Genomic DNA, 72,089 nt, shown 5'->3' on the forward strand with positions numbered 1-72,089 from the left:
AATATGCCTCTTATCATGGGTTTTAAGATATTCAGTAAATATTTTGCAGCAATTGTAAATACTCAAATTAATATTGATGGTATTATTATAATGAGTAATAATAATACTAATAGGAATAATAATATTAAAAAAAAAAATAATAATAATAATAGTAAAAATAATAAAAAAAGTCATCCTCAGTATATATATATATATATATATATATATATATACATATATATATATATATATATATATAAACGCTTGAGGCTCCATGCACACTGGACTTAAAAAACGTCGATTCTACAGGCGTTTGACTTTTTTTCTCCTGCCTCTAGATGCATTTCTATTGTGTTGTGTCTTTGCAAATTATTGACTACTACAGGCGTTTTCTGTCAGGGACGTTCAGAGGCAGGGAAAAAAACCCTTCTCTGTCGGTTTTCTGGAGAAGTTTAGGAGCTGTAAAAATGTCAGTCTCTCCTAAACTCCTCTTATCTCTTCTGAATGTCAAGTTTCAACATTTATTTAGTGGTGTGTTGTCACTGTACATCATTTCCTGGCTTTTGCAGAGGGGCGTGTAGTTCAAAAAACGCCTATAAACGAAATTAAACTCTCATAGACTCGCCTAAACTTTGTACAATATGCTTTCAATTTGTGTCTTTTATGCCACGTTTTTAAGCTAAAAACGTTGACGTTTTTTCTGCTCCTAGTGTGCATGGAGCCAATGTACCATACATTCAGATATTAATTCACCTTCATTTTCCTCCCTGGTGGTGTAATATATATATATATATATATATATATATATATATATATATATATATATATATATATAGATAGATAGATAGATAGATATATAGATATATAGATATATATCTATATATCTATATATCTATAGATATATATAGAGATATATATATATATATATATAGATATATAGATATATATAGATCGATATATAGATATATATATATATCTATCTATATCTATATATATATATAGATAAAGATAGATATATATATATCATAGTTGTGCAAGTTGTACTCAGGCAGGGCACTGACACAAGGCAGGTTATAAATTCTGATTTTGAGGCCATTCAAAGCACAACAGAACAAAGAGGAGCTGAATGTAGCTGGATTTCCCAGTGTGGTGTATTACATCACAATACACAACCATTACATTTCTCTGGTTAATCATTCACAATACTACAAACTTTTCATAATAGTGTGTCTACATAAACACACACCACATACAATACACCCAACTCAAACATACAGCTTTGTAGTCACATACAGCACCACTTTTATATTTCCAAATACATCAGAACACTTTGATTCCTTTTTTTTCTTTTTTTTTTTATTAACTTTAGTTTTAAATTAGTTATGTACTTTCTTGTATGTGCGAATATCCATAGAGCATATATGTTTTTTTTTCCAGTATTGTGTTTGAATAGGTACATGCTTGCTTTTTATGTGTATACATTATAATAATAATAATCATAGCTATAGGATACATATGGATAATATACATTAAAAATCGATTACTCCCTAAATAAAATGGGAGTGGAAAGTGTAAACTGAACAGTGATCAGAAAAAGCAGAAAAGAGGAGATGTTCATTAATGTAGGTTGATGGCCAAGGGCTAAGAAAAGGAGGAGATGAACAATGGTCGCAGAAAAGCCCTATAATGAGAAAATAGCATTAGTCCTATGGAAATGAAAGAAGATAGTCAATGTAGACGGGGAACTGAGATGGCAGGGTGGGTAGACAGAGGAGGTAAAAGAAAGTTTAAGGTTAGTAAATGAAATACCCCAGAGAGAGGCAGAGGAGTCTTTTGTCTGTGATGCCCTTGTGATTCCAGAAAATGCAAAAGTCATTTCTCAAGTAGCCATGTGGTTACTGCATTTAGAGATCCTGTGTTTCCAGTTACAAACATCATTTCCGTTAAATTTGTCACCTCCTCAGCTTTTGGCAAAGGTACAACAAACGGATATTGAACAGCCGAGTGCTAAAGTGTGGAAAAGGGCTAAGGGCTGTTCCTGATTTATCTTAGATGTACAAGGACCAGGCGGTGTGGGCCCCGACATGAGATAAGATGTGTGAACAGAAAGAAATTTGTATCTAAAATAATAACAATGATGGTAATTTTAGTATATATATAATAATAATGATAATAGTTTTAAAAAAAAAATATATATATATATATATATATATATATATATATATATATATATATATATATATATCTCTACATATATATATATATATATATATATATATATATATATATATATAGATAGATAGATATATATATATATATCTATCTATATATATATAGATATATATATATATATCTATATATCTATATATATATAGATATATATATATATAAAAATAAATATCATAATTATTATTATTATTTTAGATGCGAATTTGTCTGTTCACACATGTTGTCTCAGTATTCAATATTGCGGAAAATTCCTCATCCTTTATTTTGTGTATATATATATATATATATATATATATATATATATATATTAAATACAATAAATAAAATATGATGATATATATCATATTAACTTTATTTTTGTTCTGCATATATATAATTATTATATTCATTATATATATATATATATATATATATATATATATATATATATATATATATATATATATATATATATATATATATATATATATATATATATAAACACACATACACACACACACACATATTGAGCTATAGAATTATTTTAACAAAATATCCCTTCAGAGCAGAACTATGAAACCGAATCCTAGTATTTTCTCAGAAAATTGTCTTCCATTAAATTTTCCCTAGTCTCGGAAAGATTCTCCTAGCCTCCAGCAAAGCGGAATATATTTACCAAGCGGTTCATCTGCTCAGGAATGAAATCTGAGACAAACCACAAGGTCCTCAGTGACCTTAATGTAATTGATTTTATCATAAATCCTCAACTTGATGAAGAAACAAAGTTTTCATTGAAGTAAATTGATATTAATGGAGTTTTTTTTTTTTTTTTTGTGGAAATTTCAACTACCTTTGTTGTTGCTTGCCATCTCAGTGTTTCTTTCACTAATTGATAGGAAATAGCAGACAATGCTGTCAGTGTTTAGATGGCAAATCCTAGAAGTTCTGCTAGAAACCATTTCCTACTCTTATTTTAATGTCCGCTCTAGAAATAATTGGAAAATCGCTTAAGTGGTCCTTTTTTTTTATAGGAAATGACAATTTATATCGGCTACATCTTAAACCTACTGAAGCTTAAATAATGGTCTCCAAATAAAGGGAATAAACGACTTTTGAGTCAATACTTTCTCTTGTGGGAGACCTAACATGTAGTCAGGGTATGACCTCGGCTTTGGAGATCCTACAAATAAGTAATCTTACAATAAGGTCATTGATACCCAGTTAAATATTAACCACTGAGGCTTCTTTTTCATGTTTAAATTGCTGCCGGGTACTGCAGACACGTTGGGTTTTTTTTAGGTCATGTAATTAAAAAAAATATTCAAGTACATTTTTAAACAACTTAAAAAACATCTTTTGTGTGACCAGTGTGTAATTACAATCCTCAGTTAGCTCCATGCAGCCGGGAGGGTGGAGAACATTGTAGATCGTTGAATGGACTCTGCCCAACTTTAGGACTCTAGAAGTTGGAGATGGCCCCTGTATTCATTTTGTGCAGGGGGCCTAATATTCTATGAGGTCACCTTTCCACAGGCCAGCACGTGGGGATGGTTCCTCATGGAAGTAGTTAGATAAAGCCAAGTAGTGTTTTTTGTCTTGGTTGATATGGAGCGTGGGTGTGAGTCAGCCCTCCTCCTCTTAGACCCACCACCAGCAAAGTGCAGAGTCAGGTTATTATTTTAAGGGGGGGGGGGGGGGTAGTAGAGCCCTGTAGCTCCCACCAGATGCACCGCTTTGAAGCGCTGGTCCTGCTAGGAACTGGAATTTTATCAGCTCCTCTGTCCTGCATACATTCCTGGACTGAGTTTTCACTCACCTCCAGACTTTCTGGCCCTCAAGATGAAAGCAACCCGCAGACCTTCAGCCAACAGCAGGGAACATCCATAAAACTTCTGGCACTGTGATCCTCTGGAAGACCTGCCAAGGAGACACATGAACAAGGCGATCCTGCTCCTCTGACCATCTCTGGGTCCTTGTCCTACATCTGATCTATGTGTTTCTCTGCCAGCAATCGCAGGTCAGCCAGCAATGAGTCCTCTGCAGGAGAGGTGACCTCTGACAGAAGCCTTGCAAAGGTTTCATTCTCTTGTAGCTATCTCAAGAATAATATCTTAATCTACGTTCTCAGGTGAGTTTATATAGGCACACTATTAGCCATGTAGGCACATACTGTATACGAACTGCTTGTATTGTTAACTCAGCAATGGAACATGTCCTATTCTACAATCCCCCATTAGTACTATTTTTTCCTAAGTTCTCAAGTGGGTTTACAAAAGAGCAGTGTTAGCCATAGGTACATATAGGAGCTTGTATTGTTAGCTCTTTCACTAGAAACATTTCAGATATTAATAATGGGTGCATGCTCTACTATGAACAGCAAAATGGCAAGCACTGGAACAGGTCCTATGTACATCTACAATCCCCCATTAGTACTAATATTTCCTAAATTCTCAAGGGGGTTTACAAAGTAGCAATGTTAGCCATATAGGAGCTTGTATTGTTAACATTTGCACTAGAGACATTTCTGATATGAATAATGGGTGCATGTTCTACTATGGCTCTAGTGCTACTAGCAAATTGATAAGTATTGGTACAAGTCCTATGTAATTCTACAAAAACTAATTTTTCCTAAGTTCTCAAGTGGGTTTACAAAGGAGCAATGTTATATATGGGCACATAAGAGCTTGCATTGTTAACTCTTTCATTAGAGACATTTCTGATATGAATAATGGGTGTTCTACTATGTGCAACTATAGCAAATTGGTAAGCATTAAAACAGGTCCTATGTAATTTTACAATCCACTTTAGTATTACATTTTCCTAAGTTCTCAAGTGGATGTATCACAAAGGAGAAATGTTAGCCATATAGGCCCATATTGTTAACTCTTTCAACAGAAACATGTCTTATATGAAAAATGGGCGCATGCTCTAGTATGTACTACCACTCTGTGCAATGCAGATCTACTATCTCCTCTAATTGCTAATGTTCCAAATTTCTCAAGTGAGTTTAGAAAGGCACAATATTAGCCACATTTCTAATATGAATATTGGGTGCATGTTCTACTCTGTGCTACTAGCAAATTGCTAAACATTGAAACTGATCCTTTGTAAATCTACAATCCCCCATTTTCATAAGTTCTCAAGTGGGCTTACAAAGGCACTATATTAGCCACATAGGAACATATAAGAGCATGTTATGTCAACTCTTTCACCATGAACATTTCTGATATGAAAAATAGATGCATGCTCTAGTTTGCGCTACTACTCTTTTTGCTGTACATCTACAATCTCCCATCAGTACTTCTACGTTCTCAAGTGGGTTTAAAAAGGAACAATATTATCCATATAGGCACATATTGAGTGTATTGTTAACCCTTCTACCAGAAACATTTCTCATATGACTAATGAGTGCATGTTGTAGTATGCGCTACTACTTCTATCCTGTCCAATTCTACAATCTCCCATGAATACTTTTTTTTTCTAAGCTTAAAATTGAGTCTACAAAGGCCAATTATTAGCTATATATGCACATATAAGAATGTGTATCATCACCACTGCTACTAGAAACCTTTCTGATATGAAAAATGGGTGCATGTTATAGTATGTGCTACTACTCTATCCGATGCAAATCTACAATCTCCCATCACTACTGATTTTTTTTCTAAGTTCTCAAGTGGGTTAACAAAGGAACAGTATTAGCCAGATAGGCACACATAAGAGCTTGTATTGTTAACTCTTTCACCAGAAACCTTTCTGATATGAGTAATGGGTGCATGCTCCAGTATGCGCTACTACGCTATTAATTGGGAAGCGCTTGAACAGATCCGTTACAATTCTACAATCTCCACTCAGTACTCATTTTTTCCTAAGTAATAACTTTTATCTTGAATCCAGCGAGGAAATGAATAATTAACTGGCTGTGATGTGTGTTTTGTGGCCTGGTGCCAGGGCCACGTGTAATAAAGGATATATAGCCACCGTTCCATGCTTTTCGAGGTCATAATGATTTGTGAGGGTTTTATACACAGTTAAAAAATATGTGCTAATAATATTTAAAGACCAGTAACTCACAGGCTGAAGGAGGATTATATATGAGATTTGATATATATCACTGGGACGCAAGACTACTCAAAGGGAAACACGTGGCTGCAACAAAGAATATACAAGATTATGTACATAACGTTACACCTCTGTATAAATCCTGTATTTATTGTGGCACTGACAAGCAGAAATGGGAGCCCCATTTCATATTTATACATGTCAGGGGCCTAGGTGCATAAAATTCCGAATATGGACGATCATTTATATAATGGTGGGCTATTTATCAAAAAAAAAATAAAAAATAAAAAAAATGGGATGGGCATACCTATTCCCCTTTAACAAAATACTCTATAACAAAAAGTATCCATAAAGCTATGGGATTACTAAATGCAAACAGGCTGTTCACTTTGCAATGGGATTGTTTGCTTAGCTTAGTGAATGAGGTGAAGCTCTGTTGACCTCCATCATCCAATCATGTGCAAGAAAAAAAAAATCTCTTTTGTATTTTCCTTGCATGTGATTGGGTATTTTTGCAAAGAGAATTACCAAGCTAAGGGAAAATTCCCTTGAAAAGTGAACAGCCTATTTGTCTTTAGTAAATCAACCACAAGACCATTCTTTATATCCATTGCCTTAAAATAGCAACACTACTACTACTACTAATTATAATAATCAATAAATAAAATTAAAGAATGGACAAGACACTGTACTTTTTAGAGAAGGTAGTTATGGATTTTGGCACATTCTAAATGGTAAACCCATAGATATTTATAAATCCTACACATTGTTGTTGACTTGCTAAAGGAGGCTTAGTAAATAAGGAGAAGCTGTGTACATTTTGCACATTCAATAATCTGCAGGAGAAATTAAATAAATGGATTTCGCTTGCACATGTTTAAAATAAGCACACTTCACTTGATTCACTATAGGTGAAGTTGCACTAAATAAATTCAACTATTTCTTTAGTAAATCAGCATAAAATCTGCATATAAAAGAATGTAGACAAGCAACAGAGAAATCTATCAAGGACATCAATGAAGGACGAATACATGGGACATATGAGAAAACACTTGATTAAGGAGTTTGATTATTAAAAAAAAAAAAAAAACGAAATTTATTATTATGTTTTGATTTACAAAAGACAGTGTCCACTATTCAGAGTAATGTATATTTTATTAAATTCCCTTCAACCAGATCGAAGTGAACAGAGACTAGTTTACACATGACTCATTTAGCACACACTTCCTATGGGAGTGATTTACTAAGGGCTAATTTGTTTACCAGCCTTGGCTCCCAGGGTTCCTTGCAAAGACTAGATTATATGAAGGTACAACATTTACCAAGAAAGTAAAACGAATCCAAAATGGATATTACTTCAAGGAATTAAAGCTTGTTATATATTGAGAATCCTAAACCATAGAACATAAAACAGGTTAACCAATACTAGGTGTTTGGCATTTGTACAAAGTTCTGTTTTATCATCTGGTAACACGTTTTGTCGCTTTGATCCCACAGACCCTCTTTGCTGTCTTATCAAGATATACTGGACAAGATTATTAAATTGGTAAGTTTAAACTCTTCAAAATGTGACATTGGGGGGATTTATGAATGGAGAGATTTTATCCATACTTCAGGTGTAATATGCATTTATTTGTATTTTACTTTATTTATCATTCACTTAAAACTCACCATGTGTTAAAAGAAAGGATGATCTTATTTGAGTTTGTTAAAGTCATGTGCAATTATAACCAGGCGGTGGCGAAGTTCGACACACAAAAAAATATATACAAAATATAAAAAACCTCAAATAATAAAATAAATAAAAAAGCAGTATAGTCTAAAAAAAAAAACAAAGTAAAAGCTGGTTCTCTTTAGCTGAACAGTAATAGGAGGTGTCAAAGTCAGGACACACCCCCTATAGTGAGCTCTATTATTCTGCTCCTGTAATATGTAACCAGTTCCACTTACTAATCATTTAAGTGTAATTGAGTCAGGGATCCTTTGCATTACCCTGACGAGGTGTCTGTTAGTCCTCCTTGTTAGACAAGACAGAGAATGACAAGCAATGCCATGCACATCCCATGATAAGAGGTATGTATGCACATCTGTACTCTGCAGAAATTTAGGCTTCATGCAAACTGGGCTTAAAATAATGCCAGTTCCCTTGGCAAAAAAAATTAAAAAAAATCCTAATTTTTGTAAACACGCATTTGTTTTTTCTGCCAGAAAAGCAACCAGAAGTTTTTGTTTTTTCCTGTCTCCATGCACACTAGGAGCAGAAAATATGTCAACATTTTTAGCTAAGCTCCTAGAAGCTATGTGTCCATGCACACTACTTTAGGCTATTAGCGTTTTTTGAGCTTCAGCGTCTAGGAGCAGAAAAAAATGTTTTTAGAGTTTCTAAAATACATTTTTAATGGAACTGCTAATAAAACACTATTGCTCTTAAACAAAACACTACAAAAATGCTACTAAAAAAAATATTACCAGCGTTTTTTTTCCAGCATTTTTTCCAGCTTTGTTTAGCTTAAAGTGTTACTAAACCCACAACAGTAAAATCAGTCTGTATATGCAGCAATGCATGCTTGTTATACCCACTGTGGAACCTAAGGGGTTATCCTCCGCATTGTGTAAAAATGTTTAACCACTTCAGGCCCTGAAAGATTTACCCCCTTTCTGACCAGGCCATTTTTTGCGATATGGCACTGCGTCACTTTAACTGACAATTGCGCAGTCCTGCGGCGTTGTACTCAAACAAAATTGACATCCTTTTTTTCCCACACATAGAGTTTTCTTTTGGTGGTATTTGATCACCTCTGCGAATTTTATTTTTTGCGCTATAAACAAAAAAAGAGCGACAATTTTAAAAAAAAATATATTTTTTACTTTTTGCTATAATAAATATTCAAAAAAAAATTCTTCATCAGTTTAGGCCAATATGTATTCTTCTACATATTTTTGGTAAAAAAAATCACAATAAGTGTATATTAATTAGTTTGCGCAAAAGTTATAGCATCTACAAATTAGGGGATATATTTAAGGCATTTTTATTATATTTTTTTTTTACTAGTAATGGCAGTGATCAGCGATTTTTAGCGGGACTGCAACATTGCGGTGGACAGATTGGACACTTTTTGACATTTTTTTGGGATCATTGACATGCATACAGTGATCAGAGCTAAAAATAGCCATTGATTACTCTATAAATGTCACTGGCAGGGAAGGGGTTAACACTAGGGGGCGATCAAGGGGTTAAGTGTGTCCCAGGGAGGTGTTTCTAACTGTGGGGGGATGGGACTGACAAGGAGTAGAGAGAGATTGCTGTTCCTGATCACTAGGAACAGCGGATCTCTCTACTTCCCTGACAGAACAGGGATCTGTCTGTTTATATTGACAGATCCCCGTTTTGGCTCTCTGAGAAGCGATCGTGGGTCGCTGGCTGACATCGCGGCCGCCGGCCACGTGCATCGGCTCTGGCGGCGCGCACGCCCTCCCTATAGCCCTTAAAGCGGTCGCTTTACAGCTACAGCGATTCATGCAGGGGAGTCAACCTACCGCTGTATAATGACGGCGGCTGGTAGGCAAGTAGTTAATTCTTCTCTGATCCTCCCCTTCTTCCACTGTCCCCAATCCATCTCCTGATAGAACAGAGCCTTGGAGCCAAGCTGCACATGCACAGTTTTGTGTGTATTGCTAGAGAGTTTTTTTTTTCTTAGGAGTGCATGTGATCAGCACAGGGCCAATCAGCACTATCCAGACAGAGGATCAGGGGTCCCGCATCCTCATAGGGCAATCAGGGGAAAATGAAAACTTTTTCTACAAGCTTTAACCAGACACCTATAGAAGTTACAAGTCTACTCTAGCTACTGATGAGAAAAGGTATTTAGCAGTTTATATTTACTAAAATAAGTGCATTTCAATGATCGGGGATACTGTGGGAGGCCAGATATAGTGAATGCAGGGTCCTGGGTTTAGTAACACTTTCAAAACAAATGCTAGCGTGAATGGAGCCTAAATGCTCAGTATAAAATATGCCTGTAATCGTCCTAATGTACATGGACACATAGGATAACATTGAGCTGCTTCTACAGGCAAAATGCATAACTCCTTTAGAAGCAGCGATTTTAAACCAGTGTGCATGGAGTGTTTTGGAGAGGAGCTTTTGGGCAGGAAAAACGCTTGAAGCGCCTAAACGTGGTATGTAGTTGCGTCTAACAGTTTTCAATGTATATTTTTTATAGTGTTTTGGGAAAAAAATAACACTTTGAGGTTTATTAAAAAAGTAGATACGCTTCACATATTAAGGAGAATGATCACGTTCCAAGTGTTTGTTCACATAAGTTTAGTAAATAAGGTGACTCTGTGTTCACTTTGAATATTCATGTGCAAGAGAGGTGAAAAAACAAACAAAAAAAACAACATTTTTTTCTTGTACATGATTGGATGATTGAAGTGAACCTAGGTTCTTCTTATTTACTGAAGTGAAACAGCAATGTGAAAATACACTTTGCAATGTGTAAAAACTTTAATAAATCACCCCCCTCTCTAATCTGGTTCCTGGCACCTAATATCCAGCAACAAGCAAAAGTATATCACATAGGTGGAAGTCTATAAGTTCCACCACATGTCAAAGCCACATGTCAGTGCGACTTCAGGTGCGACTTTGAAGACGCTCTGTGTGGCTTCATACACAGATGCTATGCAAGTCGCACCCAAAAGCATAGTGCAGTAACTACCTTTCAAATCGATGCAATGCCGCAAAGTCGGTGTCGCATTGATTTGAACATAGCCATTGCCGACAATAGGGTGCGACTTGTCATGCAATTTGACCTGTCAAATCGCATGACAAGTCGCTCTAATCTGTGGACCTTTCCATAGGTCATACATACAGAATAAAGGATACATTATATTATTCCCACTTAACCTCCCTGGCGGTATGATTATTTCGGATTTTAGGTGCTGAAAGCGGTACCATTATTTTGCATGGAAATTTGGCGTTTTATATTGTAGGTCTGTAAATCTTAACAATAACACACTTAAATCTGTCCAAACCAGAGTCTAGTAGATATCCCGGGTATGATAAAGTTTGAAACACAAAAACATAAATTATAATATAATAAATAAAAATAAATAATAAAAAAAAATAAAAAAAATAGTAATAAAATAAATTTCCCCACAATTCACTATCGCTCAATTCTGCAAGTGTTCTAATTTACTATCGCTGTTTTCTAGCTGGTCTAAAGCCACTTTTGACGTAAAGGGACACTTCTTGGTTGCTATGGACAATCTCCAGTTTCCAGGCAGAAAGAACAGTGTATATCATGTAAAACTGCATGCAGGGCATGGGCCAAAGCACTGGGGACAAAAGGGATGTGAAATCATTTCATACAGTACTGTAATCTGTAAGATTACAGTACTGTATGTGTTATGATTTTTACTTTTTTTTTAATTTACCGCCAGGCTCCGCCCCCGTGCGTCGCGCCGCTCGCAGGGAACGGAGCTTGGCAAGGAGAGGCTTCGGAGGAGGACGGAGCCCTCGGACACTGCGGGGGACATCGCAGGATCCTGGGGACAAGGTAAGTAACGCCGCCCCAGGATCCTGCAATGCGATCCCGAGTGTGGCTCGGGGTTACCGCTAATGGTACTGAATTTTAACCCCGAGCCACACTCGGGAAAACCGCCAGGGAGGCTACGGTATGATGTGCTAGTATGCGTCACATACTAGCACAATATGACACTTACCTGAAAACAAAGCCCCCCCCAACCGTGACAGCGCTTCCATCTTCACCCTGTCTTCCTTCCGGGTTTGCAGGCTTCACCTGTATGAATGGGCGAGTTGTGATGATGTCATGTAGGAGTTACGACCACGGCACAGGGTTCTGAATGGGCGGCACAGTTCATTCAGAGCCCAGTGCGCATGCGTGGTTGCTGCCAGAGTAAATATCTCCTAAATGGTGCACGTTTAGGAGATATTTACTGTACTTATAGGTAAGCCTTAATATAGGCTTACCTATAGGTAAAAATCAAGGAAGTGACTTTACTACCACTTTAATTAAATAGCTGAACAACACATATTTGCTGGTCTTGTTAGCATTTCTGCATGTTATTTGCTTGCTAATCCCTCCCCAAGCAGTGTACAAGAGTGTATGCAGAAGAACATAGTCATAGACCTGTTTACATTACTCTGACCACCAAACTGTTAAAGGCCATGGGGTTGATTTACTAAAGGCAAATAGAATGTTCACTTTCCAAGGGAAGTTACACTTTTTAAGGGAATTTTTCCCAAGATCCTAATTAATGAGGTGAAGCTCTTCTGTGACCATCCGATCACATGCAAGCAAAAAAAAGCTTTTTTCCCCCTTGCAAATGATTGGGAACCTTTGCAAAGCAGAATTTTACTGCATTCACTAAGCCCTTGGGAAAATCCTCCGGCAAGGTGCAACTTCCCTTGCAAAGTAAACGTCCCATTTGCCTTTAGTAAATTAACCCCAATATTTTACTGGTTTCTATGGGTTACACTCATAGGTGTGCGCAGCCTATTGCATTATGGTGTGCATCCCAAAGTTCAAACACACACTCTTTTCTCTGCAGCCTCAGCTGCTTTGGACAGTGAATTAATGGGAAGTGGGAAGTGGTCGGTGTTGAGCGACTTCCTGTTCATTCACAAACTAAAGCATAGTAAACAAAGTTTACTATGCTTCAGTCATGAATGAACACAGTCAGTGAGTGTGTTCTCTGTGTTCATTTAGAAAAAGAACTGGCCGGTAAATTAAATATTGACTAGCCCTTTCCCCCACTCTCCATCCTGAAACATGCCCCACAGCAGCCGAGGGGAGAGGAGAGAAGGGGCAATACAGCAGGGGCACTACTGGTGATTAGAGTGTGCCCAGGCACACCTGGCACACCCCTTGTGCACACCTATGGTTACATTAACACATGCACACCCTGTCATCTGTCTACAACCATTTGGGTGTATCAAGCCACTACACTGCTGTAATACTGTAGGGTTGATCTGCAGCTTGTTAATCATTAGATGTGATGGCTGAATTAGTTTTCCTTTTTGTTAGTCTTTTTTCCCTCTGTTTTCACCTGGTGATCTGGCCAATAACACACCTCCTGTATTATAGTGCCCTCACTCTGGGTGGAAAAGCACAGGGGGCACCTTTGGACAGCAGCATTGTCAGTGTAGGGGAAGGAGGCACCCCTGTCAATGGGAAATGGTTTGTCTCAACCCTGTAAACTGATACATCTGCTGGAGAGCTTGTTGTTTTGAAAAACAACAGACTTACTAGCCAGATCGCCAGGTGAAACTAGAAGAAAGAAAGCCTTAAAAAGAAAACTAATGCAACCATCACATCTAAGAATTGGTAAGCTGCAATATAATAAGTGCTTGCTTTTGGGTTTACTTTTCAGTTTGTTAGGGGAACATTCTCTGCTCCTACAATGAATCAACACCTATGTAAATTGGAATCCTTCTTACTACAAATAGTTATGTATGCTTCTGTGCCCATTGGTGATTATTTGAAACATTAAAAAATTTGATTTAATAAAGCAGGCAATTCCCTTATGTCAACCTTAAAAACATTGTATAATGAGCTTTTTAGACATCACAGAAATAATAAAAAACAGCTTTCATTTTAGTTCACTTTTAATTTCCAATGAGGTCACATGGGAATTATTTAGAATATATAGAAAATATATACATAATCATCATAAACCTGATTGGACATTGGAAGTGAGCTGAAGCTAAGGTAAGTGTTACTCTACCATTAAATCAGCCCCAAGGTCTGTCAACACTGGACAGATTATACAATTATTATTATTATTATTTTTATATTTATATAGCGCCAACAGTTTACGTAGCGCTTCACAATGTATAGGGGAGATGACACAATTACAGTACAGTTCAATACAAAATGTACAGGAGGACCCTGCGCGTAGAGCTTACATTCTAAAGGGAGGGGGTGGAAGTGCAAAAGGTAATAGCTGCAGATACAAAATACAATAATTTTATTTGATACATTCTTAAATTATGCTGAACTAGTTGGTAAATCTGGGATCTTGCAGGTACTGTACATTTCTAGGCAACTTAATTTTGGAATATTTCAAGCACAAAACTGTAGCGCTTCAATCTGATCTCTGCGTTTTTCATGCCGTATAATGTGTTTAAATATGTTTTAATATTAACCTCATAAACTACACCAATCATATTGTTGTTGTTATAATATGTGGTTTGTATAGCGCCAAGAGTTTTGTGCATCGCTTTACAAAATAAAAAAAGGGAGACAGTATAGTTACAATACAGTTCAATACAAGGAGGGTTAGGGGGACCCTACTCACAAGAGCTTACCATTTATGAGATGATGTTTGGGGACACTCTTTAGCCTAAATTGTGAGCTCTAAAAATGTGAAAAAAATGTTTGAAATTTTTCTGAAAATTTTTACGAGAATTAAAAAAAAATTTAAAACAGTTGAGGAGTCCTCAGTTGTGCAAGGATTTAAAAAAAAAATATTTTAAATATTTTTTTTAATTTTTGAAAATTTGAAAACAGATGAGAAGGAGTCCTCGGTTGTACAAAGATTTTTTAAAATTATTTAGAAATGTTTTTTAATAATTTTGAAAATTTGAAAGCAGATGAGAAGGAGTCCTCAGTTGTACAAGGGTTGATAAGTGGATCCCAAATGTGTGCTATAGACACCGCTTCCCTGACTTTCATAAATTAGGCCCAGGGTCCTTATATAAAAGGCCTCATTCACATAGTCGTAACACAGCCGTGAAAAAGAGATCCCTTTTTGAATTCATTAAAATGGTCCTGTTCCTTTTTGTCAGTGATATACGTGTATATGCAGATTTTGGGATTTTGTGTTACAGATCTGAAGGCAGTGGATGTTTATGCACCTGTATGAATGTCTCCATTAAAAACAATGCGGCTGCATTCAGATTCTTAAATAAGAAACCGTTTTATTTATTTATTTATTTTTTACTGCTGTGTCAATAAGGCCTAATGGTTACAATGAGCTGTGCAGTAAAGAGGAATTAAAGACACACTGGGGGTTATTTCCAAAAACTGGATAACGCAAACCCTGGTGCAGCTCTGCATAGAAACCAATCAGCTTCCAGGTTTTATTGACAAAGCTTAATTGAACAAGCTGAAGTTAGAAGCTGATTGGCTACCGTGCAGAGCTGCATCAGATTCTGACTGCACCAGCTTTAGTCCAGTTTTATTTAATGTTTACAAGTTTACAAACGAATCTTTGATATGTTTTATAAATATAATTTGTCTAAATAAATATTTAATACAGCATGTTTACACAACAGGTTTTTTTTTCCAGGGTATATTAAAGAGGCGTTCCAGCCATTTTTGTGTTTATTATAAGTCAGCAGCTACAAAAACTGTAGCTGCTGACTTTTAATAAACGGCCACTCACCTGTCCCAGGATCCATCGGTGCGCTCACCCAACAGTCATTTTCACACTGTTTTCTCCCTCGGCGGCGTGGGCATCTACACTATGGGCACCTGGCTGTGACAGCTTGCCGCTTCGCAGTCGGGTGCCCACTGTGCATGCGCGAGTGGCGCTGTGCTCTGTGATGGGTCCTGAAGTCTTCTGGGACCTGTCGTGTGTCCCAGAAGACTTTGGGAGGGAGAACTTCCGCTTCCAATCACCTAAGATGGCCAAAACGGAAGTGGGAGCGGGTATTTGTCACAATCGGGTACCTGCCCCCCCCCCCTCCCCAAAAGCTCCATTTCACAAACAGGAGCCAGGGAGGAGGCCCTAAAAAAAGGACCCCCTTTTTGGCTGAACTCAGCTTTAAGCATTGGGTTTTCTTCCCCCCTCAGTCTCCTCTCTGTTCCGGCTCCTCGGCCAAACGTCTTCTCCTCATAGGCCAATAGGATGGCTTCTCCTTTTGGCAAATCGGCAAACGGGTCTCACGCCCCACTTCCAGATTGGCCGGGAGCAGAATCAGTGTGATAATAGCGAATATTCATTCGCTATTGTCACACAACTGGGTGGGCACGGAGCGCAGTGCTCTGTGCCACGAGTCCACCCTTTTTTGAAGCCTCTGGCTCTAATCACTTGCTTAAACCCACCCCCCATTGGAATCTATGCATCCGGCCCCCTGCATGTAGATTAGGGGGCTGGACGGGGTGGGGGGGGGGGGGGGCAGCGCCTGTGCCCCTCTAATAGATGGGTCGCCACTGCCTACAGGTAAGCCTTATTATTAGGTATAAATAAAGGAAAAGGACTTTACTACCACTTTAACAGTAGATATCTGTACCATTACCTACAATTGCACAGCACAGTGATCCATATTTATAGGTAGTGGGCCTATAAAACATACTGATGATATGTGATTGAGCCCATAGTTATAAACAGGACTTCTACTTTAAAGGCTTTTTTCTTTTTGCAGTAAAGTGGGTAAGTGTGAACTTACCCAAAGGGCCGTATAAACTGGGAGTGGGGTGAGACACTCTGACTCTGGTACAGCTGTGTGTGTTTTGTCAGAGTACCAAAGAGCAGGAAAATAAATGAGATGCTATTCACAGCATCACAATAAAATGGCTCAGCAGTAGTGGAAGAGAACTGCCTTGATTGTGGTCGCTGTGCGAAATAATAAAAGACACTTAAAGGCATGACCAAAATTTTCACCCGAACCTCCTTCTTCTCCTTGGGCTCAACTTGTGGCCCTCCAGCTGTTGCGGAACTGCAATTCCCATCATGCCTCTGCCTTTGGGAATCATGCTTATAACTGTCAGCCTTGCAATGCCTCATGGGACTTGTAGTTCTTCAATAGCTGGAGGGCCACAGGTTGAGCACACATGGCTTAGAGCATGCTGTAACATCATGTTTTCTTTTGACTTGTTCCTGCAGTGAGAAACAGCTTTTATTACCCCCTGTCATCCCCAAGCTTGTAATATTCTTGAAGGGGCAGCTTCTGGGAGCACAGTTGCTACTGACATAGGCATGGCTCCAGAACTACATCTCCCAAGAGCCATTTACATATGCACAGTGTGTGGGAAGGCTATTGGGAGTCAAGGCCGTAGCGTTGTTTTGTTGGAGATTAAATCATTGACTGTGTGACAGAAAGGGGTGGCATAGGCAGAATTATGTAATAAAAAACATTATGCATTCCTCTACAAGTAAGGGGAATGTGTTCCCTGTGTAATTCAAACTGATCATGAGCAGGGCCCTCTTAACCCTCTTGTATTTGAATATATTGTAACTGTACTGTCTATCTTTAGATTGTAAAGTATTGCGCAAACTGTTGGTGCTATATACATCCTGTATACTACTACTACTAATAATAAAATGTATAAACAGGGGTACTGTTCAGTGAAAATTAATGTCAGAATGATCAGTGTATACAGAGATGTCGGCAGCAATAATATGGTATGGCTCCCCTATTATCTCAATTGTTTAATGAGGCTGCTCATCAAATTTAGGAAGGCACAGGGCTACCCTGGATGTAGGGCAGAGCTGGGTTTGTAAAGGGAAAGTCAAGGATTGCACATAACTTCCGCCGTTGCTATCAATGGATCATTTTGGCATTTTGTTCTCACTTACTAAAATGTCTGATAATATATTTATTTTTTCATCATATCCTAAGTGTGAATTGCCCAGGTTTAAGCCTAGTACACACGGCCTGAAAATAAAAACCGTCCGACATTTGGCCCGCGTGTATGTCAGGCGGTCTGACAGAAGCCAGCCATTTGGCTGCCTTCTGTTGTGCGAGCATGCTGGAAAACCAGCAGCCGACTGGCTCCCGATCAGTGCTCTCAGCCAATGGCAGAGAGCGCTGACCAGAGTGTTCTGGCGGGGGGAATGTCACCCTGTTAGAACACAATAGAACATTGGGGTAGATCGCTGTACTAATGTTGGATCGTTAGTACAGCGGCTCCAACTGAAGCTGTCAGTTTAGGCTTTAGGCACTGTACTAAAAAATCTACTACAGGACAATGGAGGCTACAACTTAGGCTTGATTTATTAAAGCAGAAGCTGTTCATACAGGTAAGTGAATGTTCACTTATAAATTGAATGTTAGCAAGTGAGGAGAAGCGGTGTTCACTTTGAATACCCAATCATTTGCTTGCATATAATTGGTTGAGTGGAGTCACAAAGTCATCTGGTACCCAGGGCGAAGATGGCAAACTGCGCACCCCCCCGGGGTATAAAGAAAGAGTCAGTATAATTAAAAAAAAAAAACACTTAAAACAATACAACACTACAATACAACAATTCAATACTGTAGCGGCAGCCCGTCGCAGTATAAGTTCTGCGGCGGGTCGGCAATTGCTTAAAGTGTAAGTTTACCTTTACAGAAAATCTGTGGGTGAACTTACACTGAACCCCCTTCCTATCCCCCCGGTCCCACTAACCTAGAGTCTGGCGATCCTCCGCACTTACAGCCCATATCGCCGCTGTACCGGCCTGGGGATTTGAAATCATTGTGGCTTTCTCTCCTCTTCGCCTGCAGTGACAGGACGGTCTACTGGGTTCTGATTAGTCGGCACCACCCATGTGACGGCGCCGACTAATTAGAATGCTCCTAAACGTACCTCCTTGCAAGGTACGTTTTGGAGATTAAGCTGCAGGGATATCTAAGCCCCGGACCGGTGAGACGGCGACCCGATGTGTCAGTGCGGGTGATCGCCGGACTCCAGGTTAGCGGGACTAAGGGGGGTCAGAAGGGCGTCCTGTGTATTTTCACCTTACAGATTTTTCTTACCCTTTAATTACCAATGGTATTTGTAATATACAGCATGAGGGGGTTCATGTATTGCCACTGGTCACTAATGTATTAATGACCAGTGTCAGTTAATTAACCCCTTTGTGCTGCATTAGTGTCAGTGGTGTCAGTGTTATATGTACATGTACATCGCTCTAAGGTAGTTTCTCTTACCCTGCTGCTCCAAAAAGCCTTACTCCGGGGCTCCGCCTGACAGGGAAGGGAAGACCAGGTCCTCTGCTTGTGCCGGGTGCAGGAGCGCAGTCGGCACATCTTTGCAAGCAGGCGCAGCTCTGCGGTAGTCAGTGACTTGTTGCTGAGAAAGTTTTAGCAGCACACTTCCAGCACTGTGCCCCCGTTCCTACAATAAATTGCTCCGCCCAGGGCATCCGCCCCTTATGCCCCCTCCGCACCCCCTTGTACCGGCCCTGATTGGAGTGAACACAACTTCAACTTATTTACTAAACTGCGTGAACATTTAATTTTAAGTAAACAGGTTGTACCCTTTAAGTAAATAAATTGTACTGTGTTAGTGAACAGTATAAAACATTATATGTATAACATAGATTTATTGCGTGTTGTGGCATTTCTGATATTTGATATGTTTCGTAAATGGTCTTATTTACATATATATCCTTGTATATTTAAAGACTGGTGACCAGTAAGAGGGACTCCCCCCCTTCACCTTTTTTAGTCCCTTTTTACCTTTTTTGCAGGGTTGTCTTTTCTTGGTACTTGCAGCTGACCCTCAATAAACACACCATTAGGTCCGCCCTCCAGCCACGGTGAGTCCCTGTTTCTACAGCCTCCTGGTATATGTGAAGGGATATCCCAGGAAGCAGCAGGATCAGGCAGGCACATGTCATTCTCTCCTAGGCAAGAATGGAGGCCAAGGGTGGGCTAGAGTGAAAAATTGACTTTTGTAGCTAATGAAGGGGGAGTGCTGCAGTGGAGAAAAGTTCATGTTTGGAGTGAAAGTTCCACTTTAAAGTAGAACTATAGGCAAAACTTTTTTTTTCATTTAGGATAGAGTAAGGAAGGGTTATAACCCTGGTTATAACCCCTTGTTGCCATCCGTGTCCCATTGGGGAGATTTCCCTTCATTTCCTGTCCCATAGCCAAACAGGAAGGAAGTGAGAGGAAATCCCTAAAAATTAATGGAATCCATTGGGGCCCCCCAGGTCCCCGTTGGAAGATTTCCCCTCTTTTTTCTGGGGACAACCCAAAATTTGTCATTTTTAATAATAATGGTAAACAGGACAAGTAGAGAGGATAAATCTGGGTACAGACAGCGATAAAAAATCAAGTTAATCTCCACTCCAAAACTTTGCCTTTAGTTATACTTTAAGCTACCCATGGACATGTCAGTCCAGCTGCTATTGATTATCTCAAATCACCAATTATCCATACATATGAGATAAGTTACCTGTTCCAGTTTTCTGCAACTAGATTAAGCAAAGATCTTGTGCCTATAAATTGCCCTGGAGCAGGGACGGCCCGCCCATTAAGGGCGCACGGGGCACTGCCCCCTCTGTCTCGCCGTCCCCTATATGACAAATAGATAGATTCATGCATTGGATTGCATTGCATGAATCTATCCATGGCCGCCTCTGCCACCTCCTATTCAGGCGTCTGGCCCCTTTTTGGATGCCGTGCCGCCGAATTCCAGCGGCGGGGGTGTTTTTTTGAAGCACCTGATTAGAGCCATAGGCTTCAAAAAAGGTGGACTTGGAGCGCAGAGCATTGCGCTCGCAGTCCACCCAGGCATGTTAGAAAGGCAAATGAATATTTGCTTTTCTAACACTGAACCACCTCTCTGCCAATCAGGAGGCGTGGGTCTAATACCGGTCACCTGATTGGCTGAAGGCACAGGTGATCCCATTGGCCAGCTAGCAGAAGCGAAGAAGAGACGCACGGAGGACACAGGTTCCATCGCCTGACCCGCGCTACTCACCCCACAGCTCGCCATTGTCACCCGCTGCCTGACCCGCCACCAAGATGGGGTAAGTGCCGGTCAGACAGCGAGTGGGCGGGGGGGCACAGTGGCTGCATATGATGGGCACAGAGGCTGCAATTGATGGGGCACAGAGGCTGCAAATGATGGGCACAGTAGCTGCAATTGAAGGGGACAGTGGCTGCAATTGATGGGCACAGAGGCTGCAGTTCATGGGCACAGAGGCTGCATATGATGGGCACAGTGGCTGCATTTCATGGGCACAGAGGCTGCATATGATGGGCACAGTGGCTGCATTTCATGGACACAGTGGCTGCAATTGATGGGCACAGAGGCTGCAGTTTATGGGCACAGAGGCTGCATATGATGGGCACAGTGGCTGCATTTCATGGGCAAAGAGGCTGCATATGATGAGCACAGTGGCTGCATTTCATGGACACAGAGGCTGTATCTGATGGGCACAGTGGCTTCATATAATGAGCACAGTGGCTCATGATATATATCTATATATGTATATATATATGTATTTAATTTTTTTTTTACTTATTTATTTATTTTAATATCTCCACTTCAGCCATATTTATTGATGTTGTACAAGGAAAGGTGAATAACATTGGTAGAAATAGCTTATTAAACAGAAGATCCTGCTGCCCTAATTTAAAGAGGTTGATGTACTAAACTTAAAGTGGTTGTAAAGGTTTTTAATCTTAATGCATTCTATGTATTAAGGTGAAAAACCTCCTGTGCTGCAGCTCCACAGTCCCCCCCCCTCCCTCCCCTCTTTTTCTGACCTGAGCTTGATCCGATTCAGTGATGCGCATGAGTGCAGTGCCTCATTGGGCAGCTTGATAGCAGAGTGAGCCATTGGCTCCTGCTGCTGTCAATCAAATGCTGTGACAAGGGAGAAGGGCAGCGTGGCCCGCTGTCTGTGTCAATGGACGCAGCAACTGGACTCGGGAGTGGGCATACGGGGGGGGGGGGGGGGGCATGGAAAGCAGCTTTCCATGGATGGCACCTGCCAAAGAGGATGGGCCTGGAGCACCGGTGGAGGACCCTAGAAGAAGAGGATCAGGGCTGCTCTGTGCAAAACGATTGCATAGAGCAGGTAAATATACCATGTTTGTTAGTGTAATTTAAAAAAAAAAAACAAGGTTTAGAACCACTTTAATGTTCACTCTAAAAAGTGACGTTCACTAAGCTGAGTGTTTTACTTCAATCAACCAGTCATGCGATTTTTTTTTTTTTCCGCACATCATTGGGTTTTCAGAGTTTACACAGCTTTGCAAAGTGAACACTAGCAACATAAAATACAGGCACGATAGCTGTAATAATTTGGAAAACTACATATACAGAATTTAGACATTGGGGTTCACTCTACCTAATGAATGCTCACTTTGTGATCACTTCAATCATCCACAAGCAAAACCTTTTTTTTTTTTTTAATTGCTCCTGTAGGTAAGTAATGATTTAATTTTCTCACTATTTATGTATTTATTACAGGTACTTATATAGTGCTGAAAACATACACAGTGCTTTACATACTATATATACATAGCTCCCAACTGTCCCTTATTTTGAGGGACTGTCCCTAATTTGTCCCTCTGTCCCTCATTTGTCCCTCATTTTGGCCTGATCTATATAGTTGTATATAAAATGCACTTTTTATCTACTGTTTCCCAGTGCTAAAACAAATCCAAATTCTAAATTGCTGCATTGGTAAATTTTAAAAAGCCAATATAAAGGAATAGTAGTGGTAAAAAAAAGCCCTTGTGCATTTAATTAACCTTTTTTTTTGGTTAATTCTCCTTTAAGGGGGTGTGGCAGGAGGCGTGTCCTATGGCTACATACATTTGCTAGTAGGTGTCCCTCATTCCCATCTCAAAATGTTGGGAGGTATGTATATATAGTACATTCACATCAGTCCCTGCCCTCAAGAAGCTTACAATCTAAGGTCTCTAACTCATATTCATACATACACATACTAGGGCCAGTTTAGACAGGAGCCAATTAACCTACAAACATGTGTTTGGAAAACCCACATAGGCATACCTCCAAACTTTATGAAATGGGAATGAGGGACACCTATCAGCAAAAGTATGCAGGCATAGGACACACCCCATTGCCACGCCCCCTTAAAGGAGAATTGTACAAAAAAACAAGATTGCTTAAACCCAAGTGCTTTTTTTTACCACTACTGTTCCTTTATATTGGCTTTTAGAATTTACAAATGCGGCAATTTAGAAATCAGATGAAAGGTTTAGCGCTGGAAAACACTTTTTGATAGATAAAAAGTGCATTTTTATATACAACTATATAAATCAGACCAAAATGAGGAGGAATGAGGGACAGAGGGACTTTGCTTCAAATCAGGGACAGTCCCTCAAAATCAGGGACAGTTGGGAGCTATGCACAGGCACAGGGAGAACATGCAAACTCCAGGCAGGTAGTGCCATGGTTGGGATTACATCCAACAACCCTAGTGCTGCCAGGCGGAAGTGCTAACCACTCAGCCACCGTGCTGCTCAAATCCTCTGGTATAACAACACAGATTGTAGGTTAAAGTGGATCTAAACAGGTAACAGGTTGTCCTGTTTTATTATACTCTGCCTACACATCCTCCATAAAATCTATTTTATGCAATCTATTTCTATGTCTGTACATTAAAACATATCTTTAGCCAAAATGTTTTGTAGTCTTTGAATAGTGTTGAGTAGGGTTGACACCAGGGGCGGCCCGTCCATTAAAGGGGGTATGGGCGCCGCCCCCTCTATTCAGGCCACCCCCTATATGATTAATAGGTAGATTCATGCATGAATCTATCCACAGCTGCCGTGGCCACCCTCTATTCAGTCGTCCGGCCCCTTTCAGGATGCCGGGCACACGAATTACAGCGGCGGGGGGGTTAAGCACCTGATTAGAGCTATAGGCTCTAATAGGCTTCAAAATAGGGTGGACTCATGGCGAAGAGCATTGCGCTCAGAGCCCACCCAGGTGTGTTAGAAAAGCAAATGAATATTCGCTTTTCTAACACTGAATCGCCTCTCTGCCAATCAGGAAGCGTGGGTCTGATACCTGTTTCCTGATTGGCTGAAAGGTCAGGCGATCCTATTGGACGCCTAGGAGGAGTGAGATGCATGGCGGAAGCTGCCGTGATCCACACCACTGGAGGAGGAAGAAAGCTGCCAGACACGCTGCCCGCCCACTTCCTCGATGGGGTAAGTGAGGGACTTTGATGTCCCGACTGTCGCCTGGGGGGGTGGGCTGGCTGTTTGCTGCCCCCCCATAGAAAAAAACACCAGCCGCCACTAGTTGGCACCCCTGCCATGCTTTTATTGCTGTCTGTGACTCTGCTAGGGAGATTCACCCTCTCCATTTGTCTTGGTGATCATTGTCACCAAAACAGAGTGATGGGAAAACCAAAATGTTATGGTTTTCACCAGATCAGGAAGTGATGGGAAATCTTTGATTAGGGCACATGTTTAGGAGTGACAGCTGTCTAAAGCTGGCCAGACATTGTTTAGATTTTAGATTCCTCTGAATTGGCTAAAATTCGAACCATGGGGGGCTCTGCTAACACCACCTTGCTTGACAAACTTTGAGAAATCAAAGGAGCAGGGCAGAAAAAAAAGATCAACCAAGCAGTGACTGCAGCCAATCAGCTGCAGACACTGTTTGGGTAGTCTGACAGGTGCTGGTGCTGACTGTCAGAATACAATAGCTGGCAGCAGGAGATTTGTTCATCCTTGCTATTTAGCATGCATGGGGTACCTGCTGACAATCTTTACGTTGGCCAGCTTAAAGTATATCTAAACGTAAATCTTTTTTCCATTTTGGATGGAATAAGGAAGAATTATAACTCGTGTCCATTTTTTTATTAGCATCTGTGTCCTATTGGGGAGATTTTTCTTCATTTTCTGTTCTGTAGCCAAAACAGGACGTGAGAGGAAATTCCTTCCGATTTCTGGGGACACAAACTGAAATAAAAGCCTGACAGGTGGCCTAATCCCTCTCTACTCTATCCAAAACTAAAAAAAAAAAGTTACATTTACTGTGATAGTAACAGTTATTTTTCAAATTAAAATAAAAAAAGATGTTATACTTACCTGCGCAGTGCAATGATATTGCACAGCACAGTTTTCTATCTCTTCTTTGGAAGTCCCCCACTGGCAATGCCTGTTCCCCCTTGCTGCGAGTGCCCCCTTAGCAAGTCTTGTGCTAAGGGGGCACCCATGTGGGCATGCTCCCTAGCTGGGCTGTGTGAATCCATAGACACACACAGCACCAGCAAGCCACGCCCCCTACTCCCTCCTCACATGATTCGACTGACAGCAGCAGGAGTCTATGGCTCCCACTGCTCTCAGTGTTCTCTATGAGACCAGGAAGAGAGCGGTGCAGTGCTGCAACTGAGACAGCAATTGACCAGGTGGGGGTTTGAGCATTGAGGTAAAAAATAAATAAGATTGAGTTTAAAGCAACATTAGTGGAAGTTCCACTTTATGTCCTCCTCCCACCCTCCTCTAACACTTTGGGATGTTTTTTTTGGGGCAGGGAGTAGGGGAGAGGAGCGGGTACTTTGTTTTGTTAGGTACTCGCTCCCGCTTCCGTTCAGATTGCTTAGGTGATACCAGTGAAAGTTCGGTCCCCTCCCCGTCCCTGCCCACCACCTTCTGGGACACATCACAGATCCCAGCAGGCTGTGGGGCCATTCACGCAGTGCAGCGGAGCTCACACATGCGCAATAGGAAAGCCGGCTGTGAGGCCGCAAGGATTCACAGCTTGCTTCCCACACTAAACACGCCAGCGCCGGGGACCCCAAAGACCAGAGAAGAACTGGGTGAGGATGATGCTGGATATTTGGACAGGTAAGTGTCCTTTTAATAAAATTCAGCAGTTACAATATTTTTATCTGCTGACTTTACTTTTTTTTTTCCAAAAAAGCTGCCAACCCTCTTTAAGGAGGGGTTTTCCCCTTAGTTGGAGAGATTTTTACACACTTCCTGCTGTGTCTCCAGGACAGGAAATAAGGAAAAATCTACTTAACTTGGCACAGAATGAAAAAAAAATTTAGCGCCCAAGTGGCGCTAAATTATACAGTAAATGTGGCATTGAATGATATATTATATCCCACATAGCAGTGAATTATGTAATATATACCAAGAGGTAACAAATTATATAATACTATTATTCCACCTGGCATTGAATAATACAAAAAAATCCCACGTGGCAATAAATTATTTATTATATCCCACGTGGCACTGAATTATATATTATATCCAATGTGGCATTGAATTATGTATTATATCCTATGTGGCACTGAATTATATAATAAATGCCACATGGCACTAAATTATATAATAAATCCCATGTGGCACTGAATTATATATTGTATCCTATGTGGCACTAAATTATATCATAAATCTCATGTTGACTTATACAATATATTATATCCCATGTGGCATTGAATTATATATTATATCCCATGTGGCATTGAACTATATATTATATCCTACATGGTATTGAATTATATATTTTATTCCACGTGGCACTGAATTATAACATAAATCCCAAGTGGCGCTAAATTATACAGTATATTTTAGTCCATGTGGCATTAAATTATATATTATATCCCACGTGGCATTGAATTATATAATATATACCAAGAGGTAACTAATTATATAATACTATTATTCCACCTGGCATTGAATAATATAAAAAAATCCCACGTGGCAATAAATTCTATATTATATCCCACGTGGCACTGAATTATATCCAATGTGGCATTGAATTATGTATTTTATCTTATGTGGCACCGAATTATATAATAAATCCCACGTGGCACTAAATTATATAATAAATCCCATGTGGCACTGAATTATATATTGTATCCTATGTGGCACTGAATTATATCAAAAATCTCATGTGGCGCTGACTTATATAGTATATTATATCCCATGTGGCATTGAATTATATAATAAACCTCACGTGGCACTGAATTATATGTTATATCCCACGTGGCACTGAATTATATATTATATAAAATGTGTCATTGAATTATGTATTATATCTTATGTGGCACCGAATTATATAATAAATCCCACGTGGCACTAAATTATATAATAAATCCCACGTGGCACTGAATTATATATTGTATCCTATGTGGCACTGAATTATATCATACATCTCATGTGGTGCTGACTTATATAGTATATTATATCCCGTGTGGCATTGAATTATATATTAAACCTCACGTGGCACTGAATTATATATTATATCCCATGCGGCACTGAATTATTTCATAAATCTTACGTGACGCTGAATTATACAGTATATTATATCCCATGTGGCATTGAATTATATATCAAATCCCATGTGGCATTGAATTATATATTATATCCCATGTGGCCCTGAATTATATATCAAATCTTATGTGGCATTGAATTATATATTATATCCCATGTGGCATTGAATCATATATTATATCCCCTGTGACACTGAATTATATAATAAATCCCACCTGGCACTGAATTATATATTATATCCCATGTGGCACTGAATTATATAATGAATCCCACATGGCATTGAATTATATAAAAAAATCCCACATGACACTGAATTATGTATTATATCCCATGTGGCACTGAATTATATAATAAATCCCACGTGGCACTAAATTACATATTATATCCCATGTGACACTGATATATACCATAAATTCCACGTGGTGCGGAATTATACAATATAATGCTTCCCATGTGGCATTGAATTATATATTATATACCACGTGGCACTGAATGATATATTATATCCCATGTGGCATTGAATTATGTAATAAATCCCATGTGGCATTGAATTATATATTATATCCCAATTGGCATTAAATTATTTATTATATCCCATGTGGCACCGAATTATATCATAGATCCCACGTGGCACTGAATTATACAGTATATTAAATCCCACGTGGCATTGAATTATATCATAAATCAGTATCCAAAATATTACAGAGTTTTGGTAGTTGATTGTACATTTAAAAAATATAATGTACAATCAACTACCAAAATATTTGGGATTACCTAAATGATCCAATCAACCTATATCCAATCAAGCAGGCCCTTGCACTACACAGTTATTGATAGATCTAAAGGAGATTGTGCAATCAGATTGTAATGTGCTTGGCAAACTTTAGTAATATTGAGTTTAGAATTTGAACAGGGCAACTAAACTTTGAAAACTCTTCCCAAGTGAAATCCTGCAGCAGCCAGAAACCTGTAGCTTTCCCTTGGGCCCATATTTTTTTTTTTGATGCCCCCAATCCTATCCCCCTTACCCCTGCCATTCCTTCCACACACCACCAGTGCCTGCACCCCTTCTTCCATTCATGTCTGCAGTCACATCCCCCCCAGTCCTGGAGAGCTGAGTGACACATGACACCCCAGTTATAACCAACCATTTCCATATTCCAAAGTAGAGGAAGGGTGACAGGCACTGTCCATTAACCCTTGCATCCCCAGGTGATCTTGCCTGGCAGGGTAAGGGAAGGTGCTGCTGGCCTTCCCATGGCAGCGCAGGGGTTAAACTGAAAACAACTAGATTACAAAAAAAAAAAAAAAGGAAGAAGAAGCAGGCTGTATGTAGGTGAGATCAAACGGTCTATTAGCATAGACTGGCACCTAATTGAGCAGCAGAAGTCTCTGCTACCTTCCTAGGCCCTGTGTCCACGTCTGTCATTAGCATAATCCCTCAGTGGTGACGCTGGCTTTGGAGCCATAACAGCTTGGGGTGTAAAAAGCAAATGGTGATTTTTTTTTTTTTTTTTTTAATGGGGAGATGATAATAATGATGTGATCGCTGGAGAAGACAATGGCGGAGTTTTGGGGGATTTGTTGCGGCTGGATCCAGCGGAGGAGCTGAGGCCATTGTTAGCAGTAGGGCGGTGTATAGGGCAGCCTTGAAAGCTTCAGCTTGTCCATTGAAAGCCCTGCGATTAGCACGGATCTTCCTCTCCAGCTCTGCCTTGCACAGCCTTTCTTCTCTCCTGGGTTCCAGCCCCTGGGCTCCCCGATGCTGCTCCTCACCAGGACCCGGCTGCCTATTGATCTGAGCTCGGAGTGGGATATATGGGATGTCTGCTAGAGGTTTGCTCGTCAGAGTCTGCTAAGGTAAGCTTGGACCCAAATAGTCTATCAGTGAATGGCGGAGTCTGTGTCCCAGTGATTTATGACCATATGACTGCAATCTCGGTTCAAGAAGAGTTCACAGCTGCCTTAAGCTCCCCTCCGCTCACACACACTTTCCATATTTCTTAGCTGCTCATTAAACATCTATTTACTGCAATCTGTTTAGCTTGAATCATCGAACAAATACAAGTAGCAAAAATTGTCGCAATTTTTTTTTTTTTTTTTTGTCTGTCACAGGCAAGTCAAGGTGCGCACAGATTGTCAGCTATTGTCTTTGGTGTTGTCACCCCACACCTAGCTTTTATTTTTATTTTATTTCTACTATTCTTTACATTGTATTCTTTCATAGATCTGTTTCCTTTTCTCTGTAAATAAGCATTTCCTAAGATCAGGATGTATTGCTCTTTCTATTACACTGACTTTATCCTAAGTAGTAATAGAAACAGCAAATAAAATATACAAATCCCTTTATTTATACTACAGATATATAACACTTCTCAGCGATAAAGTTCGATTTAGAAAGGGACAGGAGTTCACTTATTATTATTATTTTATTAACAAAAATGTAAATTCTTCCAGTGGAAAATAAAATTCAAAATTCAGTTCTAAAATAAGAAGGATGGAGGGCAGTGTCAACTAATTGGAACACCATATCATTTAATATTTATTATTCAGGTAGAGTTTTTTTTTTTTTAAACAATTCCTTGGAGTAAATAATTAGGAGTCCGACAAAGATAAATGAGCGACATTTGTGACGTGTGGAGAGACGAGCTACAAAAGCTGCTCAGACCAGACTCACTCTCCTATCTGCCATTATTAGAGAACTCCAAACATTTTATTATCTGCCAGGCAGGGGACACAACTCAGTGGCCAAAATATGGGGGGGACAAAAACAAGGCCTCATAGGATACCTACAACAGGCTTCCCATAATACTCTGCAGTTGGCTTCTGATCATTGAAAGACACACTGGTTGTGTTTATTTAATAAAGGGGACATGTTTTTATGTTAGATATGCATGCTTTATATACACACACTATATATATTTCTTTATATTGTATCTGTACTACCTTTTGCACATACACACACACACACACACACACACACATATATATATAGTTTTTGCTTATATATATACTTTTTTGCACACACACACATACATATATTTGTTTATATCATTTTTGTTTATATACATACTTTTTTGCACACACACACACACACATATATATATATTTCTTTATATAGTTTTTGTTTATGTACATACTTTTTTTGCACAAACACACACACACACACACATACATTTGTTTATATATTTTTTGTACTTACACGTGCTTTTTTGCACACACACATGCACATTTTCTTTTTTAAATATATACACACTTTGTATACATTGTTTTTGCACACATGCACACACATACACATATATAAAAATATTTTTTTTACGTGTTTTTGTATATATATATATATATATATATATATATATATATATATATATATATACATATATATATACATGCTTTTTTGTACACACACCACACATGCACACATATATATATTTGTTTATATATTTTTTGTATGTACACTTTTTTTGTACACACACATTATATAAATTTCTTTATATTGTATATATACATACGTTTCTGCACACACACATTCTAAATTTCTTTATTTTATATATATATATATATATATATATATATATATATATTGTGCACACACTTTCAAATATACTTCACAAATAAAAGCACTTGTATGTATGAGCAGTGTAGCAAGTGATATATATATATATATATATATATATATATATATATATATATATATATATATAGGTAGACATAGAATGTTACATATAAAACACACACATAAATACTAATACACATATATACATACTAACACAAACTGTTGGCGCTATATAAATCCTGTATAATAATAATAATACCGCAAACATACTAATGCCATCCAATATGTAGACACATATATGTGTATGAGCAGTGTAGCAAGCGATAGATGGATAGATAGATAGATAGATAGATAGATAGATAGATAGATAGATAGATAGATAGATAGATAATTATTATTATACAGGATTGATATAGCGCCAACAGAGATAGATATATATAGATAGAACACACACACGCATATATGTATAAACAAACATGCACACATATATACTCACAAATACACACTAATGCCATCCAATATATAGACATTTTGTGTGTATGAGCTGTGTAGTAAGATAGATAGAAGATATATATCAAATATAAATATATTCAAATATAAAACACACACACATATATATATATATATATATATATATATATATATACTCAAGGATGCATACTAATGCCATCCAAGAATAATTCTAATACCTATGCAGAGTGTTGTGTTGTCTGGTGTAGAGTATATACCTTATATACCTTCAGTGTATTTTCTTCTGAATATTAGACATATATTTATGGATTAAACGAAATGAGGAAAGAAGTAGAGCTCGAATGTTGGAAGAGACAAAGAAAAGGCAGTTGTGTGTTTCTAATGATGGAGGATAAAAGGAATTGTGTTGTGTGTTGAGGTGTCCCGGTTGCTCGGTTGACCCTCATACATCATAGCTGTGAGCTCAGGACAGCAGCTATTATCCGGCATTCTTGTGCTCCGGCTGGACGCTCCGGGCTCAGGCTGCACTGCCAGTTTTTCTGGTTTAGGAGTTTTATTCGGCAAACGAAAAAAAAAAAGAAAAAGAAAGAGAGGGGGACCTTTATTGTTTATAATTCACATACAAGAATGTATATTCAATCTATGCATATGGGATCACAAATCATGTCTACTTCTTTATCTAGAGGTGTGTAATGATTGTCCTTTTAAATATACAATTTATTTATTTTTATTTGTTGCAGGGGCCAATTATTTCAGTAAACAAAGTATGCAATGTTTATTAATAAAATTAGCACCGATATGTGAAATGTAGAATGAGTTGTCTACATACACTTCGCTTTACATTCCTTATTTATATGCACAGTTCTTTTTGAAGTGTCGATTCTAACAGTCTCTTGTTATGTTGTGTCTTTGATCTCTTAGGTTGCCTTCAAACAATACAAGGGATATCCGTGCCAGGTGACTGTGGGGTGCCAATGTTATTCTGTAAGGGTGGGGACACCCTCCGACTAGGTGACAATACATTTTGGGGATCCGGGAGATGCAGAAAGCATCCTACTATGACAACCCCAGTCTGTTTGGAGGCTACTCGTACCAGGGAGGTGGTTTGGGTTATGAAGGACCACAGCAGGCTTTTGCAGCTTCACCCCACCTCGACAATGACTTCCAGAGGTCTTCTTGCTCCCTGCAATCCCTGGGACACAATGGGCCACTGGCCAAACCAAAAAACCTAAATGGGAGCTGTATGCGTTCCAGTCTGTCTTCTGAGCACCACCAGCCCTCTTCTCTTTCCCCCCAAGAGAACCCCACTGTTCCTCCCAATAACAATAGCAGCAGTGCCCAGTCTGGAGCCAACAAGTCCTCCTCAGTGAAAACACAGGCCTCCTGCAGTCCTGCCAACAAACAGATCTTCCCATGGATGAAAGAGTCCAGGCAAAACTCCAAGCAGAAATCCAGTCCCCCCACCACAGGTACTGGATTCCTCATTCACTTATTGCTTTCTAGTAGCAGTAACCCATGATGTGCCTCAGTGATTCAGTAATGTGTTCCATGCACCAACATCCCTTATACTGCATGTTTATTTGTGAGCATTGGAATAAGAAGTCAATTCCTTTATGAAAAATGCAACCTTGCAATTGCAGTGCAATTTATTTTCCATGTGCATTAGCCAATGGCATCCAATCAGATGCTTGCTTTGTAAGATTGCTCAAACATGACTGTCTTCTGTTGTGGTACATAACAACCATATGCAGGAACAATTGCTTACTTTTCTGTTATATTCTACATGTCAGTGTTTCCCAGCCTCATTCCTCAAAGTACCCCACAACAGGCCATGTTTTGGGAATTTCTTTTAGATACCAAGCTATGAAGGAGATCCTTTAAACATGATCTGTTGAGGGTACTTAAAGACTGCACCAACATCACATATACTGCATATTTATTGGTGAGGATTGGAATAAGAAGTCAACGCCTTAAGGAAAACACAACAATGCAATTTATTTTCAAGGTGCAGTAGCTAATGGCATCCAACCAGATGCTTGCTTTATAAGATTGCTCAAGGATGATTGCCCTCTTCAATGGTTTATGTTGCAGTACATAACAACTATATGCAAAAACAATTGCTCTCCTTTCTGCCATATTCTATGTCAGTGTTTCCCAGCCTCATTCCTCAAGTACCCCCAACAGGCCATATTTTGGGAATTTCTTTTAGATAAAATACCAAGCCATGAAGGAAATCATTAAAACATGATCTGTTGAGGGTACTTAAAGACTGCACCAACATCACTTATTCTGCATATTTATTGGTGAGGATTGGAATAAGAAGTCAACTTCTTTAGGAAAATAACCTTGCAATGTATTGTCTACGTGCTGTAGCCAATGGCATCCAACCAAATGCTTGCTTTCTAAGATTGCTCAAAGATGTTAGTCTTCTTCAGTGGTCTATGTTGTAGTACATAATGACCATATGCAGAAACAATTGCTCTCCTTTCTGTCATATTATATGTCAGTGTTTCCCAGCCTCATTCCTTAAGTACCCCCAACAGGCCATGGAATTTCTTTTAGATAAAATACCAAGCCATGAAGGAGATCCATAAAACATGATCTGTTGAGGGTACTTGAAGACTACACCAACACTCCCTATACTGCATATTTTTTGTTGATGATTGGAATAAGAAGTCAACTCCTTGAGGAAAAAACAACCTTGCAATTTCTTTTCCAGGTGCAGTAGCCAATGGCATCCAACTAGATACTTGCTTTCTAAGATTGCTCAAAGATGATTGTCTTCTTCAGTGGTCTATGTTGTAGTACATAACAACCATATGCAGAAACAATTGCTCTGCTTTCTGTTATATGCTAAGGCTGGCCATACAGAATACAATTTTCTTGTGCTAGTTTCCTTTAGATTTACCAAAACCATATAATATAAGGTCAAACCTAAACACTTTAAATTTGTATGCAATCTGGCAGGCCCTTGCACCACATACTTGGATGGAAAATCTAAAGGACACTGAACAAGAAAATTGTATAATGTATGGCCAGTCTAAGTCAGTGTTTCCCAGCCTCATTCCTCAAGTACCCCCAACAGGCCATGTTTTGGGAATTACTTTTAGATAAAATAACAAAACAAATGAAGGAGATCCTGAAAACATGATCTGTTGAGGGTGCTTGAAGACTGAGATTGGAAACCAGTATTCGATGTAATACCTGAGGCAATTTTTTTACTGTGTTTTTATCTGTGCAGAAATAATAATTTAATCATAGATTAAAGGTCATGAAGCAACTGTCTACATTGCTTGATCAAATCTCCATAAACCAGGGCAGCTTTGGGGAGCAGAGCTCTTAATAAATGCCAGGCTTATGAAATGCAGGCTAATGCAGGGAAGACCAGATAGAAGCAGTGGCTAAGAGAATTTATTATGAAATCATGCTTTCAATTTCTGAGTGTAGTAATTATCTTTTATTTCATTTGAAGCGGCAGAGAGCTGCAGTGGTGACAAGAGCCCCCCGGGTTCCTCTGCCTCCAAGAGAGCACGCACGGCCTACACCAGCGCACAGCTTGTGGAACTGGAGAAGGAGTTTCACTTCAATCGTTATTTGTGTCGACCAAGGAGGGTGGAAATGGCAAATCTGCTGAACCTCAGCGAAAGGCAGATAAAGATTTGGTTCCAGAACCGCAGGATGAAGTACAAGAAAGATCAAAAGATAAAAGGGATGTCTTCATCCTCTGGAGGACCTTCACCCACCAGCACTCCACCCTTGAGCATGCAGTCCTCTGCAGGTTTCTTGGGATCCATGCATTCAATGACTGCTAACTTTGAGACCCCTTCACCACCTCCCTTTAATAACAAACCCCACCAAAATGCCTACTATCAGACCCCTGTAAAAGGTTGTCCTTCCCAGCAGAAGTATGGAAACACTGCTCCAGAATATGACCATCATGGCCTACAAGGAAATGGGAGTAGTTATGTATCTCCTAATATGCAAGGGAGCCCAGTGTATGTTGGGGGGAACTATGTGGATTCAGTGTCAGCACAAGGCCCTTCTCTGTATGGTTTGAACCACCTTGCACACCAGACCAACAATATTGACTACAGTGGAGCTCCACCCATGCCAACTAACCAGCATCATGCACCTTGTGAACCCCATCCAACCTACACAGAGCTCTCTTCACATCATCAGGGAAGGATCCAAGAAGCTCCTAAATTGACCCACTTGTGAAGAAGAAATCAGCATTACCTAGAAAAGAAATATGTTGGCAGACTAAGGGGCACTGAGCTAAGGCACTGCCTCAGAACATACAGAAGCATTTGTGTTGATGTCTTATTTTTTAAATGTGTTTAAATTTGTTGTATTTTATTACAGACTGAAGGTATACAGGATTCTTGCTGCATTGTAATTTAAACCCATCTTATCAACACAAGTGCTTCTCAGGGCTGTATTTTGGTCGTAGAAGTACCTGTTATTATCTTAAATGGTATATAATAGGCTCATAAGATTGACGTTTATTATCACCCATCCAGTTAAAAAGCCTTTCAATTGAAAAATAAAGTATCACAGCCACTTCCAAGTCTTCTGTAGGATTTGATATAAAGTCCCAGTGGTCACAGACAAAAATGTAAGCACAATGTTGATCTCAACTGTGTTTATTTTATTTGACTGTGATCTGTACATTAAAATAGAATATGAGAATTGTTACATTTCTGTGGTAGGTGCCTAGGCATTGAGATACAAAGGGGTTGCTGACTACATTTTCTAGATAATTGCCATTGATGTCACTTCTCTGTGAAGGTTAGGCACCTGAGTAATCTTTGCTCTTTCGTCTTAACATGAATACAGGGTATATAGTATAGGATCTACTATACTAGGAGATGTCTACTCACCAATCTAAGCACAGTGAATTCTGCTCAGTGTTTGCTAAGCTACCTGTGTGGACATCTCTCTTGCACTTCGAGTTTACAAAGGGTGAGAGCAGCCTAGGGCCCAACTCACTCAAACCTGGAGCCTTCCAGGCTTGTGTGGTCATGTGTAGAGATTATTTATTAATGCTGCTTATGAAAGCCGGTCGAAACAATAATTTTTTCCTTTTTTTGTATTATTTATCCAGCATATTAATGTATTTATGATAATTAAGGAAATTGTACTTTTTTGGTATTTTCTTGTTCTAAAGTTTGTGTTTCCCTGTCATTGTACAATAATGCCTATTTAATTCTAGTATTTTAGAAAAAAAATGTTAGTTTGTTTTCTTGTTATAATGGATAATGTAACTAGTCCTACTGGAGGTATGGAAAAACCCATCCAACAGTTATTGTCTAGCCATGAATAGGGAGGCTGCACAACACCCTCTGGAGATCTCTTTGTTCCTTGTAGGTAATTTTTCCTTTTTTATTTTTTTTTAAGTTGCCTGTTGGAAAAAAAAATCATGGAATAAACTTTGTGTTATAAAACATTCCTGTGTATTAGTGTAGTTGTGGGGACAAGAGTTGGATCACTCCTCACCAGCCAGCTTGCTTTAATTCTAGATATGTTTGTACTGAAGAATGTCAATATTTGCTCTTAATTATTAGACTGCCTGTATGAAATCACTGCAGGTTGGTCTGTTTGTTGTATGCCCAGGATTGTACAAAGAAACCCCAGAATTGTGTCTACTGCTGGCTATGTATCTGAGTAAACGTTCTGCTTGTTTGAATATTCTCCAGCAAAAGACAAACACAAGGGGAGAGAAATGAGAGAGCAGATAGCTACAAATTACACAAACCAGTAGCTTAGAGGGAAAATAAATACCAAAGATACATGTGTATTTTGCTAAAGGTAATACACTTTCAAGCCCGTTTCAGCTTCAGTTGCCTAATCAGGATAAATGAATGACTGTATTATTTATTTATTTTTTACTATTCCATATAATAATAATATTTATGATTATTATTAATAATAATAATAATAATAATAATAATAATAATAATAATAATAATAATATCCCTCAACATATATAGGTGTTGAAAGAAAAGTCAGTTTCACAAAACTGGTCTACTTGTTCTTCACTAAATTTTCCATGAAGAGTAAATACATATTTACCTGCTTGATGGGTATCATCCACTTGTTCTAGAACATACTTATTTGTAAATTTATGGAATTTATAATATCACATAATGGGGGTTATTTACTAAAACTTCATGGTGCAAAATGTGGTGCAGCTCTGCATAGAAACCAATCAGCTTCCAGGTTTTATTGTGAAAGCTTAACCGAACAAGCTGAAGTTAAAAGCTGATTGGCTAGCATTCACAGCTGCACCAGATTCTGGGTGCACCAATTATATTAAGTCTACCCCTGTGAAACAACATATTTAAAAAAAAAAAAAAAACATGGTGTAGAGGAAAGCACAGAACAGGGTTAACTCAAAAGTCTGCTTTTATTATTTGAACCATGGAACTGCGGGCCCAGATGAGTTAAAAAGATTGATGTAGTAGTAGAGGCCCCACAATGGAAATCAAGAGTTGCAAAAAAAAAAAAAAAAAAAGGATACAGAGAAACACACCAATGTGTAAAATGAAAGGACAGGAATGAAAGAAAGTGAGGGTTATACATTACAAAGAATCTCTATGATATGAATATTCACAAGGCGTTAAAGGGGAGGGCTTAAGGAAAATGATATCCCTTTCTCCTCTTGAAATGACTGCATCCAATGTGCAAAAAAAATACATTTAGGCAGCATAAATAACGTACAGTGAGGCAAGAATATTTATAGCAGATAAAACGTTTAATTAGTAGCAGTGTGAAACATAAGATCAAAGCTCATTCATTTAAAATGTGAACAAATTATCATGTTTGCTTAAAATACAAAAAATGTGTCTTGTACACTCTCCCATATAGGGGGGGAAAAACGATCTAATAGCTCTTGCTTGCTTCAGAACTCATTAATCTGCAATCCTCAAGCAGTACAGACACACACGAGTCTGTACATTAAATTACATCTCTTTGCTCCTGGCTATGTTATAAAAGAACATTGGAATAAGCAGCACTGCTCAGGAGAACCTCATGAGCTCATACTGAAGCTGTGTCTAAGAGAAGTGCAGGCTACAATAGAACAGACGCCATCTTTTTTTTTGTTCAGAAAATGGCGAGTTATGGAGGAAGTCAGGCAGATGGTTCAGTTCAGCTTTGTTTTCACAAAACCTTTCATGTGCAAGAATTCCCAAATCCTGATTTATCTTTACGAGAGAAACCTACATAGCAAGGGTGATCTGCATTAGGGCTGAATGTACAACAAATCAGAATAAAGATCTTGTTTTTTTTTTTTTTTTTTTGTTGAAATCTCAGGTTTTGTGAAAATAAGGATCCATATCCTTCTTGTGCAAATAGTATTATTTTTATAATCATAAAAACCACACTCATTTTACATCAAAATATCTCAAAGAAAGAAAGAAAGATTAAAGAGAAATAAAGGGAAGTGGAAAGAGGTGTAATAAATAGTGAGAGAGAGGAAGAGGGGCAGAGAAAATGAAAGAAGAAGAGAGAAAGAAGGGGGAGAGAGTGAATGATAGAGAAAGGAATAAAGAGGTGTAATTAGGAGAGTAAGAGAAATAAAGATACAGAGCAAGACAGACAGAAAAAAAAATAAAGAGGGAGGAAGGAAGGAAGGAAGGAAGGAAGGAAGGAAGGAAGGAAGGAAGGAAGGAAGGAAGGAAGGAAGAAAGAAAGAAAGAAAGAAAGAAAGAAAGAAAGAAAGAAAGAAAGAAAGAAAGAAAGAAAGAAAGAAAGAAAGAAAGAAAGGTGAGAAGAGGTGTATAAATAGTGAGAAAGAATAAAAGTGAGAGAAAGAGAGACAAATGAAAATGAAAGGGGAAGAGAGTAAGAGAATTAAAGATATAGACAGAAAAAATGAAAGAGGGAGAGAAAGAAAGAAAGAAAGAAAGAAAGAAAGAAAGAAAGAAAGAAAGAAAGAAAGAAAGAAAGAAAGAAAGAAAATCTTCACATAATAAATAATTCAATCAATTAATAAATCTTCCCAAAATAAATCTTTCATGAGCTAATCACATACTGATGAAATAAGTAACCAGAAATTTGCTCTAGTTGGCTAAAGTGACTAAAGTGAAAATTAACAAAATGTATTGTTTGAAGATGCTCAACTTCTTCATTACATCATTATATATAGAATATTCTTTATTACCAAGCTCATTATATATAGAGATCTAGATCTAGATCTCTCTCTATATATATAAAACACGTATTATTGTGCAATAACATACATTTATTGTTACAAAATGTATGTTGGTGTTGTAAGCTAATTCTACAATAAACAGATATGTATAGTGAACATGCAGACCCATATATACATATATGCATACATATATAAATAAATAAAGAAGGGCTCTGTTCCTTCTTGTTGCCTTTGCTAGCTACACAGTGACATTAACCCTTCATGTCTATGTATCATCTCTTACCTCGCATTTTAAGTAACACCAAATGAAATAAACAGGCTGCCAGCCTACCCCACCCCCCCAAACCGAGTAAAAAAAAAATCCATGGCATTTTCCACTAGGTTCTGTAGCAGAAAAAATCCAGGAGGCCAAGATTTTCTGTCTTGCTCTACAGTGCAAAAAAACAACAACAAAAAAAAACAAGGAAATGTCGTTTGGGACACTTTAGCAAAATTTTTGCTGCAATAAAGCTGTTGGAGTAAAGAAAAATGTCCTCTGTGGTTACAATGGTCCCAGAAAAGTCCTCTTGTTTTTGTCCCCTCTCCATCCACACTGATCATTGCTGGGACTGTGCCTTGCTCTACACCCACCACCCACGCAGATTTTTATCAGACAAAAGTTTCCACGAGCAGCCCAGCAGCTTGCTGATCACAACCCCCAGACACTTGGAAGGAGTCAGGCTTTCTCTTTTTTTTTCTGGTGACTTTGTGCCCCAGTTTAGCTGTTGGACACATTTCCCGTTTGTGGAGTCCTCGGCTTCCCATAGTCATAAAGGGAGGAATTCTTAGTTGACACTGCCCCTCCACCCCAGAGATTGATCACTCTTCTCTTGTGATGTGGCTCAGGAATCATCCCTGTTACTCAGCAGCCTCTCCATAAGGATTTATTCTGGAGTTTCACTAAGTGATCCTGGAAAGCAACAACTGGGCTCCAGATGACCCCAAATGTCATCTTCTGTGATCATGGATGGAGTACCTTCTCTCTCCCCATTAAACCTTCCTATCCTGCTTCACAGCTGCTTCTGCTCTGGTCATCCTCTGTAATCATGGCTGGAGTACATTCTCTCTCCCCATCCTATGGTGCCTATCCTGGTGTTCTCATTGCATCTGCTTTGGTCATCCTCAGTAACCCCCTTCCTACCGCTTTCTCTTCTATACATTGCCAACTAGTACATGCAGCATTTTTTGGGGGGGAAGTCCCCCATACATTTATAAGAATTAATTCGCAGTGATAATGCACTCTTTTTCAGCAGGCCTGTTATCCCTATTGGTCAGCTGCAGTCACGTGACCAGGAATTGGCTGCAAGTCGCCCAGTCTTCAGTTTAATACATCAGGGTCCCCATACGCCTGATTTATCAGCAATATACAATAATAGGGCCTCGGGATTATTGGGATCCTAATATTTCCTTTTCCCACCCCTAGGCTGGCCAGGGGAAGCCATGAATTTTGAATTTGAGAGGGAGATCGGGTTCATCAACAGCCAGCCATCGCTAGCAGAGTGCCTGACGTCCTTCCCTGCTGTCCTGGAGACATTTCAAACTTCATCAATCAAGGGCTCGACATTAATTCCTCCTCCTTTTGAACAAACCATCCCCAGCTTGAATCCGGGCTCCGGTGGCCAGCCGAGGACTAGGAGCCAAAAACGGACAGATAATGGCCTGCTCCAGCAGCCTAGCCAGCAGCCTGGCCATTTGGCTACTGAGTTCCCCTGGATGAAGGAAAAAAAATCAGGCAAGAAGAGCAACCAAGGATCCCCACCAGCTCCCCTATCAACGCCTGAGTCTGCAGGGGGGTCACCAGCAGGTCTGTCCTGGGGTCCATCATTCAGGGATTATGGGGGTCCATCCATTTATTTTAATAATGATATCAGTCACTGGGTTCTTATTGTTTCTGCATCTTGGTCGGTTCATGGGTCCATCATTTCATTTCAATAATATTAGTGTGTTCTTATTGTTCCTGAATCTTGGTAGGCTCATAAGTCCATCATTTTATTCCAATAATATTAGTGTGTTCTTATTGTTCCTGGATCTTGGTGGGTTTATGAGCCCATCGTTTTATTTTAATAAGTATATAGTCAATTATTGTTCCTGGATCTTGGTGGGCTCATAAGTCCATCATTTTATTTTATAATAATATAGTCAATGTGTTCTTATTGCTCCTGGATCTTGGTGGGCTCATAAGTCCATCATTTTATTATAATAATTACATAGTCAATATGTTGTTATTGTTTCTGGATCTTGGTGGGCTCCTGAGTCTATTTTTTATTTTAATAACGATATAGTCGACTATGTTCTTATAGCTCTTGAATCTTTGGGAGGTCCATCATTTTATTTAAATTATTATATAGTCGATTTGTTCTTACTGTTCCTGGATCTTGTTCACGTCCACGTTTATTTTTAAAAATTATATAGTTAATGTGTTCTTATAGTTCTTGGATCTTGAGGAGGTTCATGTGTACATCATTTTATTTCAGTAACGATATCGTCACTGTTTACATAGTGTTTCTGGATCTTGAGGGGTTCATGGGTCCATCATTTCTTTTTAATAATTATATTAGTCGTGTTTTTTTTTTTTTTGTTCATGGATCTTGGTGTGTCTATCATTTTATTTTATTAATTATATAGCCACTGTTTTCTTATTGTTTCTGGATCTTGGGGTTTCATGGGTTCATCATTTCATTTAATAATGATAATAGTCATTGTATTTTATTGTTCCTGGATCTTGGTGGATTAATCTTTTCATTTTAACAATTATGTAGTCATGTCCTTACTGATTCTGGATCCTTGCATCTATCACAGTAAAAGAGGACCTGCAGTGGTGCATTGTTCCTGCATGCAATGTAATACTGTAAAGGGGGTATCTTTTTTTTTTTTTTGTCAAGAAGGAATATGGGGGCGGTGGGTGTTCACATTTCTGATAAAAATAAATGGCAGTCAGATAAAAGTAACACGTTAACCTGCTCGGGATTATTTATGACTATTCTGATCTGTGTCACAATACAATTTGTAATCGAGTTTCCTGGCTAAAGTTAACCCCGATGTTGCCAGAGCCATCCATATAGCCTTGCATCCTCCTTGTTGGCTGCCCTCCAGCAGCAGAAGGGTTAATTGGTTAGCTAAGAAATGGCTGTGTGTGCCTAGATTTATAACGTAAGCGATTGCTTTTGCAGAACCGACAGGAATCCAGGACTCCAACAGCAGCAATAGGAGGCTGAGGACAGCCTACACCAACACCCAACTGCTGGAGCTGGAGAAGGAATTCCACTTCAATAAGTACCTCTGCAGACCCAGGAGAGTGGAGATAGCTGCTCTGCTAGATCTCACCGAGAGACAGGTTAAAGTTTGGTTCCAGAACCGCAGGATGAAGCACAAGAGACAGACTCAGCAAAAAGACCAACAGGATGGGGACCTGAGTTTCTCCAACTTGGAAGATTGCGACCCCATAGAGGATGGAGATGAGAGCCCAGCCTACCACCAAGGACTAGATGCCAATGACTCTTTGATGGAGTCAGACCACTACAAGCCTGAGATTCCCAAGTTGCCCATCAGTCAACAGCTTCCTTCAGGCAAGGAATCCACATCCAGAAGCCCCCTCTACCCAACACCCACCAGTGAGACTGAGCCCAGTGCAGAGGTGGGTAGCATGGACAATGTCCTCTCTGAAAGCCAGGACAATTTATTGTCAGAGCTGACTTTATTCCCGTCAGACTCCTGCCTACACATTTCAGAGGGTTCCCTCAATAGTCCTGTCCACTTCTCACAAGAAGATATCGACTTTCTCACTAGCACACTTTGCAGCAAGGATCTCCACAATTTAGAATTTTAATATCCGCATTTTTCTCATTATTTTTCTTGCAGAGTATTCACCTTCAGCGTACGAGGGTATTATTTATACTATTTATTATATTTATTGATCCACCGCCAGCTATTAAATTAAATTCATGTTTTTTTTTTTGTTTTTTTTTTGTACTTTAGTTGTCGATTAGAACCATTCAGGGGGAAGAAACAAATCAGTTGATTTGAACATTATTCTAGCGATGTCTCAGGAATCAAAAATATTCGTTTAGATTTACGTAGATATTCTAAGTCTTATGTTTTATATATATATATATATATATATATATATATATATATATATATATATATATATATATTTTTTTTTTTTTTTTTTTCCTCAGTATTTATTTTTAATTTATTAGTTATTTGATAATAATTTAATGGTTCTTATTTTCACAAAGTTGTCTTTATAATAATTCGTGTGCAAAACTTTACCATGTTAATAAAAATTAAAATCTGATCCCGTTTTTTTTTTAATTTATGCTTCAATTATACTTTTTTATTATTAATTTTAAAACCACTAGGATAGATATATCTAATACATGATCGTTGCATTTTTTTAAATTAAATTCTGACAAGAGAAAGTGCAAAACACATTCGAATCGAAGCCAATGGAATGCATGATCCTTGGATTTTTTTTTTCTTTTGTAATTAAATTCTGACATGAGAATGTGATAACCCATACAGAATACTTGATTTTTGCCATTATATTTTGACATGAGAGTGCAAAACTCATAATATAATTTAAAAATATAATATATCCTTGGACCACACATATAGAATACATAATTTCTGTGATTACATTTTGACATGAGAATGTGCAAAACACATAACATAATTTAAAAATACAGAATACGTGATTGTTGGATTTTTAGTTAAAATTAAACTCTGACATGAGAAAATGCTAAACAAATTTTAGAATGTAAGTATATAAAATACATGATTATTGGATTTTTTCTTTTTTTGTCATTAACATTTGACACAAGAATGTGCAAGGCACATTATAGAATTTAAAAAACAATCTAAATTACATACTCCTTGGATATTTTTATAAAATAAATTCTGGCATGAGAATGTGCAAAACACATAATAGAATTAAAAAAAAAACATAATAGATAAAAAAAAAATAGAACACATGATCCTTGGATATTTTTATAAAATAAATTCTGGCATAAGAATGTGCAAAACACATAATGGAATTAAAAAAACACACATAATATCATAAATAAAAAATATAGAATACATGATCCTTGGATATTTTTATAAAATAAATTCTGGCATGAGAATGTGCAAAACACATAATATAATTTAAAAAACACATCATAGAATTCAACCAAATATATGCATAGAATATATGATCCTTGGATATTTTTATAACTAAAACCTGGCCTGGAGAATGTGCAAAACACATATTTAGAATGTAGGAATATAGAATATTTGATTCTTGATTTTTTTAAATTACATTTTGAAAATGTGAATAAGCAAAACACATTTGAAAATCTAAGTATATAAAATACATGGTCCCTCGATTTCTTTTTATATTGAATTCTGACATGAGTATGTGCAGAACACAGAACTATATAAACTACATGATACTTGGATTTCTTTAAATGAATTTCTGAAATGAGAATTTGCAAAACATATTTTAGAATCTAAGTAAAGATAATGCATGATAGGTTTTTTATTTTTACGTTCTGATATAAGAATGTGTACATTTTGTATGTAAATAAATTAATTTAGTTTATATGTATCCTATTGCTGCCTATAGGGAAGTAATATATTTTATTTTTAGGTGCCCATCATACTGAGTTCAGGCTTTTTTTTTCTGTTTGTTTGTATAATTGAAGGTTGCAATGCTAATTGCTACAAAGAAAATGTGATTCTCAATGGCATGAAACAATGTAACATTTCCCAGATACACTTTTTCCAATAGAAGGATGTAAATGCATATAGCCATAGGAAGGCCTGAAGTTGTCTTTGAACATATGGATAATATTAGTGTTTTTGGACCCAGCAGGAGGAGAAGGCATTTTCTAAAGGCCCTCAAAATGGCGCTGCTAGAATAGGAGAGACAATGAGATCTGCCATGCACACACCCACACACAGCTCCAGCACAGATCTACTAAGCAGACACAGGGAAAAAAAAAAATCATGGCTTTTGTCATAAAAGTCAAAGCCTAGCCAAATAGAGGAGCGCAGGATGGGAAGTTTGTCTTATTGGGGACGTTTATCAGTCAAGGGGGACAATCTCCTTTCTTTAGAGGGTCCAGCTTAGTCGGTATGGGATGCATTGTAAACCAGAATCTACACAACATCTGTGCATCAAATATTAATAGCCTGCAAATTCTCCCCTTGAGACCCATTTTACCGTCCGGATATACACAAGTCTCATGTAAAATGTTTATATTATGGAGGAATTGGGGCATTCGGATCTATTCGGATCTCACATAAATTATATTGATGGATTTAACTCCAGTGTCCATATATCATGGAGCTCAGCTGGTTACATTACCAGGCCTGCCTTGGAAAACTGGAGCTTTGTTAACCACTCAGCAACCTGGCAAGCCTTTTACCTTACATGTTTGAGAGCTTCATGGAGGAATCATTATCTGGAAAAGCAGGTTTTCTATAGGCCATGTGTTCCCTTGGGGGGTTGATTTCTATCTGCTATCTAATCAAAGAGAAAAATATGTTGTAAGCTCACCATACACTTTACAATCTTTGTACAATCAACTATTTTCTTGACAGAAACTATGTAAAACCATCCAATCATCTTGTACCCAATCAGACAGGCCCTTGTCCTCCGTAGATCTAAAAGAGATTGTACAGGCGACCATGCACTATACAATCTAGCTGTACAATTTTTATGCAATCAACTTTTTTATTGACAAGAACCATGCCACATGAGGATCTATTTAAACCGGGGATATGCAGTTAGCGGACCTCCAGCTGTTGCAGAACTACAAGTCCCATGAGGCAAAGCAAGACTTTGACAGCCACAAGCATGACACCCAGAGGCAGAGGCATGATGGGACTTGTAGTTTTGCAACAGATGGAGGTCCGCTAATTGCATATCCCTGATTTAAACCATCCAATCAAATTGTATGCAATCAGGCAGACCCGTGTACTACATGGTTCTGAGGCTAGGTTCACATTGCTGCGTGTCAGGAATGCGTGCAATTTTCCAGCATGCAGAAAAACGCTGCAATTTAGCAGTCCTGTGGTGATGCCAATAAAGTGATTCTAAAGGCTGGCCATACACTATACAATTTTCTTGTACAATTTTTCCTTTAGATTTACCAAAACCTAATAATAGGAGTTCAAACCTAAACACTTTCAATTTGTATGCAATCAGACAGGTCCTTGGACTACTTAATTGAAGGTAAATCTAAAGAAAATTGTATAATGTATGGCCAGCCTTACATGTTATACTTAACTACTCTGTGCAATTGTTTTGCACAGACCAGCCCCTCCCCATCTTCTGGGGTCCGTCACAGATGCAAGTACTTCTGGTCCATTCCTGTGCCCCCATAGCAAACCACATGCTCTGAGGACCAGGGCTGGGACAAAGAGTGGGCAGGAGGGGGCGGCTGTGTTATCATGTGGGGGGTGGGGGAGGAATTTGGGGGTTGTTCTAGGAGGGGCAATTTTGATGTGTGTGTTAGAAGTGGTGATTTGAAGGGATGTGTGCTGAGATGGGGGAAGAGGATTTGTGCTAGGAGGGGGGATTTGGGGGGTCTGTGCTAGAAGAGGTGATATGGTAGAGGGGGAGGCGATTTATGCTAGTAGGGATGATTGGGAAACATTTGTGCTAGGAGGGGGCAATGAGGGAGGGATTTTTGCTGGGAGGGGGATTCAGAATGGGGGGATGTGTACTTGGAGGGGAAATTTGAGGGTTAGAGGATTTGTGCTAGGAGGAGTGATTTTTTTTGAGGGGGGGGGGTTGTGCGGGGGGTCTTGGGGAGAGAGAGGATTCGAGCTTGCGGGGAGCATTGATTTGTGCTGGGGGAGGATAAATTATGCTTGAGGTGTAAGCATGCCGATCAGTGCTCAATTTTTTTTTAGGGTGGGGGGGGGGGATTTTTGCTGATGTATAATGCTCATACAGTTTGGGGAGGTGCAGTTTGGCATGTTCGCCCTGGGCTCTAGATGACCTTGTCCCGGCACTGCTGGGGACACTCGTGCGTGCTCGCTCTTGAGCTGGCTCTACGTGTCCATTGACACATAGAGTGCGGCTCTGCCCCACCCCCGCTCTCTCCCTCACTGGTTATGATTAACAGCAGCAGGAACCAATGGCTCCCATTGCTGCCTCCTTCTCCAATGTGGAGTGTGAGAGCCAAGAGAGTTGCTCCTCTTGTACACATCGCTGATCGAGATTGGGCTCAGGTAAGTATTGGAGGGGAGGGGGAGGAGCTGCATGAAGAAGGGTTTTAACCTTAAAGTGTTAATAAACCCGCAACAGTAAAATCAGTGTGTATATGCAGCATAGCATGCTGGTTATACTCACTGTGGAACCTAAAGGATGAATCCTCGGCATTGTGTAAAAAGGATGTTTGAACATGTCTTCCCTGATCCTCCCCTTCTTCCACTGAACCCAATCCATCTCCATATAGCACAGACCCTTGGGGACAAGCTGCACATGCTCAGTTTGGTGTGTATTGCTAGAAAGTTTTTTTTTTTTTTGTTTGGGGAAGGGTGCATGTGATCAGCACAGGGCCAATCAGCACTGTCCAGACAGAGGGTCAGGGGTCATGCAGCCTCATAGGACAATCAGGGGAGAATGAAAACTCCTACAAGCTTTAACCAGACACTGATAGAAGTCACAAGACTGCTATATACTGCTGATGAGAAAAGGTATTTAGCAGTTTATATCCCTTTCATGACTAAGCCTATTTCTGACATTTGTTGCTTAAATCCGTATATTTTGCTAGAAAATTACTTAGAGCCCCCCAGACATTATATAGATGTTTTTAGCAGAGACCCTAGAGAATAAAATGGCGATCGTTGCAATATTTTATGTCACACTGTATTTGCGCAGTGGTCTTTAAAAGGAATTTTTTAGGAAAAAAAAAACACTTTCATGAATTAAAAAAAAAAACTAAACAGTAAAGTTACCCCAATTTTTTTCTATAATCTGAAAGATGATGTTACGCCGAGTAAATAGATACTCAACATTTCATGCTTTGAAATTGCGCACACTCGTGGAATGGCGACAAACTAAGGTACCTAAAAATCTCCATAGGCAGCGCTTTTTAAAAAAATAACAGTTACCAGGTTAGAGTTACAGAGGAGGTCTAGTGCTAGAATTATTGCTCTCGCTCTGACGATCGTTGTTGATACCTCACATGTGTGATTTGAACAACGTTTACATATGCGGGCACGACTTACGTGTGCATTTTCTTTGCTGCTCGAGCTCGCGGGGACGGGGGCGCTTTAAAAAATTATAATTTTTTTTCTTATTTATTTTATTTATTTTTATTTTTTTACATTGTCGCTTTAAAAAAAAAAAATGTGATCACTTTTATTGCTGTCACAAGGAATGTAAACATCCCTTGTGACAGTAATAGGTGGTGACAGGTGCTTTTTGTGGGGGGATCGGAGATCTAAAAGACCCCAAATCCCTCCTTTGCACTTCAAAGTATGCGCAAATTGGCAGCTGAGTAAACCGGAAGTGACGTCATGACGTCACTTCCGTGTTTACAGAAAGAAGACTGTAAACATATATATGTCTACATATATATATGACCCTGGCACATTGATCTTCCTGCCAGCACAGTGCAAGAGGAGTGCGTAAGCACTTCACATATGGCAAAGCCGGTAAGAGGGAGATCTTTCCTATCTTCCTGCTGGTACACAGAGTGATAATGCTAATGCACATGGGGTGAACAGGGTGTGCCCAGGCACATCCGGCACACCCTGTGTGCACACCTATGACTGGAATGCATTAAAGCTTATCTCCGGGCCAGAGTTCCCATGCAGTGGGGCTTTGCCCGGATGGAATACCATTCATCCAATCATAAGTTATCCATGGTATCTACATTTCCTCCAGGCTACCTCATAACCCAATTGATGGAAATACAAGCAAGTTTATGATGGAATCATTGCAGTGTTGCCGATTGATGCAAAACGAATGTTTATTTTCCACCCTGGTCGATTGAATCTGTTTAATCAAATCCAATCTAAAATGAGTCTAAATTGACTGGACGGGAAGTTATGGCTATTTGATCTGATTCAATTTTTTAAACAAATTGCACATTGATCGGATGATAACATCAAGGTGTGTAAAGCCACCAATAAATCCACCAACAACTATGTAATGTAGGCCTAGTGTGATTAAATATAAATGGAAGCAGTTGTTTAGGTTTGACCTCATTACACAGTTTTGGTAAATTTTGGCAATTGTACAATTGGATTGTAGTGTGTATGGTCACCCTAAAGCATGTAAACTTTGATGAAAATTGTGTGCTCATTGTGTGTGTGTGTTGGGAGGGAAGAGGGGTGATAATAGTAGATATAAGGGGGCTGATTTACTAAAAGAGTTAAGAATCTTCACTCAGAAATTGTGTAAATTTTCACCTAAATGATCCAATCGTGTTAAAAGCGAATTCCTGTTCACTTTGAATCCCCATTACTGCAGATGTTTTTCACATGATTGGAGACTAGAAGTGAACATTCAACATTTTTTTCAGTTAAAAATCTTAACTCCTTCAGCAACTCAGCCCAGTATAATGAATTTAGATTTTTCTGAGAGTTAACCATTTGAAGACCAGAACTTTTTCTGACATTCGCTGTTTACCTGTAAAAATCTGAATTTTTTGCTAGAAAATGACTTAGAACCCCCAAACAATATATATATATATATATATATATATATATATATATATAATTTTTATTTATTTATTTCAGTGCTATCAATTTACGCAGCGCTTTACATATACATTTTACATTCACATCAGTCCCTACCCTCAAGGAGTTTACAATCTAAGGTCCCTAACTCACATTCATACATACTAGGGCCAATTTAGACAGGATCCAATTAACCTACCAGCATGTCTTTGAAGTGTGGGAGGAAACCGGAGTACCCGGAGAAAACCCATGCAGGCACAGGGAGAACATGCAAACTCCAGGCAGGTAGTGTCGTGGTTGGGATTCGAACCAGTGACCCTTCTTACTGCTAGGCGAAAGTGCTATCCACTACATATACTATATATATATATATATATATATATATATATATATATATATATATTTTTTAGCAGGGACCTAAAGAATAAAATGGCTGTCATTGCAATATTTTATGTCACTCTGTAATTACGCAGTGGTCTTTATTTTTTATTTTTTTCGTAATTGACAATTTTTAAGCAGAGGTTCACACAAAAATTGAACCTCCGCTTTTTGGAACCCCCCCCCGGCGTCACATTTGACACCCTTCAGGGGGGTGGGGGGTGCAGATACCTGTCTAATGCCCCGTACACATGGTCGGATTTTCCGATGGAAAATGTCCGATCGGAGCGTGTTGTCGGAAATTCCGACCGTGTGTGGGCTCCATCGGACATTTTCCATCGGATTTTCCGACACACAAAGTTGGAGAGCAGGAGATAAAATTTTCCGACAACAAAATCCGTTGTCAGAAATTCCGATCGTGTGTACACAAATCCGACGGACAAAGTGCCACGCATGCTCAGAATAAATAAAGAGATGAAAGCTATTGGCCACTGCCCCGTTTATAGTCCCGACGTACGTGTTTTACGTCACCGCGTTTAGAACGATCGGATTTTCCGACAACTTTGTGTGACCGTGTGTATGCAAGACAAGTTTGAGCCAACATCCGTCGGAAAAAATCCTAGGATTTTGTTGTTGGAATGTCCAAACAAAGTCCGAACGTGTGTACGGGGCATAAGACAGGTACTTGCACCCACTTCCGGCATAGACTCCCACGGGAGTCTATGCCTCTTCCCGTCCCCACCGCGCTGTCTGCTGGAACACACACGGGTGTGCAGTAGGGAACCGGGAAGTGAAGCCGCAGCGTTTCACTTCCTGATTCCCTTACAGAGAAGGGCGGCGGCAGCACCCGAGGACCGAGGGACGGTATGGTCTCGGGTGCCGACATCGCTGGACCCTGGGACAGGTGAGTGTACTTATTTTAAAAGTCAGCAGCTGCAGTATTTGTAGCTGCTGACTTTTAATTTTTTTTTTCGCGGAACTCCCTCTTTAAGGTTTAAAAGTTACAATGCAAGAACACAAAACACAAAAACGGGAGGGGGGGGGGGAGTAGTGGGATAAAACAAACAGAGAAGGGGAGAGGGGGTGGGAAATAAGAAAGCATCAGCAGACATCCATAGGTAGCGTGAGTGCATCCTACAATTATCAAACATAAGGCTTAGCTGGTTGACCAACCAGGGTTGAGGCTCGGCTCTAAGAGAGGGTGTGCCTAATACAGTGGCAGTACCTATAGACCTATGGTGTCCTTTTATGAAAGTGCGGTAAAATATCGCTTTTCAGTTCTCAGGCATTCTCAGAGGAGATCGCTCTCCTCTGAGTGCCTGTTTATGAAAGTGTGTAGATCGCTTCTCATGTTGAGTTGAGGAGCGATCTACAAACGCCGGGAACTCCTGAGAATGGCTCCTCTCACTGTAATCTCGCGTGATATAGCGGGATTACAGTATGAGGAACCATAAAATACAAAGTGTAACACAAATCAGCACACATTATTCCCCAACATATTAATAAAATAATAAAGTTAAATTCCCCCTACACAATATACATTAACCTAATTATAAAAAAAACATTGTTTTTATCAATATTTAAAGATCATACATGTCCCTATTAAAATGTGAATGGTGTATAGTAAATGAATGTAATGCACATATGTAATGCAGCTATACACCATTCATATAAATGCAAAATACATTTATAATCATTAAAAAAATAATTTTAATAAAGTATACAAGTATAAATATTTATTAATAAATTAAAATAAAATATATTTCATAATTGATAAACATAAAAATTGATAAACTGGTGCAATGCGAGAACACTGCGAATCCACTGCGGGTTCCCGCATCGCACCGACTCGCATGTCAGTTCACACTGCCATATGCGAATCGCTGGGGAGTGTCAATACATTGTTAAGGACACCCCCAGTTCAGCTTGCATATCGCACTGCGAACTGACAGTCCGGACATGCGATCCGATTCTGGTCCGAACAGAAAAAAGGGTCCTGTGCGTGTTTGCACCGAATGCAGTGCGATATCAGCCATACTACCTGTACAGCTGATATCGCAACGCACAGACATCGCATGTAATGTGAAATGGCAGTGTGCTGCGAATTACATGCGATGCCTGTGCGATGTCCGGCATCGCACAAGTGTGAACTGGGCCTAAAAGTTAACACCCCCAAATCAGTTTGCATATCGCAGTGTGATCTGCAAACTCGGACAGTAAACCCATGCGATCCGATTCTGCTGTGGACCAAAAAAAAGGGTCCTGTAAGAGTTTGGTCCGAGTGCAATGCAAATTTAGCAATACTATCTGTATGGCTGAAATCGCATTGCACAGAGATCGGATGTGATTTTGCACTGCAGTGCGGTGCGAATCACATCCGATCTCGGACACCGCAGCAGTGGGAACTGGCCCTAAATCATATTGCATTTGCACCAAAATGGTACAGGACCCTTTATTTGGTCTGCACTGGAATCGGATCGCATGGGTGTGAACACCCATGCGATCCGATTCCTGCACCATTACATAGTTCGCACTGCGATCTGTGAAATGATCTGGGGGTGTCATTAACTTTACATTGACACCCGCAGTGGTGCGCAGATGTCAATGTAGGTGCGATGTGAAAACCCACTTAGGAATCACGCTGGTTCACACATCGCACAAGTGTGAACCCAGCCAGAGACGTGAACATCTAAAAAAAAATATATACATATATCTATATATATCTATAGATATATCTATATATAGATATATCTATAGATATATATCTATAGATATATCTATAGATATATATCTATAGATATATATATATATCTATAGATATAGAGCTATATAGCTATCTATATCTATATATATATATTATATATATATATATATATATATATATGTAAAAATATATATAATAGATGTATCTATATATAGATATATCTATAGATAGATATAGTCTAATTATGTCAATAAATATCTATCTATCTATCTATCTATCTATCTATCTATCTATCTATCTATCTATATATATATATATATATATATATATATATATATATATATATATATATATATAGATATAGATATATACATATCTATATCTATATATATATATAGATATATACATATCTATATCTATATATATATCTATATATATAGATATATATATATATCTATATATATAGATATATATATATATATACACACACTATAAATTTCACCAGTTTCAGGCTTCTCACTCTGATTCTCCACTTCTGAAATGGTGAATCAGAAAGTGAGAATTCTGTCATAGATCGCCAGTGAGGTGCTGAGATCGCACCTTCATAAACTGGCCGTTTCTGTGAAGTCAGTTACAAATTCTCACTGTGCTGAGATAATCAGCGGAGAACATGTTCTCCACTAATTATCTCAGTTTCAACTGGTAATGAGCTGAGATCAGCGGTGAGACTCGGGATCGCTGCTGATCTCAGTTTCATAAAAGGACACCTACATGCAGGTCCCGGTCATCAATTAAACATACCTTGAGGAAGAAAATGTTTCTGTAAATGCATAGACTGTACTTCTAAAACAAAAAAAAACAAAAAGAAAAAGAAAGGGGGATAGTAAAAAAGAAAGAAAGAGGAGGAAAAGTGTAGAGGGTAGTAATTCCAACCATCCAGACTCGTCACTCGAGGATCCTGCGCTGACGCAGACGTGGACCCCGTGGAGTGGAGAAGGGGGGTGCCCCAAGCAATCAAGGGGGTTCCACCCGGAGATACCAGCTCTCCCATATTGCTTTGTGACTGGCCAGCGATCTTCTAGTCGGGCCGACATAGACTCCATGAGCTCTACATCTTTAATTCTGGCGTAGAGATTTGAGAGAGTTGGGGGCGTGTCGATTCTTCCAGTGTAATGCCACTAAGCACCTTGCCGCCATGAGGATATGTGTGGCGAGCTTTTTTGCTAGTCCGGGGAGATTGGGAGGGAGAAGATCCAGTAGGAACAGCTTAGGGGAGAGGGGGACACCCACCTCCAACAGCCGATGGAGAAGGCCCCGCATCAAGCTCCAGTAGAGCTGGAGAATTGATCAGCTCCAGTAAATATGGAATAGTGTGCCTCGGTCACGATGACACCTCCAACAGTGGTCCGAGGCCGATGGGTATATGGCGTGTAAGCGAGAGGGTGTTAGGTACCAACCGTAAAGCACCTTATAAGTGTTTTCTTTGTAAAGAGTACATATAGAATTTTTGGCTGCACAGGACCATACAGCTCTCCATTTTGCAGGGGAGAGTTCCTCCCCGAGGTTTTCTTCCCACTTGCGCATGTAGCTATGTTTCCCCAAGGAGAGTCTGTCACTTGAGTTTAGAATTTTGTAGATATCCGAGGTCAGACCTCTCTGTGAGGGACCTGAAAGGACCACTCTCTCAAATGGGGAAAGCATGGAGAACTGTAGTGTCGGGGCGATAGTGAGGGCATAATGCCGTATCTGAAGGTACCCGAAGGGAGCAGTATTGGGGAGGTCGTGCTTGGCTCTAAGTTGGTCAAAGGGTAATAATACCCTGGTTACTGGGTTTACTAGATGTTCGAAGTGAAAAAGATTTTTCTGTAACCAGGGATAAATCATCTGGTAGGTTAAACTATTGGGTAATTTAGGGTTATAGAGAAAGGCTGTGACTAAGGAGGCCTCAGATTGGAGGGCATTAACACGGTTCAGTTGTTTCCAGATGGAGATTCATAGTATGTAGAAGAGAGGTGGAGGGGACCTCGGCGTTTGGGTTCCACAGTAAGTTGTTCGGGTGTATGGGGGCTATCCACAATTTATCTATTTGGGTCCATCTATTGTAGGCCGGGAGGGTGGCCCAGGATGCGATTTCTCTCAACTGGGTAGCATAGTAATAGCAAAGGAGGTTTGGGAAGGCCAGACCACCCTCGTTCCGGGAGGCATAGAGTATCGAGCGAGCAGCGCGGTGTCGTTTGTAGTTCCATGTGAAGTTTAAGAGATCAGTCTGGAGTTTCCTAAGTTGAACTAGCGGGATGGGAACTGTGAGGGTCATAAAGCAATACAGTATTTTAGGCAATATGGTCATTTTGATTGCGCAGTGGTCTTTCAAATGCAATTGTTTTGGAAATAATACATTTTAACCACTTGCCGACCGCCGCATGAACATTTACGTTGGCAGAATGGCACGGCTGGGCAAATGGGCCTACAGGTACATCCCTTTGAATTTGCCGCCGTGTGTGTTCACGTGCGCGCCGGCGGTGGCATGCGTGTGACCCTGCCGGGAGCTCCGTGAGTCGGATCGCGGGTCCCGTGGACTCGATCGCCGCGGGGATACCCGCGATCGTCTCACGGAGCTGAAGAACGGGGAGATGCTAATGTAAACAAGCATCTCCCCGTTCTGCCTAGTGACACTGACACTGATCATAGCTCCCTGCGATCAGCCTACCCCCCTAACCCTAACAGTTATAAACACTCCCCTAGGACACACTTAACCCCTCCCTAGCCCCCTAGTGGTTAAGCCCTTCACTGCCAGTGTTATTTTTACAGTAATCAGTGCAATTTTATAGCACTGATAAAAAAATGACAATGGTCCCAAAAATGTGCCAAAAGTGTCCAATGTGTCCGCCATAATGTCGTAGTCCCGATAAAAATCGCAGATCGCCGCCATTACTAGTAAAAAAAAATTATTAATAAAAATGCCATAAAACTAACCCCTATTTTGTAGACACTATAACTTTTGTGCAAACCAAGCAATAAACGCTTATTGCGATTATTTTTACCAAAAATATGTAGAAGAATACATATCGGCTTAAACTGAGGAAAAAAATCGTTTTTTTATATATTTTTTGGGGATATTTATTATTGCAAAAAGTTAAAAATATTGTGTTTTTTTCCAAAATTGTCGCTATATTTTTGTTTATAGCGCAAAAAAAAAAAACCGCAGAGGTGATCAAATACTACCAAAAGAAAGCTCTATTTGTGGGAAAAAAAGGACGTCAATTTTGTTTGGGAGCCACGTCGCACGACCGAGCAATTGTCAGTTAAAGCGACGCAGTGCCGAATTGCAAAAAGTGCTCTGGTCTTTGGCCAGCGAAATGGTCCGGGGCTTAAGTGGTTGATGAATTGAAAAAAAAGTTAACCCAATTTTGTATAATTGTATAATGTGGAAGATGATGTCACGCTGAGTAAATAGATACCTAACATGTTACGATTTAAAATTGCGCAGGCTCGTGGAAGTGGCGACAAACTACGGTACTTAAAAATCTCCATAGGCGACGCTTTAAAACTTTTTACAGGTTTTACAGGTTACCTGTTTAGAGTTACAGAGGAGGTCTAGAATTATTGCCCTCACATCGTTTACATATGTGGGCACGATTTACGTATGCGAGCTCGGAGGGATGGGGCGCTTTAATTTTACAGTTTTCCTCCTATTTATTTTACTTTTTGTCTTTTATTTTTATACTGTCCCGTTATTTTTTGATCACTTTTATTCCTATTATTCCTATTATTTATTCCTATTACAAGGAATGTAAACATCTATTGTAATAGAAATAATCATGACAGGTTCTCTTAATTGAGATATCTGGGGTAAAAAAGACCACAGATCCCTCATTTACCCTTAAAAAAAAAAAAAACATCTCTGTAAGCCCGAGAACAGGAAGTGACATCAGAGGGCAGGACTTCCTGCCTAGCCACGGGCCGCATCGGATCGCTTCCGGGCTTACCGACATCTCCGACATGGTAAGCTTGGAAATGCCTGGGAAGTGACGGGAGGGGGGCACCTCTCCCACCACTTATAAAAGTGATCTTGCAGTGAATCCGCAGCTGGGATCACTTTTATCGGAAAGCCAAAAGATACAGGGGTCATGGCAGCTAGCTTCTGCCATAACCCCCGTATTTAACATCAAAGTAACGAAGTATATTTACAGTTAGGTGGTCGGCAAGTGGCTAAATTACAACTGATGTCCCCAAAATGTGAAGACATTTGACGATTAAAGCAGGGATGAGAAACTTAGAGATTTAGTAGTAAAAGCAGCACACTGTACACACATAGTTAGGCACACATTTTACCCCTTGATCGCCCTAGATCAGAGGCGTGACTAGAACCTTCAGGGCCCCGGTGCAAGAAACCATGAAGAACCCCTGACCGGGGCAATTCCCACTGATCCCGGGGCCCTTTACTCCCATCGTGAGGCCCTTTATTATGGTCCCGCAGTGGGCCACCATCCTGCCACCTTGGGTCCCCCTCCCACGGTGGTGGAACACCAGAGCCCAGTTGCCCAGTACCTTTGCGACCCTGGTAGTGTCAGTAGTTTTTTATTTTTGTTGTTCTATTTTTTTTACCATTTAATTTATTTACAATTTTGTTTTTTATTCTTCTATGCATATTTCTTAGGGGCTTTGGTGAAATATCAGGGGTCTAAACAGAGTCAGCGATTGGTACCGATCACTGACTATTCATTAAGCCAAGGAAGGGGCCGGTAAATGACACATTTACCGGCTCCTTCCCTGCTCTCTATCCTGAAAGATCCCCCGTAGCAGCCAGTGGGAGGTGGGAGGGGGAAACCTGGCAGCATTGCAGGGGTATGGCTAGGAAAGTAAATAGGAGCCCAGGGCAACAGGACAGCCATAGGGAGGTGGCGGGAGCGGTATGAGGAGGAACCGATGCCCTCCATTTCCCTCCTGCAGCTGCCGAATGGGGGAGGAGAAGTGGGCATTCAGCATCTACATGGAGGGATCGTTTCCTCTCAACTCCTGTCCTCAGGACCCACTAACAGGCCAGATTTTAAGTATTACCTTGGGGATATGCAAACTAGAATACTGCATTCACTGAGCAGCAAATTATATCACCTGTGATGTATTATAGTTATCTTGCAAACCTGGCCTGTTAGTGGGTCTTGAGGACAGGAGTTGAGAACCACTGATCTACATGCCGTCAACTCCCTCCTATCTACGCATACTGGGTGCCGCGCGGACCCCCTGGAGCATGGGGTTGGGTCGCAATGGCGACCCCTGCGACCCATGTATGTATGCCCCTGCCCTAGATGTTAACCTCTAGACATGTGCGATTAGTTTCGTACGAATCGAAAATTCATACAAATTTACGTAAATTCGTACATTCGGGAGGATCCGAAATACGAATTGCTATGCTTCCGAATTTTGTACGAAATACGATATTTCGTTTACAAATTTCGGATTCGAATTCCTAACGAACATTTGTAATTGTTACGAAAAGTTAACAAACCTAAATGTTAAAAACCCAGGAAGTCAGCACAGCACAGGGATGGTGGGAGCCCCTCATAATGATAAATTCATCATAACGAACGTTCGTAATTGTTACGAAAAGTTAATGAACCTAACGAAAATTCGTATTTCGTACGAAATTTCGGACATGAATTATGAAATACTAATTAATTCTAATACGAAATGGAACGGAACGAAACAAAACTAATTTATTGACGGCGCACATGTCTATTTTCCCAGCCAGTGTCATTAGTAGAGTGACAGTGTATAGTATAAGCACTGATTCATGTATTAATGTCACTGGTGATGACAGTGGCAGTTAGGCAGTTCCTCCCCAGCGTCAGTCAGTGTCAGATTGCCCGCCGCACTATCGCAGTCCCATTATAAGTCACTGATCACCTCCATTAGTAGTATAAAAAAAAAAATCCAATATATATATATACCATAGTTTGTAGGCGCTATAACTTCCACACAAACCAATTAATATGCACTTTTTTTTTACCAAGGACATGTAGCAGAATACATTTTGGCCTAAAATTATGAAGAAATTCAATTTAAAACATTTTTTTATTGGATTTGTTTTGTAACAGAAAGTAGAATTGGTTTTGTTTTTTTCAAAATTTTCAGTGTTTTTGCATTTATATTACATAAAATAAAAAACCCAGCGGTGATCAAAAAGCAGCAAAAGAAAGCTCTACTTGTGTGAAAAAATGATATGATATAAATTTTGTTTGCACACAGTACTGGATGACTGCGCAATTACCAGTTAAACTGCAAAAAAAAGGCCTGGGTAAGAAGAGTGTAAAATCTTTTCCGGCGCGCAAGTGGTTAAGGTAAAAAATGTGCCAGTGGTTGTATCACCCCCACCCCTCCCCCCCATAAATACTTACCTAAGTCTTATCTCGATCCAGCGTTGTGGCCAGTTGCACCGGCTCTCTCACTCCTCACAGGACACAGCATTGGGAGCTATTGGCTCCTGCTGCTGCCAATCAAATCCTGTGAGGAGGGGGAAGAGGTAGGGCCAAGTTGCGTTATGTATGTCTATATACGCACACAATCCAGCTCAGCAGTGAGCAGCTTCCTATGGGGCACACACAGAAGAGGAGGAGCCAAGAGCACCAATGTAGAACCGCAGAAGAAAAGGATCGGGGCCGCTCTGCACAAAGCAGGTAAGTATAACATATTTATTATCAATCTGATTGTGCAATCTCCTTTAGATCTAGCAACAATTCTATAATGCTTGCCTGAATATATACAGATTACGAAGGTCCTCATATTACATAATTTTGGGAAATTTAAGGTTGATTAAACAGAGATTGCATGGTCAGATTGTAAGTTTAAAACGACTGAGTCTGCAAACAATCAAATACCTATAACTTGCCTTCTGATCGGTTTAGCCTCGATTCTAGATCAAGTTATAATTATTTGATTGTTTGCAGATTATGAAACTACATGGTGCAAATCGATCTTTTATCAAAGTGTGTATCGCAACCAAGACCCGATGGACACAGTTTTATCTGATTCGATCTTAATTGGATGTTAATGGATCGGAAGGGAAGTTAGAACTATTTGATTGTTTGCAGATTCGATCATTTTGATTGGATAATAAAATTGAAGCATGCAGGAAGTGCCGGGACAAGGTCATCTAAAGCTCAGGGCGAACATGTCAAACTGCGCACCCCCCCCCCAAGGATTATGTATCCCCAAAAATACCCCCACAAAAACACTGAGCACTAATCTGTAAGCTTAATCTTAAGCATACACCCCCCTCCTCCCAGTACAAATACGTTCCTCTGCTAAAATCCCCCCTTTCAGCACAAATCTTTGGCCCCCCCCGAAAAAAAAGTCACTTCCCCTAGCACAAATCCTCTACCCCTAAAATTTCCCCTCCTAGTACACATCTTCTCTGTTAAATCCACCCTCCCAGCACAAATTCCCCCTCCTAGCACAAATAGTCTTCTCCCGTCCCCCCACTCAACACAAATCCCCCCAACTCACCACTCTTAGCACCCCCCCCAAAATTTCCCCAACTAGAACAATACATACCCCTTGCCGCTGCCCAAATTTCCCCTTCTAACACAATTCCCCCCAACCTCCTTGTGGGGCCCCTCCACTTCACATGATACCACAGGGCCGCCCCTCCTGCCCACCCCTTGTTCCGGCCCTGCATGCAGGGGTGGCCATACAAGCTTTGATGATCAATGGATTTCTTTTCTGATCAATCTCTATAGTTGACAGGGCCCTTAATAAGGCAGTACAGCTGGCCCTCCTGTACTGGGTCCAGGCCCCATCAGTTCAAAAGAGGGTCCCAGGCACCTGCTGAGCAGGAGGGCCAGTGGTACTGTCCTATTGCAGACACCGACCCTCTTCTGTCTCCCCCGGCAGCGCTGCCAGCTTCTTCTCCTTCTCTCCCTCCCTCTGGCAGCATTGCAAGGTGATTGGTTCTAGCACATGCGCCTCTTCCATCTGCTGTCTGGGCCCAACTGTGTACCCGTTTCCTCAGTGCTGCCAGCTTCCCTCCTCTCCTGCTGTGGGCACCGAGGGGGATGTCATTTACTGGCCGTTTCCCAGGTGTGCGCAGCCCATTGCATTAGGGTGTGCACCCCAAAGCTCAAACACATATTCCTTTCTCTACAGCCTCAGTTGCATGGGGCAGTGAATGAATGGGAAGTGCTCTGTGCTGAGTGGCTTCCTGTTCATTCACCAACTGAAGCATAGTAAACACTGTTTACTATGCTTCGGTTATGAATGGACAAAGTGAGCGAGTGTGTTCACTGTGTTCATTTAGAAAAGGAAGGGGCTGGTAAATTACATATTTACTAGCCCCTTCCCCCCCGCTCTCCATCCTGAAACATCCCCTCAGCAGCCAGGGGGAGAGGAGAGGCGGAAAGCCATCAGCACTGCAGGTCAGGGGGGGCCAACACGGGGGGAAGCCAGGGCAGTAGGGGGAATTGGTGCCACACAGTGTTTAGGGTATGCCCAGAAACACCTGGCACAACCCCTGCACACCCCTATGCCCCTTCCTTTCCTCTGTTCCTGAATGAACACAGTGAGCAATTGGTACCAATCACTCTTGTGTCTATTCATCACTGAAGCATAGTAAACTGTGTTTCCTTTGCTCCAGTTTGTGAATGAGCAGGAAAGCCTCTGGGAGCTTCCTATTCATTCAGAGAAAGGGACTGATAAATCTATGCCGGGGGGCCTGTTAGGTAGGCTGTGTGGGGCTTGGGGGAAGGGGGGTGTTAGGTAAGCTGTATGGGGCCGGGTGGAGGCCTGTTAGGTAGTCTGTATGGGGCTGGGGGGGGGCTGTTAGATAGGCTGTATGGGGCCTGGGGGGGGGGGGGGGCTTTTAGGTAGGCTGTAAGGGGCAGAGGGGCCCTGTTAGGTAGGCTGTATGGGGCCGGGGGTCCTGTTAGGTAAGCTGTATGGGGCTGGGGGGGCTGTTAGGTAGTCTGTATGGGGCCGGGTGAGGGGGGCCTGTAAGGTAGGCTGTATGGGGCCTGGGGGGGGGGGGGCCTGTTAGGTAGGCTGTATGGGGCATGGGGGGGGCCTGTTAGGTAGTTTGTATTGGCCTGGGGGGGCTGTTAGGTAGGCTGTAAGGGTCAAAGGGGCCCTGTTAGGTAGGCTGTATGGGGCTGGGGGGGCCTGTTAGGTAAGCTGTATGGGGCTGGGGGGGGGCTGTTAGGTAGGCTGTATGGGGCTGAGGGGGCCTGTTAGGTAGGCTGTATGGGGCCGGGGGGGTGGCCTGTTAGGTAGGCTGTATGGGGCTGGGGGGGCCGTTAGGTAGGCTGTATGGTGCGGATGGGGCTCTTAGGTAAGCTGTATGGGGCCAGGGGGGCCTGTTAGGTAGGCTGTATGGGGCTGGGGGGGCTGTTAGATAGGCTGTATGGTGCGGGGGGGCTGTTAGGTAGGCTGTAAGGGGCGGGGGGCCTGTTAGGTAGGCTGTATGGGGCCGGGGGGGCCTGTTAGGTAGCTGTATGGTGCGGGGGGCTGTTAGGTAGGCTGTATGGGGCCGGGGAGGCTGTTAGGTAGGCTGTATGGGGCGATTTCTAACAGCAGCCCTGATAGTTGACATCTCATTCTATCGATCTGCCACACACGGGGAAGTGGATTTTGATAGATCGTTAGGGTACAGTTAGCAGTGCAATCTCATAATCTGATCGATTAAAATGAAATCGTATTTTATCGAACAAAATATCTCAGTGCTGTCAATCAATGCAAAGCAGTCAATAACTTTCTGCCCTGGTTGATCGATTCAGCTTGATCAAATCTGATCGTAATTGAGTTTAAATGGATCGGAAGTTTTGTCTATTCGATTGGTTGAACATTAATCCGATAGTAAAATCTAAGCCTGTATAACCGCCAAGATGTCAAGGCTGGTCCTGCAAAACCCAGATCCCTGCGTGCTCCACTTTTCACATAAACCACCCTATTTGGTGATGTCCCCTTTGCTTACTGTGATATAACCAGCCCTGGCTTGGGGAGAGTCTGGGGAGACTGTCATGTCCTGATGATGAATCGCTCCTTCTGGATTAGAACAGATCCTTCAAGTGTTGGGGCATAGGTGGCTACAGACGGGAGGACCTGTATATTCCAGACATGGACATTGACATTTCATCAATAGGGACCTTTAACAAGAACCCGCCTGAGCCATAATGACTTGTAAAGTTCCTGCCAGTGGAGATGGTCCTCAGCGATCAATCCCCATCCCACTCCCTGGCCTGACTCTGCGGTCTCCTATTGACTCAGGCCTGGTGGGCTGTCCAGTCCCTGGTGTCCCCTTGTCTCAGGGAGCAGCTGAACTGTGCAAAGTCTTCAATCTTTGTAGAAGTGGAAAGTGGCAGCAGCTCTGCGCTCCAATCCATGAGACTGGGGAGTCCCTCAACTTCATTGACACCTTTATCCTTATAGAAAGCAAATATATAGAAGCCACAATATTGGAAAACAGATCTGCTACTGCATGCTAGGAGCTCAACATGGCAAGTGTGGTGAGTTCACAAACAATTCTATTTATATAAAGTGATTAACATTTCCACTGCAGAGCTTTTACTAGGAAGACAAGGCAGAAAATAAATAGATGGAAATTGCTCTTAATAACAATGTGTCAAGAAACCGACCACAAAGCAATAAACAACATGAGTCAGTTTAGACTAGCTGCACAATGAACAGCACCAAATTCAGTCCTGGAGGCAATATGGGCTGTAAGGCTGGATTCACACATATCGGGAACCAGCACGATCATAGCTCCCAACTGTCCCTGATTTGGATGGACTGTCCCTGATTTGGAGCAATGTCCCTCTGTCCCTCTTTCCTCCTCATTTGCCCCTCATTTTGGTCTGATCTATATAGTTGTATATATAATGCACTTTTTATCTTTCAAAAAGTGTTTCCCAGTACTAAACATTGCATCCAAATTATAAATTGTAAATTTTAAAAGCCAATATAAAAGAATAGTAGTGGTAAAAAAAAAGCTCTTGTGGATTTAATTAACCTTTGGTTTTGGTTAATTCTCCTTTAAGAAGGTGTGGCAGGGGGCGTGTCCTATGCCTGCATATGTATGCTAGTAGGTGTCCCTCATTCCCATCTCAAAATGTTGGGAGGTATGAATGTGATTCCTGTGCGGCTTCTCGCATCGCATGTTTCTCGCAGGCAGTTCACACTGCCCTATGCCAACCTCTACGGGTGTCAATACAAAGTTAATGACACCCCCAGATCAGTTTGTAGATCGCAGTATTTGACGTTACATACCGGGGTTATGGCAGCAGATAGCTGCCATAACCCCGGTATTTTCCTAAATGGTGGGGAGTCTGCTTTGGGATAAAAGTGGTCTTCGCGGCAGATTCGACACAAGATCACTTTTATTGGAAATGGGAGAGGTGCCCCCCCCCATTCCCACGCGTTCCAGTTGTCTCTGTGATTATCGGAGCCGTCGGTAGCGGCGGAGATGATCCGATGCTGTCCCCTGAGAGGCACTTTTCAACCGGACTGGTCCGACAGACTTTCCAGCGGACTTTCGATGGACTTCCGTCAGACTTTTTAACGAACAGACTTGCCTACACACGATCACACCAAAGTCCGACGGATTCGTACGTGATGACGTACACAGGACTAAAATAAGGAAGTTGATAGCTAGTAGCCAATAGCTGCCCTAGTGTCGGTTTTTGTCCGTCAGACTAGCATACAGACGAGTGGATTTCTGGGTCCGGCGGAGTTACGACGTAAAGATTTGAAGCATGCTCCAAATCTAAAGTCCGTCAGATTTGCGACTGGAAAAGTCCGCTGAAGGTCCGGTGAAGCCCACACACGATCGGATTGTCCGCCGGATTTGGTCCGTCGGACAAGTCCGATCGAAAAGTCAGACCGTGTGTTCACTGCATAAGTCAAATGAGGGAATGATGGCCCCCACTCAACTCAACGACGCTGGATGGCGGAAGCGACGTCAAATGTCACTTCCACCAAACGACCTTAAAGGGACTTTTTTTTTTTATTGGAAAAAAAAAGACTTTTTTTTTTTTATATTACATTTATGTGTAAATGTGAGACCTGAGGTCTTGTTGACCCCAGATCTCACAGTAAAGAGGTCCTTTCATGCTTTTTTTCTATCACAAGGGATGTTTTCATTCCTTGTAATAGGAATAAAAGTGATCCAATTTTTTTTTTTTAACGGGACAGTCTAAAAATAAAAAGTAAAATAAATAAGATTTTTTTTTTTAAAGCGCCCCGTCCCGCTGTGCTTACACTTAGAAACGAATGCATACGTAAATCGTGCCCGCATATGTTAACGGTGTTCAAACCACACATGTGAGGTATCGCCGTGATCGTTAGAGTGAGAGCAAAAGACCTCCTCTGTAACTCAAAACTGGTAACCTGTAAACTTTTTAAAAGTCGTCTATGGAAATTTTCAAGTGTCAAAGTTTGTCGCCATTCAGCGAGCGGGTGGAATTTTGAAGCATGACAAGTTAGGTATCAATTTACTCGGCATAATATTATCTTTCACAATATAAAAAAAAAAAAATGTGCTAACTTTACTGTTTTCTTATTTTTTTATTCAAAAAAGTGTAATTTTTCCCAAAAAAACTGCGTTTGTAAGACTGCTGCTCAAATACGGTGTGACAAAGTATTGCAACGACCGCCATTTTATTCTCTAGGGTGTCTGAAAAAAAAATATGTTTGGGGGTTCTAAGTAATTTTCTAGCAAAAAAACCCCTGATTTTAACTTGTAAACAACAAGTTTGAAAAATAGGCTTAAGTGTATAAAGGGCTTACTCACATGGGCATCTACAACAACGCATTTAGATGCATAGAGCGTATAATTTTGTACATGTCTAAACGCGGCACTATAGGGATTAATAGGGCCATACACACAGCTGAGTTTACAAATAAAAAGTAGAACGCTGCTGCGTTTGGGCTGTACATATCTGCAGATTTGCATGTATAATACACGTGTTCAAATGTGTAAGTGGCGCAGCATGGAGGACGGTTCTCAGAGCCCGTCTAAATGAGCCCTAAACGTGTATATTTATTTTATTTCTTACAGGTACCTAAATAGCGCTGTCAATTTGCACAGCACTTTCCATATTTATTATACATCCACATTAGTCCCTGCCCTCAAGGAGCTTGCAATCTAAGGCCCCTAATTCACATATATACAGTATTTCACAAAAGTGACTACACCCCCCACATTTTTGTAAAAATGTTATTATATCTTTTCATGTGACAACACTGAAGAAATGACACTTTGCTACAATGTAAAGTAGTGAGTGTACAGATTGTATAACAGTGTAAATTTGCTGTCCCCTCAAAATAACTCAACACACAGCCATTAATGTCTAAACCGCTGGCAACAAAAGTGAGTACGCCCCTAAGTGAAAATGTCCAAGTTGGGCCCAAAGTGTAAATATTTTGTGTGGCCACCATCATTTTCCAGCACTGCCTTAACCCTCTTGGGCAGTGGCATTCCATGCACTGTGGGTGCACAGGCGCCACCCTCCATCCATGCGCCGGCCCCCTTTCAGGACGCCGGACATGTTGATTTCTACGGCGGGGGCAGGAGGGGGTGGTACTTTTTGAAGCACCTAATTAGGCTCTAATAGGTTTCAAAATAGGGTGGGCTCGGAGCGAAGAGAGTGCACCCTGATCCAACTCAATTGTGTGACGATAGCAAATTAATTTTCAGTATTTTCACACTAACCTTCCTCCCCGCCAATCAGGAGGCAGGGCGTCAGACCTGTTTCCTGATTGGCCAAAGCACCAGGCCACCCTATTGGATGTCTGGAGCTTAGGAAGTGGAGCGGAGGACTCGGAGACACAAACTGGAGCAGGGGTTGCGGTAAGTGCCACAATGTCAGAGCAGTGCGTGGGCCAGAGCCGTGAGCCACGAGATCCATGAGTGGTGGGGTCGGTGGTGGGCACAGTGGCTGCAGATGACGGGCACAAGTGGCTGCATTTGATGGGCACAAGTTTCTGCATTTGATGGGCACAAGTGGCTGCATTTGATGGGCAGAAGTGGCTGCATATGATGGGCACAAGTGGCTGTATATGAACTGTTCGACGGCATCCACTGTTACAAAGCCCCGCCTCCTCCTCGTCCATGATAGACGGAACACTGAACACTGATACAATGCTGGGAAACTGAATCAGTGTTCCGTCTATCATGGACGAGGAGGAGGCGGGGCTTTGTTATAGTGGACGCTGCCAAACAGTTAAGACTGCATGACACAGCACTTATCCCCTGTTTTGAACTGCCGCTGGGTAATCATGGCCCTGCACTTCTTTACAAAGTACTGCTCACAGCCTTGACCCTTCCTTCTGTTTCATACTACACACTCCACAGTTCTGAACTGATATTTCTTCGTTACCTGCACTACATGCTGCCCACTACACTTTCTCTATGTACTGCTAAAAATTGATACTACAGTACATACTATGGCTGTCCATCACACACACCAAGCAAGGAAGTTGGAGCAAGGGGGCTCTGTTATGTAGCCTGCAACCCACTTTTTGTTTCAAACATCACCTGAGGGTGAAGGTTGCAGATGGGCACAGTGAGGCTGCAAATGGGCACAGTGAGGCTGCAGATGGGCACAGTGAGGCTGCAAATATGTACAGTGAGGCTGCAGATGGGCACAGTGAGGCTGCAGATGGGCACTGATGATACTGGTGGGCACAGCGTGGCTGCAGATGGGCACAGTGAGGCTGCATATGGGCACAGTGAGGCTGCAGATGGGCACAGTGAGGCTGTAAATGGGCACAGTGAGGCTGCAGATGGGCATTGTTTACCAGTAGCTGCTGCATTTCCCACCTAGGCTTATACTCAAGTCAATAAGTTTTCCCAGTTTTTCGTGGTAAAATTAGGTTCCTCGGCTTATATTCGGGTCGGCTTGTACTTGAGTATAAATGGTAAATAGAGTCCACCTGTGTGTAATTTAATCTCAGAATAAATACAACAGTTCTGTGAGAGGGGTAGAGAAGAAAGCGCCACCTAAATGTAGTATTAACAAACGATGTTTAATGACACCAGGTAAAAACACACTTACAGGATAAAAACATATAAAAGGCTCATCTGTATAGGTATGTGGTCCTCGGTGTTCCCTCTGATCCTGTGGTGGTGACGCTGCAGGGATGCTGGGCTGCAGAAGGTGGATTACCAGCCGGGAGCTCCTTCTGTGGCCATCAGGAAGAGACTAGGGGCCGGCGTGGAGCGCACGTGGAGCGTGTGTGACGTCACAGGTCGTCCGTCCGCTTCCGGGTTCGGTTTCCAGGGGAGGGATCGTCCAGGGAGAAGGGCTTGCAGGGAGGTTGAGAGAAGGCTACGCGCTCTGAGCCACTGCTCCTTTAATAGGCCTTTGAGTCCCCCAATAAAGTTGCGAGAGGCAACGTAACGGGATTGGCCCGGATAGCCGCGACCGGAAGTAACGTGAGAAGGAGAGGAACAACGCCAAATTTGTTCCCTGTGATATTTTTATTATCTCTGTGTAAGAGTCCACTTTATCATGCGTAGCCTCCCTGGCGGTTTTCCCGAGTGTGGCTCGGGGTTAAAAATCAGGACCATTAGCGGTAACCCCGAGCCACACTCGGGATTACATCGCAGGATCCTGGTGTGGCTTTACTTACCTTGTCCCCGGGATCCTGCGATGTCCCCCGCTGTGTCCGCGGGCTCCGTCCTCTGCCGAAGCCTCTGTGTGCCAGGCTCCGTTCCCTGCGAGCGTCGCGACGCACGGGGGCGGAGCCTGGCGGCAAATTAAAAAAAATGTCAAAATCATAACACATACAGTACTGTAATCTTACAGATTACAGTACTGTATGAAATAATTTCACATCCCTTTTGTCCCCAGTGCTTTGGCCAATGCCCTGCATGCAGTTTTATGTGATATATACTGTTCTTTCTGCCTGGAAACTGGAGATTGTCCATAGCAACCAAAAAGTGTCCCTTTACGTCAAAAATGGCTTTAGACCAGCTAGAAAACAGCGATAGTAAATTAGAACACTTGCAGAATTGAGCGATAGTGAATCGTGGGGAAATTTATTTTATTACTATTTATTTTTATTTTTTTAAATTATTTATTTTTATTTATTATATTATAATTTATGTTGTTGTGTTTCAAACTTTATCATACCCGGGATATCTACTAGACTCTTGTTTGGACAGATTTAAGTGTGTTATTGTTAAGAATTACAGACCTACAATATAAAACGCCAAATTTCCATGCAAAATAATGGTACCGCTTTCAGCACCTAAAATCCGAAATAATCATACCGCCAGGGAGGTTAAATAAAAACAGTTTTAGCCCTGACATATTACACTATTGGAGGCTTCTTTCCTCTTTGTCCCCTATCTCACACTGAAGCACCCCTCTATACCACTGTGATCTGGGAACACACCGCTGCACCCTTAGGAAGAGCATTACTACATCTACTACCCAGAGAGACCACATCTACTATCCAGGGAGGTCAGTGGATATCCCAGATGGTGATTGCCCTCTATCTATAGCATTGAGGTAAGAGTTCTGGGAGACTTAATTATTGAAGAAGCTACAGCAGGATCATGTATATCATAATCATCTCCATCAATCCTAACAGCCACAGAATTTTACCACCTCCTATTCACTTTAGGAGTTTTTGGACTTTTATTGTTATTTAGATTATTATTTTATTAAGATTTGAAGCTTTGTTTTTACTTTATTTTTTTCACTTTTTGACTTTTTGTTTTTTCCTTTACACTAGGTGGTACACACCCAATTTCACATGAGTATATATAAGGACACATTTGAATATACACGGCATGATTCAGAATATATGATCTATACATGCCATTTTATACAGCCAGAGCTACAATGGAATGGTTTAGGTCAAAGCATATTCATGTGTTAGAATGACCCAGTCAAAGTCCAGACCTAAATCTAATTGAGAATCTGTGGCAAGACTTGAAAATTGCTATTCACAGACACTCTCCATCCAATCTGACAGAGCTTGAGCTATTTTGCAAAGAAGAATGGGCAAATATGTCACTCTCTAGATGTGCAAAGCTGGTAGAAACATCCCCAAAAAGACTTGCAGCTGTAATTGCAGTGGTTGTTGGTTGGTGGTTCTACAAAGTATTGACTCAGGGGGGCTGAATACAAATGCACTCCACACTTTTCACATATTTATTTGTAAAAAACATTGAAAACCATTTATCATTTTCCTTTCACTTCACAATTATGTGCCACTTTGTGTTGGTCTATGACATAAAATCCCCCCCAAAAAAACAATTTACGTTTTTGGTTGTAACATGACAAAATGTAGAAAATTTCAAGGGGTATGAATACTTTTTCAAGGCACTGTACATAATAAAAGACTAAAACAAAACAAAAAATGTATAACAATAATATTTTAAATAAATAAATATATATGTATGTATACATAAGGTCCTGGTGATAAGACACAAGTGTGATCCAATCATCACAGGAGTCAATCTTGATAGACGCAAAAATTACGTATAATCCAAAGTGCTTCACTACTAGTTTCATTGTGAAGACTCTCTCCACCACCAAAAATGATCATGGACTCAGCATAAATTCAGACCTCAACACTATAAGAGGTCTTACGGCGCTTGTACATGGATTCCCATACATAGCTGTCCGCAGCTGTTTTGCATAAAGTAGTGTACATGCACAGATGTAATGCATCTGTGTACATGAGCTACTTTACTCAAATAGCGGCACCTAGCTTCATACAGCCGCCTTCACCCATTCTGGTCTATGGGTGGCTATACACAGCTCTAGGATATTGGGGACACCAGAAATATGCAGTCCCTTAAGGGTCCATACACACTGGCTTAAAAAAATCTCTGCTTTTAGGTTGCATTCACACTTGAGCAGAGCGACTTTCAGGGCGTTTTTATTTGAGAATTTTTGAGCGTTTTTAGAAGTGTATTAGAAGTATTTTGGAAGCGTATTACAAGTGTTTTACAGCTTTAGGTGTTTTTGTTTAGCCAATAGAAAGCACTAGGGAGAGGAGATTAGGGGTGGAGAGCTGCTGTTTGAGTACAAAACGCGGGTCAAAATGCTCGTAAAATGCTCATGTCACGTATTTTTAGGCATCCCCCTTGAAGTCTAAAGCCCCGTACACACGGTCGGATTTTCCGACGGAAAATGTGTGATAGGACATTGTTGTCGGAAATTCCGACTGTGTGTAGGCTCCATCACACATTTTCCATCGGATTTTCCGACACACAAAGTTTGAGAGCAGGCTATAAAATTTTCCGACAACAAAATCCGTTGTCGGAAATTCCGATCCTGTGTACACAAATCTGACGGACAAAGTGCCACGCATGCTCAGAATAAATAAAGAGATGAAAGCTATTGGCCACTGCCCCGTTTATAGTCCTGACGTACGTGTTTTACGTCACCGCGTTCAGAATGATCGGATTTTCCGACAACTTTGTGTGACCGTTTGTATGCAAGACAAGTTTGAGCCAACATCCGTCAGAAAAAGTCCTAGGATTTTGTTGTCGGAATGTCCGAACAAAGTCCAACCATGTGTACGGGGCATATGGGGCCCAGTCTGCCAAAAATAAGTTCAGGTACTTTCTTGAGCAACAGGCATTTTGCTTCAGACATCAGGACGCTTAGGGGTGAACAGAGGCCATTCAAATTAATAGGATTTGGCTTGTTGAGCATTTTAGATCTACAAGATTCAAGCAGAAAATCACTCAGGTTTGAACGGGACCTAGGGCTCCATCCACACCTGGGCGTCTTGAATCGCAGGCAAAATCGTCGCGATCCTGCCCGCGATTTCAAATAGCTCCATTACAATGGCAAATCGTACAATACAACTTTCAGATGCAATTCATTTAATGGCACCTAAAAACACGATGCGGTCTTGCCGCGATCGTCAAACGATAAATCAC

The 72,089-nt window shown here is 40.5% G+C and overlaps 2 protein-coding genes across 2 annotated transcripts; both read left to right on the forward strand.

Moving 5' to 3' along the window:
* The first annotated feature begins 32,254 nt into the window (after window positions 1–32,254).
* HOXB3 (homeobox B3) lies at window positions 32,255–36,681 on the forward strand. Its single transcript, XM_073608057.1, has 2 exons — window positions 32,255–32,704; window positions 34,708–36,681. The coding sequence occupies exons 1-2, from the start codon at window positions 32,275–32,277 to the stop codon at window positions 35,451–35,453; spliced, it is 1,176 nt and encodes a 391-aa protein (XP_073464158.1). The 5' UTR covers window positions 32,255–32,274; the 3' UTR covers window positions 35,454–36,681.
* Window positions 36,682–39,637: 2,956 nt separating this feature from the next.
* On the forward strand, window positions 39,638–43,521 carry HOXB2 (homeobox B2). The gene is made up of 2 exons (XM_073608058.1): window positions 39,638–41,233; window positions 42,600–43,521. Exons 1-2 carry the CDS (start codon window positions 40,870–40,872, stop codon window positions 43,253–43,255), a joined length of 1,020 nt encoding a protein of 339 aa, XP_073464159.1. The 5' UTR covers window positions 39,638–40,869; the 3' UTR covers window positions 43,256–43,521.
* Window positions 43,522–72,089: the final 28,568 nt, after the last annotated feature.

Source organism: Aquarana catesbeiana, linkage group LG12 (assembly GCF_042186555.1).
Source record: "Aquarana catesbeiana isolate 2022-GZ linkage group LG12, ASM4218655v1, whole genome shotgun sequence".
NCBI lineage: Eukaryota > Metazoa > Chordata > Amphibia > Anura > Ranidae > Aquarana > Aquarana catesbeiana.

Excerpts from the sequence above, each read along its gene's own strand:
- HOXB3 (XM_073608057.1), top strand. The coding sequence starts at position 32,275 with ATGCAGAAAGCATCCTACTATGACAACCCCAGTCTGTTTGGAGGCTAC. Across the intron at positions 32,705-34,707 it reads ATCCAGTCCCCCCACCACAG|CGGCAGAGAGCTGCAGTGGT; the intron begins GTACTGGATTCC and ends TTTCATTTGAAG.
- HOXB2 (XM_073608058.1), top strand. The coding sequence starts at position 40,870 with ATGAATTTTGAATTTGAGAGGGAGATCGGGTTCATCAACAGCCAGCCA. Across the intron at positions 41,234-42,599 it reads TGCAGGGGGGTCACCAGCAG|AACCGACAGGAATCCAGGAC; the intron begins GTCTGTCCTGGG and ends TTGCTTTTGCAG.